General features: G+C 40.3%; 2 protein-coding genes across 2 annotated transcripts; one reads left to right on the top strand and one right to left on the bottom strand.

Annotated features, from left to right (window-relative positions):
* Positions 1–22,045: 22,045 nt before the first annotated feature.
* Positions 22,046–30,109, top strand: LOC121974942 (casein kinase II subunit alpha-2). Its single transcript, XM_042526235.1, has 10 exons — positions 22,046–22,269; positions 24,346–24,475; positions 26,011–26,205; positions 27,245–27,402; positions 28,169–28,259; positions 28,374–28,439; positions 28,888–28,970; positions 29,045–29,108; positions 29,241–29,309; positions 29,696–30,109. Exons 1-10 carry the CDS (start codon positions 22,184–22,186, stop codon positions 29,753–29,755), a joined length of 1,002 nt encoding a protein of 333 aa, XP_042382169.1. The 5' UTR covers positions 22,046–22,183; the 3' UTR covers positions 29,756–30,109.
* Positions 30,110–30,693: 584 nt separating this feature from the next.
* On the bottom strand, positions 30,694–31,306 carry LOC121977492 (cytochrome b5-like). The gene is made up of 2 exons (XM_042530037.1): positions 31,171–31,306; positions 30,694–31,097 (listed from the first exon to the last, which is right to left on the bottom strand). The coding sequence occupies exons 1-2, from the start codon at positions 31,252–31,254 to the stop codon at positions 30,750–30,752; spliced, it is 432 nt and encodes a 143-aa protein (XP_042385971.1). The 5' UTR covers positions 31,255–31,306; the 3' UTR covers positions 30,694–30,749.
* Positions 31,307–72,089: the final 40,783 nt, after the last annotated feature.

The raw sequence follows: 72,089 nt of genomic DNA, 5'->3' as shown, positions 1-72,089 counted from the left end.
GAGAGAAGTGGTCAAGTTTGACTTGACTTGAGAGGAAGATGAAGGGTCAAATTTGACTTGACCATTTGCCACCTCATTGGTGAGTTGACAAAGAGTAGGCCAATGATGATGCTCCACATCATCATGGTTGCTTAAGTGGGATGCCACCTCATGGGAGTTACCAAGAGTTGTGACTCTTGGCATTCCATGGAGGTTATAATCCCTCTTAATGTGGCCAGCCACATCAATTCAAGTGTAAATTTCATTTTGTGTTGAAACCTCCTTCTTCTTCCTCAAGCTCTCTCTTCTCTCCCTCTCCTCCACCTTGGCCGAACCATTCAAAGGTACTAGCACACCTTTTTGTTTGGTTTCTCCATCTCTTGCTTGTGTGGATACACATAGAGGAGTATCTACTTTGATACTCTCGAGATCCGGCGAAACTTGGAAGAGCGGGATTAAGCGAAGGGCATCGCATCAAGGGTAAAGCTCTTCTCCTTTATAGATCTAGTTTAGATCTAGGTTAGAAAAACTCGTACATGAAAGTTTTTACGAAATTTTATTTCTTCGTACGGATCCGGTGGCGGGGTTTCGGGGTTTTCGCAACGCAAAAAGCGATTTTTGCGGCCCGAAAAATCCAACAGTGGTATCAGAGCCACGTGCGAAGCGCGTACGAATTTTATTTTGAATTTTATGGAATTCTACAGATCTGTAAGTTTATGTGTTTTTATGATTTTTATAGATTTTATGGGTAATTTTCTCGTAAAAGCGAAGCACAAGTGTTTAGACACTTGTAGGCTTCGACTACCGAGAAAATATTTCCGAAACGGCAAGGTTTCGCCCCAAATCATTTTGGGACAGCGGGCTAAGGCGCTGTAGGATCGCTTAGGAACACTTGCTATGATTATATCGCGGGTAGGGGTACTGCCCTAACCCCGCAAGGGGCTTCGTTCCACGATTGCGCCCAAAAATCGCTAAACGGGACCGCCAGGAATTTTTACTCATAAAAATTGTAAGATAAATTACAGAAATTTATAGAAATTACATAATTTAGAATTATGTATTATTTTGTGATGGTCATGACCCAAAAGACCCCAATTTGATTGGAAATTGTGTTGTAATTCATAATACGACCTGCGTGCCGTCATGTGATTGTGTGTGTTGTATATTTGATACGCGACCTACGCGTCGTGTCTTTCTATTTATTTATTCCTATTGTAAATAGTTTATACTCGAATGTAACTCGAGTTTCACCTTTTGTAATGTACAAAATGAGGCGGTGGAAGGTTCACTCCAGACGGAGTTACGAGGAGGGTGCGAGCAACACAAGGTGGTCAAAGGAAGGAGCTTGAGAAGCTGTTGACCTTAGGTTGACCATCCGATCTTCTCATTAGCTTGAGAAGATCGTAGTAGGGCCATGACTAATCACAAAATTAATTAATTTCTTGTGTGTGTATATTTGATGCATGCTAGATTAGTAATTAATTAGTGCCTTAACGATTAGATTAGATCTAAGTCGCACACATGATGCACCTCCACGATTAGATTAGATCTAAATCAAGTATATAATACGCATCGTCGATTAGATTAGATCTCAATCGCGTCAACTCAAAAATGCCTACCATGTCGTGATACCTATCACTACCTCAATCACATGTTGTTGTTGAATCTGCCAAAGCAGAGCAACACATATTATCTTGGTAGGGTACGGAGGGACAATCTTGGTCCTGCCTATCAACGCATGGGTGAGTAAAAACTCAATTAGATTGAGTACAACTAGTTAAATCAAGTTTAACTGTAGGCATTTATCCAATAGTTGGAAGATGGGACAAAATCACATTTATATTAACTCTTGGGCGTATTAGCCAAAGCTAACTCGAGTTTTAATATAAATGCGGATCTTGATCCTATATACAAGAGTTACATAGAGATGTAATTGGTAATTAGTTACCTACCGATCATACTAAGTCTTGGACGATTTAGCCAAAGCTAACTCAGGGCATAGTATGATGTGGATCTTGTCCCACTTGAATTATAGAATTCAGTGGGAGCATCATTTAATTAAAGACCTAATTAGATGATTAATTAGAATATGATATTTATTTTTCTGCATTTTTCTGTTGTAGATTACCGTGTCGTCAAACACGAACCCCTTCTCCCTGCGTTCTGTCCTCGATAAGGACAAGCTCAATGGAGCTAACTTCCTGGACTGGTACAGGAACCTGAGAATAGTTCTCACACAGGAACGAAAACTGTACGTCCTGGAGCAGCCCATTCCTGAGGCACCTCCTGCCACTACCACGCGAGCTGATCGTGATGCTTACAAGAAGCATTAAGATGACGCATTAGATGTGTCCTGTCTAATGCTCGCGACCATGAACTCTGAGCTTCAGAAGCAACATGAGTTGATGGGTGCTTATGATATGGTTGAACATCTGCGTCAACTATATCAAGGACAAGCGAGACACGAGAGATTCGAGATCTCTAAAGCACTGTTTCAGTGCAAGATGCAAGATGGGACTCCCGTAGGCCCATATGTACTCAAGATGATTGGGTACATAGAAAACCTACAGAGGTTGGGATTTTCCCTTGGCCAAGAGCTGGCCACTGACTTGATCTTGAAGTCCTTGCCAGAGAGCTACAGTCAGTTTGTCATAAACTACAACATGAACGAAATTGACAAGCCACTGCCCGAGCTGCTTAGCATGTTAAGAACTGCTGAGCTCAACCTTAAGAAGGTTAAGCCCAACTCTATTCTGATGGTTTAGAAACACAAGGGCAAGGGCAAGCCCAAAGGTAAGGGAAAGTTCCAAGCCAAGGGCAAAGGCAAGGCACTGAAACCCAAAGGAGAGGTTGCCAAGGATGCTACCTACTTCCACTACGGTCAAACCGGGCACTGGAAGAGGAGCTGCAAAGTTTACCTGGAAGATCTTAAGAAGAAGAGAATTGAGACTTCCACTTTAGGTATCTATATTATAGAAGTCAATCTATCTATTTCTTTATCATGGGTATTAGATACCGGATGTGCTTCTCACATTTGTACTAATGTGCAGGCGCTGAGAAATAGCAGGGCATTGACGAAGGGCGAGGTGGACCTATGAGTAGGCAATGGAGCACGGGTTGCTGTTGTTGCTGTAGGAACTTATCATCTATCTCTGCCTTCTGGGCTTGTATTAGAATTAGATGAATGTTGTTATGTGTCTGCTTTAACTAAGAACATAATTTCAGTTTCTTGTTTGGACAAGAAAGGTTTTTCATTCATAATAAAGAACAAATGTTGTTCAGTTTATTTAAATGATATGTTCTATTGTAGTGCACCTCTGATGAACGGACTCTATATTCTAGACCTTAAGAACCCTATCTATAACATAAGTACCAAGAGGTTCAAGTCAAAAGACATGAACCAAACCTATATCTGGCACTATCGCTTAGGTCATATAAATGACAAACGCTTATCCCAGCTCCATAAAGATGGTTTGCTGGACTCATTTGATTTCGAATCATATGAGACATGAGAGTCATGCCTACTGGGCAAGATGACCAAGACTCCCTTTAGTGGACACAGCGAGAGAGCGACTGACTTGTTAGGACTTATACATAGTGATGTATATGGCCCTTTCAATGTCCTGCTAGAGGTGGTTATAGGTACTTCATTACATTTACTGATGACTTCAGTAGATATGGTTATGTGTATATGATGACACATAAATCAGAATCCTTTGAAAAGTTCAAAGAATTAAAGAATGAAGTACAAAATTAGCTTGACAAGAGTATTAAGATACTTCGATCAGATCGAGGTGGAGAATACCTTAGCCATGAGTTTCGTGACTATCTAGCTGAGTGTGGGATCCTATCCCAACTCACTCATCCTAGAACACCACAGTGGAATGGTGTATCCGAAAGGATGAATCGTACCTTATTAGATATGGTACGGTCTATGATGAGTCACACAGATCTTCCTATGTATCTTTGGGGCTATGCTCTAGACACAGCAGCCTTCATTCTCAACCGAGTTCCATCTAAGGCTGTAATAAAGACACCATATAGGATATGGACTGGGAGAGATGCCCAGGTGTCTTTTATGAGGATTTGGAGTTGTGAGGCTTACGTTCGACGTCAAGTCTCGGACAAATTGGGACCCAAATCTGATAAGTGCTATTTTATTGGATATCCCAAGGAAACGAAGGGATATTACTTCTACATTCCCAGTCAACACAAGATAGTTGTGAGTAAGACTGGGGTATTTCTAGAAAGGGATTTTGTTTCAAGAAAGACTAGTGGGAGTACGTTCGATCTTGAAGAAGTTCAAGATGTGAACCATAGCACTGAAGCCTCGATGGAAGTTGAACTGGAACCACAAAGTGTTGTGGATGATGTTGTTCCACAAGGAGTTGAGGAACAACAACCAGTTCAAGTAGACCTACCTCTTCGCAGGTCTGATAGGGTACGTCGTCAGCCTGAGAGATATTCATTTCTCTTGTCTGACCATGATGACGTTGTGCTCATTGAGGATGAGCCTACCTCCTATCAAAAAGCTGTGATGAGACCATATTCCGAGAAATGGCTAGAGGCCATGAGATCCGAGATGGAATCCATGTACACTAACCAAGTATGGACTTTGGTTGATCCACCTGAAGGGGTCAAACCCATTGGGTGTAAGTGGGTCTTTAAGAGAAAGACTGACATGGATGGACTTATTTATAAGGGTCGCTTGGTAGCTAAAGGTTTCAAGCAAATTCATGGTATTGACTATGATGAAACCTTTTCTCCAGTAGCGATGTTTAAATCCATTCAGATCATGCTTACTATTGCAGCATACCACGATTATGAGATCTGGCAGATGGATGTCAAAACCGCGTTTCTGAATGGAAACCTGCTCGAGGATGTGTACATGACATAACCTGAGGATTTTGTAGATCCACAGTATACTGGCAGAGTATGCAAGCTGCATAGGTCCATTTATGGACTAAAGCAAGCTTCTCGGAGCTGGAATCTTCGATTCGATGATGCAATCAAACAGTTTGGTTTCATCAAGAATAAAGATGAACCTTGTGTCTACAAGAAGGTTGTAGGGAACACAATTGTCTTCCTTATATTGTATGTGGATGACATACTACTCATTGAGAAAGGCATCCCTTTACTGCAGTCTGGCAAGACTTGGCTAGGGACTTGTTTCTCAATGAAGGACTTAGGTGAAGCATCCCGCATTCTAGGCATACAGATCTATAGAGATAGATCTATGAGATTTCTTAGCCTAAGTCAGAGTACATACTTCGGTTTGCCATGCAGAACTCCAAGAAGGGATTTCTGCCGATGTCACATGGTGTGAGTCTTTCGAAGACTCAAAGTTCCTCTTCTAGAGAGGAGAGAGACCGCGTGGATTAGATTCCTTATGCTTCAGCCATAGGATCTATCATGTACGTCATGCTATGTACTCGTCCTGATGTCTCGTATGCTTTGAGCATGACGAGCAGATACCAGTCAGATCCAGGTGAAAGTCACTGGATAGCGGTCAAGAATATTCTTAAGTACTTGAAAAGGACTAAAGAATATTTCTTGATATATGGAGGCGATGATGAGCTAGCTGTAAAGGGTTACAGTGATGTCAACTTCCAGACCAACCAGGATGATTATCGATCACAGTCGGGGTTCGTGTTTTGCATAAATGGTGGTGCTGTGAGCTGGAAGAGTTCGAAGCAGGACACAGTTGCTGATTCTACAACAGAAGCCGAGTATATTGTTGCATCAGAAGCAGCAAAGGAGGCAGTTTGGATCCGCAAGTTCATTACTGAACTTGGGGTGGTTCCTATCATAGCTGATCCCATAGAGCTTTATTGTGACAACAATAGAGCAATAGCACAGGCTAACACTACAACAAAAATCACTTTTCGCAGCGCGCTATTAACAGCGTACATTAAAAGCATGTCGTTAATAGTATTATTAACGGCATGCATGTTGATGTGCGTTGTTAATAGTATGAACTTTGAAATAAAAAAAGGTATTAACAGCGTGCATTAAAAGCACGCCGTCAATAATATATTATTAACGGCATGCATGTTAATGTATGCTGCGAATAGTTAATAATAATAACAGCTAAACGTAGTAAATAAAAAAACATGATTAAAATTTAATGATTAGTTTGGAAATAATAAAGAAAAAGTAATAAAAAAATAAAGTTATATTAAACAAAATTAAATTAAAAAAAAATACATGAAACGAAAACGTAACTTAATTGGTTAAAAAAATCAACAACTTGTAACTTGGTTAAAAAAGTCAACAACTCCTTGCGATTAGTTATATGCGTTCATTGTAATTAACTTGGTTAAATAAAGAGTAAGATTCTGCTAAATAAAAAAAAATGCATAGGGCATATCCATCGCCCGAAGCCTTCGCCGCAACCTCTCCGCAATAGTTCTACCTCTCTTCACTACCGTCATCGTCGCCGGACTCCTCTCTACCTCTCGACACTCACCGCCACCAGCCGTAGGAATCCTCTCCGCCTCTCTGCACTGACCATCGCCGGTCGCACGACTCCCGGTCGCACGACTCCACTCCGCCTCTCCGCACTCGCCGTCGCTGCAAGACTTCCTTCTTTCTCTCCGTATCATAGGACCACAGCAAGAGTAAGCAAGCCCTTTGATAGCCACTCCACACTCTACATCAAGCCAAAAGCTCAAAGCAAAGGTAACCCTAATCTCTATGTCCCTAAACTTATTTGGGCGGCACTCTACAGCAAGTAGTTTTATTCATAAATTGGAGCTCGAGTGTATTTATATATTTTACGATTTTGTGTTCATTCTACTTACATTGAAGATTTTAATCTTGCATGTTCATATTGCCAGCACAACATTGTTCTATCAATTTTTTTCTTTGATCCCCATTCCAGTTGTTTGACGTATTTATATTGTGGACCAGTCCCAGTTCATGAGTTTTCATGCCACTCTGGTCATGTATGCTAGAACTTAGTAGTTACATTTAATGCACATCTAGTTTTAGTCTATATCAGATGTGTTTCCAGGATTTAGTTTTACCTCTAAGCAAATTGCATTATGTGATTCTGTTTGTCTGCTGTCTAATGTACCTGCTAAACTTTTGGGTTTCATATTTTAGACTATTCCTTTTCATACTTCCTAGAGCTGATCTCTATGCAATTTATTGCACTTCTATTAGTCGACAAATTTTTGACTTGTGATCTTCTGGAATATCATTGCCTGTCCTTTTTAGATTTATATGTGATCTTCTGAGTTTTATTAGTCGACAAATTGCATTATGTGATCTACCGGACCAGTGGTATAAGTTTTTTTTTTTTGGACTTATATCGAGAGAGATGTATTTCTTTGGTAGCCGAGAAGGTTAGCTACTTCCTCCTTTCTTTCCTCTTATTTTTCTTAGAAATTATTTTGGAGTATAGTGTCTCAAATTGTTATTATTATTTTTCTTTTAAATTCTTCCCACATCATAGATTAATTCTGATTTAATAGAATTAGTTAGGGATGATCAATTCTATAGAGTGCAGTGGAGGATTTGGATTAATAATTACAATTTCGCATCCTCTTTTTGTGAGCGATTTATATAAAAGATTTTTTAGTTTCGATTGCTTAATGCTTCGATTTGTCTTACAATATTTGCGCTCCAAGAGTCATGCCTTTCTTCTTTATAAAATGATCAAGTATTTTACTAGTTTCAATTTACAAGCACGTTATCGATGGTATAATTCAACACCTCCCATTTTCTTATCTTGATTATATAATTTAACATCTTCCATTTTCTTATCTTGATTTGGAACACGCTAATTAGATTAGAATTAACTGATCTTGTGTGTTACATGCATATATTAATACAATTCTATTAATTATGCTACCCTTGCTCTACATGAAATCCACATTATTTAGTTCTCACCATTGATATATTTTGTTTGATCTTTTGACACGAGTATATCATTAGAGACAATGATTGATACGTGTAACAAGAATGAATGGACACAAAAATAATGATTAAGTATATTAAACTAAAAAATAAAAAAACAAATTATCAGTCTTTAAAGTGTGTGAATAATACTTTGACATGGCTAGTAAATACTACTATGACACATGATATTTATTTGTTTAAAATATTATGATGTAGGAATCAATTTTTTATATTTAAGTTTTTTATTTATTATGTGGTGTTTTCTTATACATATATTTTGATAAAATCTCATAATTATTTCATATAAATGAAAAAGGTTTATTCACAAGATAGATAAGGAATGGATGATCTGCCTTCAAGGCTTGTACCCGAGTATGAAGAAGGGGTAAAAAAATTTATTGCACAAGCTAGGAACTATGCAAAAACACGTGAAGTAATCTTATGTCCTTGCAAGCGTTGTAAAAATAAAAAGTATATGAAATTTGACCAAGTGTACGACCACTTAATTATTAAGGGGTTTGATCCTACTTACACTACTTGGGTCTTCCATGGGGAAACTTATAACTCACAATCTCAAGATGAAGTAATTCAAAAGGAGTTCAAAAAGAGGATGAATGTAGAGAGGCATATCACTTATATAAGGATGTTTTGGTGCCAGAAGAAATGGTTAGACACACTATGTCTGGGGCAAAAGATTATGAGTTTGATGATTTATTAAAAGATGCAGAAACACCTCTCTTTCCTGGTTGTACAGCTTATACAAAGTTGTCAGCAGTCGTCACACTATATAATTACAAGTCTACTAATGGCCATACAGACAATAGTTTCAATGAGCTCCTTAAGATCTTAGGTGGCATGCTTCCAGAAAACAACACACTTCTAGAAACTGTTTACACAATGAGAAAATTATTAAAACCATTTGATTTAGGATACGAGAAAATTTATGCTTGCCCAAATGATTGTTGTCTATTTAGAAAAGAGTTTAAAGATTTGGACTCATGTCGGAAGTGTGGTTCCTCCAGATGGAAGATAGACAAAGTCACCACCAAAGTTTGTAAAGGAATTCCTGAGAAGGTCCTACGATATTTTCCAGTGATACCAAGATTGAAAAGGATGTTTAAATCAAAAGAAAAGGCTGAAGACTTGATTTGGCACTTGAACCACAAAAGTCAAGATCATATGATGCGTCATCCAGTTGATTTAGTGGCTTGACATACAATAGATCATAAGTGGCCAGATTTTGCATCAGATCCTAGAAATCTCCGCCTTGGTCTTGCGACAGATGGATTCAATCCTTTTGGTGACCTTAGTTCCAGATATAGTTGTTGACCAGTTATTTTGGTCAATTATAACCTTCCTCCATTAATGTGCATGACAAAGGAAAATCTTATGTTGACATTACTGATTCCAGGTCCAAAGTAACCGGGAAATGATATAGATGTATACTTGGAACCCCTTGTGGAGGATTTAAAGGAGTTGTGGGACACAGGTGTGGAGGCATATGATGCATTTAGCAAGTCAATATTCAACCTGAAGGTTATTTTGATGTGGACAATCAATGATTTTCCAGCTTACAGAAATCTAGCTGGATGTGCCACAAAAGGAAAATTTGGTTGCCCAATAAGTGGTGAAGACACATGTTCTATGTGGCTTAAATATAGTAGAAAGTTTGCATACTTAGGCCATAGGAGATTTCTTTCTCCTAATCATCTATTTCGTTAGAAAAAAAAGTGGTTTAATGGGGAAAAGGAGAGTAAAGGGAAACCTAGACTTTTGAATGGGTTAGAAATTATCAATGCATTGAAAGATATTGAAAATGACTGGGGTAAAAAGAAAAAGGGTGAGACTGTCAACACTTTGAGGAAAAAGAGGAAGAAACAGGAGAGTTCAAAAGAGGTACAAAAACCAGTTCAAAGGTGGAAGAAAAAGTCAATTTTTTTCAATTTGCCATATTGGAGTGTAAGTTATTTTTCACTGTATTCATTAGCTTTTACAATTTGTTATTTTTTGTTCCTAAATTATGTTCTAATATTCTGAACTAACTATAAATCATGTTGATGTTTACCTTTAGGGCCTCTTACTACGTCATAACTTAGATGTGATGCATGTTGAAAAGAATGTTTGCGAGAATATCATAGGCACATTGTTAAACTTGAAGACAAAATCCAAAGATGGTGTGAATGCTCGCAAAGATTTGGTACACTTAAAAATTAGACAAGAATTACATCCTCAAGAAAAAGGAGAAAATAAATATCATTTGCTCGTTGCACCATACACATTATCTAGAAAAGAAATGGATGTGTTTTGCTCTAGGTTGAAGAAAATAAAGTTACCCGATGGATATAGTTCAAATATTGGTAACTGTGTTTCTGTAGAAGAGCGTAATCTTATTGGGCTGAAATCTCATGATTGTCATATTCTAATGCAACAATTGCTATCAGTAGCATTGAGAAATCTTCTACCAAAAGGTCCACGTAATGCTATATTTATGTTGGGTGCATTTTACAATGAATTATGTCAAAGAGTATTAGACCGAAACCATTTAGAACAACTCGAGGAGAATATTGCTGAAATGCTATGCATGTTGGAAAGGTATTTTCCACCTGCTTTCTTTACCATCTCGGTTCACTTAACAATTCATTTAGCAAGAGAGGCTCGTTTGTGTGGACCAGTCCAATTCCGTTGGATGTATCCATTTGAAAGGTAATAAATAATAATTATTATTTTTTATAATTTTAATATTATAAAATAATTTATATTTTATTAGAACACTTCTTTCATTTGAATTTTGCTTTGTGATTTAGATTTATGAAAACACTAAAAGGGTATGTGAAGAACCGGGCAAGACCAGAAGGATGCATAGCTGAGTGTTACCTCGTAGAAGAACGAATGATATTTTGTAGTGCTTATATAAAAAAGGCTTATAGTATTGGTGTTCGTTCTAATAGGAATGATGATTTGGAAGATGTATTATTAGAAGGTCACCCAATTTCTAAAGGGAAAGAAAAGATTTTAGAGGACCACGTGTTGCAAGCTACACATCGATATATATTATTCAATAGTGCAGAAGTTGAACCTTACTTACAGTGAGTGTAGTTAATTTCATATTGTTAGTCTTGATCTATTACATTTCTTATGTATTCTAACATCTCCCTTCAATGATTTTAAATAGGATGCACATTGACGAGCTTAAACAAACAAATCATCATTTCTCAAGTAATGAAACATTGTTACAAAAGAAACATATGGAAACATTTGCTGAATGGTTATCAAAACAGGTTTCTGTTAACTCTTCAGGTCGAATTCAATGGCTAGCACATGGTCCTAGAAAGCACGTTACATCTTATACAGGATATATTGTAAATGGATATCGGTTCCACACAATTGATGTTGGAAGGTCGACACAAGATAGTGGTGTTTCAATTGAAGCTGATACTATTTATCAATCTAATGTTAATGACAATTCACATACAGTAGGAAGATTATCATACTATGGAGTTATTCGAGATATTATTTTGCTAGATTACTATTCTTTTAAAGTGTCTGTTTTTAGATGTGATTGGGCCAATCCTGGAACTAGTATCAAAATTGAAGATGGTTTTACACTGGTCAACTTACATCAAGGACTAAAAACTTTTGAAAGTGATCCTTTCATTTTAGCATCACAAGCAAAGTAAGTATTCTATTCTAGGGATAATGATGAATCAAATTGGTATGTGTTGCTAAAAGCGCCACCTCGAGGTATTCATAACATGAACGTGCTTGAAGAAGATGCGTATACGTCATTAACACCTCTTGATGTATCCCAACTTGAGATTAACATTACTGAGAAAAAACCATACTCAAGGAATGAGTGTGAGGGAATTGATGTGATTGAGACATGATGTACATTTTCAACTATATATTTTATAGTTATTTATTTTGATTGATACATGTTCTTATCAATAATTGCATAACTCTTTATTTAGTGTTTCAATATATTTGTCTGCTTATTTATTTTCAGCAATGCATCATGTCATATTACATGTTTGACCAGGTCATTACATAGCTTTCAAAGGATGAGTAAAATGGTTAAAAAAACGTGGCAAAGGATCTGTAGCTGAAATTTAGGTGATATTATATTCTATTTTAAATCTTGGTTTATTTTACTAAAGACATTTCAATATCTCTTTTTGCTATTTAACAGGAAAATATAACTAATAAGTTATCGAGAATGGACTCTAACAATTCAGCCAATTCATTAGAAGATTTGCATGGTAAAGAACCAATTGCTGATGAGAAAATTGATAAGAAAAAAGGACGGGGTGCGTCAAAGTTGAAAATGGTTACTGGCCAAGACAAGTGCAAAGAGCTGGAGCGTAATGAGTCTGGTCAGCCGATTGGAGATAATTCAGTGAAGTACGCTTCTTTCCTAGGTTGCATGATAAAGGAATTTGTGCCATATACATTAGATGGATGGAGTGATATTGATGAAGAAGTGAAAGATAGGATGTGGAGTTATCTTCAGGTAATATATTTAGTTACTTAATTTTTCATTTCCATTTTTATAACAAAATGTAGACATATTTTTGTGTTATTAAATGTGCAGATGACTTATAAAGTTGAGGATTGGGAAAAGAAAACAATTTTTCAAAAGTTAGCTAAATTGTGGCGTGATAGAAAATCCAAATTGCAAATACTTGTACGAGAAGCTAATACAAGTCGAGTGGCTTCACGAGATCTCAGTTTGTTGAAGCCTGAATTTATGGACCAAAATCAGTGGGACTTGTTTGTACAGAGGACATTATCATCTACCTTTCAAGTAAGTAATTATTCACTTAGACCATGAGTTGGATGGGAATGCATTGAATTTATTCTAATGCTATGGTTGGGTAAGAGACTACTAAGTTTTAATATGTTGGAGAGTTTGATTATGCGATTTTGACTAATCTTAGGAAAAGAGTGCAAGATTTAGAGCAATGAGGGAAAAACAAGACCATATTCACACAATGAGTCGGAGGGGCTATGCTCGTTTGACTCACATTATGGTAATTATTTTTAATTTATTATAATTTAAGTAATAATTAATGATATATGCATCTTTTAAGTTTTGCTGTAATGATTTTGTATATATTTTTATATTTAAGGAAAAGACAAGTCCGATGGATACAAAAATTACGAGATCGCAAGTTTGGATTGAAGGTCACAAGAGAAAAAATGGGGAGCCCAGTACTCGAGCCGTTGGAGAGAAAATGGTAAGCATGTTCATTCATTTTAGATTTCTTTGAAATTTTATTCCATTGATATAGTTTTTCATAAGCATTTATACTTAAGATCTCCATTTATACTCTTACCAATGTCTCTATAGAAAGACTTTTATCATGTTAAGCAAGTATTCCACTAATCTTGTTTTTTCTATAACTCCTTACCTATTACTTGGATCTAAGATATGGCCAAGAATGCTAATGAAACCATACAATACATAGCTCTAATTGTTCTGCTTTGCATCATGACCTTATCAAATGAAGCAATGAGTTTTCCCCAGCAATCCAGTCACAATTTGGATCATTCTGGTTTTCTAAGCAGCGCTTTGGTTCATATAAAGGGGTTGTTTGATCGAATGGGTCGATAACGAGTTTTCCCCAGCAATCCAGTCACAATTTGGATTGTACACATACCAACACTAAGAAATGATAGCATTAACATCACTCAGCTAAGTTTACAGGAGGATCTAAGCTGCCAACAAGGATTGCCAGATCGATGTCCTTGTCCTCAAATTTTTTGATGAAAGGATGACTCTGAAAATTCAGTTAGAATCTATCAATTTCTCGAACATTACAGCGAACAAAAAAGAATTACCGAACCACTGACCAGGAGCTCCAAGGATGACAGGCGTTGCTTAGGGTCTTTCTGTATGCTGCAAACAATTCGACGGTAAGGCTAATCAAGTAGTTTCAACTTGCAAATGAAGAGAACATACCAAAGTAGGAAGTTTTGACTGTAATACATATGCACACAGTCACCAAAGCTTTTAGGGACTTGTGAGAATATACATCATGCTTAGTCGGTAGATTTTGGCAGCTTTTGTGAGCAAATTGTCAGAAATCTTGGATGAACATGAGAATAGTATCTCCTCAAACCATGATAATGTGATTCTTGTTAGAATTAATGTCAATGTGGATATGCTAGAGTTAACGTTTGGTCCTACATTTTGTATTTGACCTTTAGTTATTATGTGGTTCGAATTGGATTGGCATTCTTGGTTTCAGTAACTATTCAATATCGAACAGCAGAAGCATCAGTGTTAAAGTAGTCTCAGTAAGGCTCTATTTTCCATATATAGAATCTGAACACCATCTTGCAAAAAGTCAAACTCAGTCATAGATTATGAATTATATGACTAAAGATTAGCTCACAGCATAAGAATGGATGGCACAAAGATTCAGTAAAATCAGATGGCCTCAACTTAGATTTATTTTGTCTTTCTCCAAAATGAGAAAACAAATGGACATACATTTGCATAAACATAGATGTGCTACTGGGCCTATACCAATTTCTTAGAATAATTATCTAAAACAACCAATTAGATCTTTTGTTGAAGTACGTACATGTGATTTTATTAAACTACGTGCATTATATGTTGATTTCATTTACATGCATTATATGTTGATGTTCAGTATAGTAATCTATTATATTAATGATAATATATTGAAAGTTATTTTTTGTTGCAGAAAAAAAATATTAGAATGTCCACCCGAATCTCAAAACACAACTAATATTGCTGATGATGCAATTAGCATTGTGTTTGGCAATGAAGCTTGGGGTAGAGTGCGTGGAATGGGCTTTGGAGTAACACCATCGAAAGTTGGAGCTTCAGTGCAACAAAATGGAATGGTTCAACAACTTCAAACTATAGTACAAAATATTCAACAACAAATGCAGGAAATGAGGCAACAAAATCAACTAGAAATGCAAGAAATGAGGTCTATGTTTTTACAAAGTATGAGACAACAAAATCATCCAGAACAGGTTAGTAAGTAAACAATATATATAAAATAAGTTTGATATGTACACTTAAATGATTTTGAATTATCATGATGACATTGTTTGACACGATTTGGTTATAAAATTAGATTGCTAGTGGTGGTATTTGTAGCGGTATTGGGAATGAATTTGGTAGCAATAGTGATATTAATATTGGTGCCAAAAAAAGTGATGATTTTGGTCATGTTTTTCAGGTGATTATCATAAAATTATGTATTTCTGAATCACAAAATTGTTACAAAAATATATATGATTGAATTAATAACTTTGTACTGTTTATTTACAGTCAAATTCGAGAAATGCGAGTCGTGGAGATATATGTGCTAATACTAAATGTAAGTTGCTTCATTGGTCTGCTGATGAATTAGTTGTTGCAGAAGGTCGAATTGCATCCACAGATCCAAATACAAAAGTGCATCACGTTATTCTTGGTGGATCATGTTGGAAAGTTTGGGTTGATAAAGTTTTGGTGGAAAAGGTGGACCTAATTCGACCAAATGATGAAATTCAGTTTCTTGATGATGCAATAGGAAGCACGGTTGCATGGTTATTGAAATTTATAGTATTGTGTGATTGATACATAATATACTAATTTGTGTGGATTGTAAGTTTAATTGTTGTTATGTAATAACTAGTTTGATAGAGATTTTGTATCTTGTTTAAGATCTTTAAATTTTTTTGGTATAATGAAAAACTATGACTTTTGTTAATTTTGTGGATTTATTTGCACTAAATTTATTGTAAAATTTTGGTTTATTATTTTCATCAAATTAATATTTTTTTTAATATAGTTAAGACTATCAACAGCGTACATTTATAAGCTGTAGATTATTATCCTTAGTGCATAAAAATGCTTTCCGTGGCATTCTTTGTGTGCTACGGATAATATTATCCGCAGCGCGCAAAGCACGCCGCGGAAAGTATTATCCGCGGTGCACAACGCATGCCGCGGAAAGTATTATCCGCGGTGCGCAAAGCATGCCGCGGAAAGTATTATCCGCGGCGCGCAAAGCACGCGCGCGGATAATATTATCCGTAGCGCGCAAAGTACACTGTCAATAATTTAGGATTTTTAACAGCTTATAATTGTGCAGCATGCAATGCGCGCTGCGGAAAGCGAATTTACGCGCTGCGAAAAGCTATTTTTGTTGTAGTGTAAGGAACCTTGCTCACACCAGCAGACCAAACACATATTACGGCGCTTCCATCTCATTCGAGAGATTATCGAGAGAGGAGATGTGAAGATTTGCAGAGTACCCACTGAGGCTAACATCGCAGATCCCTTGACCAAGGCTTTGGCACAGAGAAAGCATGATGGTCACACTAGGTCATTAGGCCTTAGAGCCTACACTGATTGACACTAGTGCTAGTGGGAGATTGTTAGTTAGAGCCTTAGAGCCAATCATTTGATGATTGTTGTATGGACTCGTTGTATCATATTCTTGTATATAAATAAAGACATTTATTTTTTGTTATTATACTTACTTGTATTGGTGCCAAATAACTAAGTATAATAGCGTCCTTGAGTAGAAGGTTCTTACCTAAATCAATCGATTGGTTGAATCGATAGTGAGATTATATAGGGAACACTACTCTTAATCATTCCTAGTCAAGTATTAACATTCAGGGATAATGTTAATGCGACGAGACTAGCATGTAGGTCAACTCGATGACTTGATCTCACAAGTCATGGATATGGAGATATCAAGTTGACACATGGGTATGCATTGAAGAATGTATACTGAATGATCCGCCATGAGAAAGTATCATGGATCGTTATATGAGTGTCATATACTTTCTCATGTGGCTATTAGTATGACTTTTAGTCCTTGGACCTGAAGTCACCATGGTTCCCTACATAAGGAGTTACATACTTTGGCTTCATCAAACGTCACCCGTAATTAGGTGGACTATAAAGGCGATTACTGGGTATGTAACAAATTATGCGAAGGGATGTAAGTGATGTAGATGGGATCTATCCCTCCTATATGACAGGAGTGATATCGATATTCTTGATAGAGTGAGACCACTAAGTGCATGGTCATGCCCAAATGAGTCAATATGAGATGTTGAGCTCATTTGATTGAGTGAGTCTACTTGGGATTCAAGATTTAGATTGATTAGAGGATGACACGGTCTATGCCTCACATTGATCAATCTAGATGTCAAGGATAGAAGGACACTTGTCATATATTGTGAAGAGTCACAATTAGTAGTCACAAGGTGATGTTGGATCTCAACATTCTTGTAACTTGGGTAGTAATGATGTGTTGCTAGATACCGCTCATTACTTATGCTTCTAAATGAGTTTAGGAGCATTACCGACGTTATAAGAACCTATAGGGTTACACACAAAGGGCAATTAGATGGAGATTAGGTTCATTTGATGAACCTAAAGGATTAGGTCCATGTGATGAACCAAATTAGATTAAGAGTAATCCAAATTAGGCTAATTGAGTTGGACTCAATTTGGTTCATGTGTTAGATGAATCTAATTTGGACTTAGACTCATTGAATCAATTTTAATTCAATGAATAGAGATTCATTAAATTAAAATTGACTTGAACCAATGGTTAGATTAGATCAACCAAGGGAGAGAAGTGGTCAAGTTTGACTTGACTTGAGAGGAAGATGAAGGGTCAAGTTTTACTTGACCATTTGCCACCTCATTGGTGAGTTGACAAAGAGTAGGCCAATGATGATGCTCCACATCATCATGTTTGCTTAAGTGGGATGCCACCTCATGGGAGTTACCAAGAGTTGTGACTCTTGGCATTCCATGGAGGTTATAATCCCTCTTAATGTGGTCGGCCACATCAATTCAAGTGTAAATTTCATTTTGTGTTGAAACCTCCTTCTTCTTCCTTAAGCTCTCTCTTCTCTCCCTCTCCTCCACCTTGGCCGAACCATTCAAAGGTGCTAGCACACCTTTTTGTTTGGTTTCTCCATCTCTTGCTTGTGTGAATACACATAGAGGAGTATCTACTTTGATACTCTCTAGATCCGGCGAAACTTAGACGAGCGGGATTAAGCGAAGGGCATCGCATCAAGGGTAAAGCTCTTCTTCTTTGTAGATCTAGTTTTGATTTAGGTTAGAAAAACTCGTACGTGAAAGTTTTTACGAAATTTTATTTCTTCGCACGGATCCAGTGGCGGGGTTTCGGGGTTTCCGCAACGCAAAAAGTGATTTTTGCGGCCCAAAAAACCCAACAATAACTACATGTTTGAGAGGTGAAAACTTCAAATGGACAAAGGAGGTGTAACAAAGATTTGAAATTATTAAAAGAAAGGTTACAAAAGCTCTAATATTGCAACTACTAGATTTTGATAAAGTTTTTGAAGTAAATTGTGATGTTTCAAATGTGAGAATTGGTGGTATTCTTAGTCAAGAAGGTAAGCCCATTACTTTTTTTGGTGAAATGTTGAATCATTCTTGACGCAATTATTTTACACATGACAAGGAGTTCTTTGCCATTATTTGAGCATTAGATCATTGGCAACATTATCTCATATACAAGGAGTATATTCTTTTCTCGGATCATGAAGCTTTGTAGTATTTGAACACTCAACAAAAAATGAACCCTCATCATGCCAAATGGGTTGAGTTTCTAAAAGCCGTCAACTTTGTTATCAAGTACAATTTTGGTGTTTTTAATCATGTGGCGGATGCCCTTAGCCAATGATACTCTTTGTTATTTATTTTGCAATTAAAGATAGTTGGTTTTAAGGTGGTCAAAGATCTCTACAACAATGATCCATATTTTGGTAAGATTTGAGAAGAATGTTTGAAAGCTCAATTCAAACTCTTTTTGATTCATGATAGATTTCTCTTCAAAGATAAATGTTTATGTATTCTCGATTGTTCCCTAAGGGATGCAATCATCAATGAAGCTCATAGTGGAGGTCTTACTGGACATTTTGGTAGAGACAAGACTCTTACACTTATTCATGGAAATTTCTATTGGCCACGAATGAACCAAGATGTCAAAAAATGCTTTGTAAGGTGCAAAATTTGTCATATTGCCAAGTGTCGTGGCCAAAACACCGAGTTATACACGCCATTACCAATATCAACATATCCTTAGGAATATTTAAGTATGGACTTTGTGGTCGGATTACCTCATACTAATAAAAACAAAGATTCAATCATGGTGGTTGTCGATTGATTCTCCAAAATGATACATGTTATTCCATGCACCAAGACTTTTGCTGCTACTCATGTAGCTAATATTTATTTCAAAGAAATTGTAAGACTTCATGGTATTCTAAAAACCATCACATCTGATCAGGATTCAAAGTTTATGAGTCATTATTAGTGCACTCTTTGACAGAAGGTCGAAACTCAACTCCAATATAGTTCCTCTCACCATCCTCAAATTAATGGGCAAACGGAGGTAGTGAATAGAAGTTTGAGAAATCTTCTAAGAAGTTTGGTGGGCAAAACTCCATGCCAATGGGATGTGGTTTTGGCTCAAGTAGAATTTGCCTATAATCGATATGCTAGTCAAACTACTGGTCAAAGTCCATTTGAGATTGTACAGGGTAATAATTCAATCACTCCATTGGATTTGCCTTCCAATCTTATCACTTATCATGTTAGTGGAAATGGAGAAGAACATGCACAGTACATCAAGAAATTACATGAGCAAGTTAGACAAGAAATTGTTAAGCAAAATGAAAAATATCGACAAAATGCGAATAAGCATAGGAAGCAATCAGTTTTCCAAGAGGGAGATTTGGTCTGGGTTCACTTGCGAAAGGAACGTTTTCCTCATGGTCGACATGGAAAGTTAAAGCCTAGAGTTGATGGTCCTTTTCGGATCTTGAAGAAAATTGGTGATAATACTTATAAAATTGAGTTGCCCAATGATTATGGTGTTTCAATGTTGTTGACCTTTCGCCTTATGTCACTAATGACCCTAATCTTGATTCGAGGATGAATCTTTTCCAACTAAGGGAGACTGACATACAAATGTTCTTAGAAGACCTCTTAGATTTTAGTAACAACTTCTGAGGTTAATATGCTTTTAATGAGAATAAAATACAAAGAAAGTTATATATTATTGGAAAGCCGCGGATGTCTAGTTTCCAACAAAAAAAATGATGTTAAAAAATAATATTTCTACAAAAAGTTATGACTATTTTAGTTGAAGTTTGTTAGGTTGAACATATTCCTCGGGAAAGATTGATCAGGAAGGATATATTGTTCGGGAAAGACATATTGCTCAAGAATGATATATGGCTTGGGAATTAAAAAGAGTCAATTTACATTTTTAGTTTATTGGTGATCTTCTTAATAATCTTTTTTGAAAAAAATGATGAATCAAGTAACACCGAACTTGGGATGACGGGCCCGGCCCTAAGAAATTTTCCCACCGGTCGTTAGGATAAATCGGGAAGTGCTCACGGCGGGTTGCCTACAAGCTCAGTATCTTGTGGTTGCACACTCCATTTAGAGGAAAAATTTCTACATGCGACGTACCTTGGGATCAAACTACGGTTGCTTGAGTTACAATTTGTTGTCCTTCTGCTGTATCATAACATTGGGAGAACTTGGAGAGGTTGTCTTGAATATCTCTGCATATTTTTTCATTATTAAATTGGCTTAGTAAATATAAACCTACTTTAATAAGTTCTTAGGAAATATAAACCACATTAATACATTTTGACTCATCTTAGAGGACCATTCCAAGTCTTCCCTATAAAAGCTCTACTTTGTATTGTTGGAGGCAAAGGATGTTTTTGATATTAAAATATATTTGAGCTCTTTACATTTGTTAGAAGATTTATCGATTATTTCTCTCAACTCTTGGTGGATTTTCTAAAGTGGTAAGGATTGAGTGTGTCTTGTATTATCTCTTATTTTTCTTATATTTTCTAATGTCAGATTCAGTTCTATGGAAGTTTTCTATTAGTCATCCGGATAAATTAAGAAGTATAGATTTATCCTGACAGATGATGGCTCAGATATAATATGCCCTGAACAAGATTTGAACCATAATAAAGAAACTGTTTCACCGCATAGTATCGCACCGTTCTAAATTAGTGAGAATTAAGATACATGAAATCATGCACGGAATAAATGAAAGAATGACATTCAAAACAAATGAAATACTGTCACTACCCCTTGTATGTAAAAATGCACAAAATAATTACTAAAATAGAACTTGTATAATTGTAAAATTTAAATATCAAATGACAAAACAATCGATCTTATTTATAAATATAAAAAGTGACTTCAAATCAAATGAGAGATGACTTACATAATTGGCATGTTTATTCTTAGGGGAAAAAAAATCAAATTTAATAATTTGATAGATAATCCACTATCTTGTAGAGGCAAATAAATTTATTTAATTCGTATTTAAAATTATTTAATTTAGTTAAACTTAAACATGCTCCATAATTAATCACTAGTCAAAGTCTATCTATTTTTATTCTATTATAGATAGTTTTAGATTGCATATGCTCAAATTTAAATTTAAATAACTCAAATCAAATTCAAATTTAAGCCGGTTATAGTTTGATGCTATTCGAATCAAAGTTTCGATAACTCCAATTGAATTCAAGTTTAAATTTTATTTAAAATCAAGCTTAAGCTAAAAGCATATATAATTTGAATTTCTATCAAATATAACATATAGTTTTTGAATTTAAATTTAAATATTAATATTAGACTGTCCAATCGGTTTAAAATTAAAACGGCATAATCAATTAAATCGAAATTGAATAAATTAAAAAAAATTAAACTAATAGGCTGAATTTTTTAATAAAAATTAAATAAATTAAACTGATAAAATATCAATTAAATTTTTAACTTAATTAATTTAAAGTCCGGCCACTATCACTATTGTGTTAATTTTTAAAAATCAGCATATTAAATTTTAATTTATTTGATTTATTTAGATGAGAAGTTTCAAAATTAAGATCAAACTGAATGATTTAAAATAGCCATTTTTAAAAAAAAAAACTTTTTAAAAAATAAAACTGATTTTTTTTAAAAAAATTTGATTTACTCTGACTTTTGATTGTGTTGGATGTCAACTTTTACCGAAGGGCTGAGGCTGTTACCGTCAATGTGGGTCCATTTTAGATTCCGTGGGCCGCACAGGCCCATCCGAGCCGATCGGGTTGTATCTTCCCCTCTGCCTCCTTTTCCACTATCCTCTCGAGCGGCTTCTCTTCTCTTCTCCTCAGCGTTCCGCTCTCACGGCTCAAGCTCTCGCTTGCATCTAGCCGCTGTGATCGGCTGGATCTCGCGGGAGGAGGCTCTGTCATGTCGAAATCCCGGGTGTATGCCGATGTAAATGTTCTCCGGCCCAAGGAATACTGGGATTACGAGTCGCTCACTGTTCAGTGGGGGTAAGAGTTCCTCTTCCCGAACCCTAGCTCTCGATTGTGGTTAGACTCATCGATCCTATTTAGATTCCATATTTTCTCGATGATGTACACATTAGGATCAGTGATCCATTAGCTATGTGTCGATTTACTTCTATCGTGCCTTGGGGATGGATTGGTTTGTTTATTTCCCCATTTATGTCGATTTTAGGTTATATATGAGTGACAAATGGGCTATCGGAGCCTCCGTGGAGGTTTTCAGGGATCTCGAAATAGAAATTTAAGAATATCGTATCGGAAAATGTTCCCGGCATGTCTGATTTCAATACATATTTATGAGACTAACCAGTGGTGGCAAACCTTGGCACTCTAGTTGAACATCTATGCTTCTGTATCAACTTCTTTTGATTCATCCTTTGTTTGGTGCTTGCATATTTTGCAATTATTTCTTGCAAGCATTGGTTATATGTTTTCCTGAGATCACATTTTTTTCTTTTGTTATGAATCAAACAATATAGCTTCATGGAAAAGTTTTCACCATAAAAGACCACTTTTATGAGCTCTGAATGAATCCTTCACAAGGACTATCACTGTATTAGATGTGGTTGAATCTTCAAAGACCCTGTTTCCACTTTAGTTAGCTTTTGGGTACCTTCACATATTATGCATACCAATTTTCTGCTTATTCTCTTGTAGTAGTGGCTGCCAAATTAGTCTGTTATTGTTTTAGGATCTGCTCTGTGTGCTTGTAGTCATGGTTTTAAATACCATTTTGTGCCAGTTAGCATAGGAAGAACATCTTGATCCACTTGTTTATGGGCATGCGAGAGGCATTGAAACCCTTGGTATGTGAACAAATGAGTGGAACTTAGTGACTTCATTGCTAGAAACTCCAAATTGTTTTTCGCAAGAAGCTTCGAATTGAGACCTCATCCTTCACCCTGAGAAGCTCAAATCATTCATCTTTTGCCGCAAAAAGCTCAGTGGCAACTTCTCCTCCTTTGCATTGAACCCTAGTTAAACTTCCTCCTCCTCTGTCATCAACTTGCGAGGGAGATGTTGAGGCATGTCAGGACTTGCATTTCTGAAACACCAGTGATGCCTCCTTCAAGTAAGCTTCCTCCTTCACTTTTTCTTCCTCCTCCTCCATGTCCTTCTTTCCCACTTCCTCCTTGTCGAATCAACCGACAAGATTTGTGGGCATGGCCAAAATGGCCCAAAAGTTTCATCCTGGCCAGGAACTACTAGGAATGAGATTTTAAAGCTTGCTTCTAGTATCTATTAAATTTTTTCATGTTGGTAACATCATTTTCTTAAAGTTGTTCATGTTTATACATATGCATATGCATCTGCATGTTCAATGTTTCATCCACATTGGATAAGCACATTATTTTAGTCTTTAATTGGGATCACCAGACCAACTTGGTTCATTACTTCATCCACCATTATAAATCTATGAGAAAATGATTAATCTAATACATTAATTCAGTCCAATTATAAAAAAATCAACAAAATTAGTAGGAGATCCTTTGAAAAAGACATAGATCAGTGAAATATTCATTTGATGGTTTAAAACCAAAGAGTTTAGAATTCAACTAAATTTGACACAAGTTTAAACCTTTGAGTTCTAATGAAATTTTAATTTTAGGAAAGGGGAAAATCTAGATAACTTTTTCTTTGTAATAGAGATTCAAGAATCATTGCTTAACTCTGTTGATGAGAGGTACAATTATGATATCTATCAGAAGATTATCTGCTATATCTGAAGCTTTTCTCATATGCACTGCATTAGTGTATAGTGCTAATTGTTAGAGATTTAGATCATATGTGAGGTAAAAATTATGATCTTAACCATCTAATTAACTTTAGGAAATTTTCATTTTGGCATAGTTATTGAAAAATAATATATTTTTTATAATTGACAATTAAAAAAAAATTAATTATTTTAATGGTTATCATATATTTGCTTGTGGATTATATATGCATTATGCAGTGACAATAATGGAACATTTACCAATAAGAAAAAGATGCTGTACTTATTATTTCACTTGAAAATGAAGAACTATGCTTTACTAGGTACTAAAGTTTCTTTTTTTTCAGGAATCAAGATGATTATGAGGTTGTGCGGAAAGTTGGAAGAGGAAAGTACAGTGAGGTCTTTGAAGGTATAAATGTAACAAATAATGAGAAGTGCATTATCAAGATCCTAAAGCCCGTGAAGAAAAAGAAGGTAAACTGTCATTTAGTGTGCTAACTTTTTTTTATCATCTATAATTTCAAATTTCTTTTTATATTTGAAGACACTTTTAGGGTTAAACTAAATGTATATTTACTTTTTAAAAATATCATCTATTGTTTCTCCCCGACTGATTGTTAAGAAAAAAAAATACATGGATGCTTAATAAGGTGATTATACATTATCATATTCTAATGCATGTCTGGATTTAGGTTTATCAAATTATGATGGAGAGGGATGGCAACATGTAGGATAGTCATCACATACGTTACTCAAACTCATGTATGAGTATCCAACATGAGGGTGGATCCAAGTGTTTGATATGGTTGTTTCCTAAAGGACACATGATCAATAGAAAAAAGTCAGATAGACCACTTGGAGTGTTGGTGTTCCATTGATGAACATAGGGGGTAGATGAAGAATCAAGGATAAGAGACGTTCACTTTGTTCCGGTTTGACTAGGAGCTTGATCAGATTAATTATCCACCCTTTTAAACATGACGCACATCTTTATTCTACTGGAATCAGCACGTACTTACTGGAATCAACATGTACCTGTGATTGAACCAAATTCAATCTAGATTAATATCTGATTTATATATATTTAGTATCAATATCCTATTTTTTTTTTTTAAATTGATTACTAGGTATTCAAGCTTAAGTGGTTAGTTAGGTGCAGCTACTAAAAAATTTCTATCCTCGCAATTTAGAATAGAAATTGAACCTCCATGTATAGTGATCTTGTATGATAATTAAGTTTGAAAAGCTTGAACTTCATTGTCTAAATGTATCTTCTTGAAAATATTTCCTGAAGCAATTGTGCTTGGCACCCCAACATCAATCCTTTCGACTTGCATTATGTATGATCTGGAGAAAGACGGTCAACATGATTGCTTTAGAAACTCATATAAAGATAATTGAATCATTAATATGTAAAATAATGCTTCTCATTATAATTCTTTTCCCTTCAACTTCCTGCCTTTCTAATCTGTCATTCTCCATTTTACATATTTTGTTTAAAAACAATTGTTTATTGTTCATAAAAATGATACAAAATTGGATAGTAGCATAATCACCCATGTCCTCTTCATTTTTCATATTTCCCTGTTGTTTAGAGATGGGCTCACCTCCTGGAGAACAACTAAATTTGAATATATATTTTCAACTACTCTTTTCTTAGTAAACCATCCATTGTCACAAAAACAAATTAGATTATTATGGGCTGTCTTTGTGTACCTGTATTCTCTATAAACTCTGTAAAAGGTTAACTTCAGTATTCTCTGTTTACTCTCTTGGTCACAAAGGCTGGTTAATTATTAAACTTTTCGTGGACTATGTTGTGAAGATCACTATTGAGGAATCTTTCTCAATTTCTTGTCTTTTTTCATATTTTATTACATTTTGATGTTGTGTTTTTTTAGAATAGTTATTGTTTATCAATTTTTGTGATAACAAAAACTTGTGCCTGAACTGATTTTTTTTTGTATTTTTCCTTACAAAAAATGATTGTTGTTTCCTCTTGCATGCAGATAAAGAGAGAAATTAAAATCCTTCAGAACCTTTGTGGTGGTCCAAATGTTGTAAAACTGTATGACATTGTTAGGGATCAACACTCGAAAACTCCAAGCTTGATATTTGAATATGTCAACAGTACGGACTTCAAAGTGTTATATCCTACATTGACAGATTATGACATACGATACTATATTTATGAACTACTCAAGGTTCACTTCTTGTGATATATGACTTCCTTACATATTCTGGTTTTACATGTTTTTAGATGAAAGATATTATACGTTTCTCTTGTATTGGCATTTCCCAGTAACAATTTATGATGGCCAAGATATATGTTCAAACAATGCATTTTGTCGGTCATAAATAAATGTAGATATCTCATAAGTGAATTAATAGGATACATATTTATTGTGACAGTGGTGGTTAGGTTTGGCATTTGACTTTGGAGACAGGCACTCTACCACTAATTTGTTTCCCATGAAAAAGGATTATAATTTGATTTGTTTCTGGAAGGGGAACTCGTAGAATTTCTCTTATAGTCAAGAGGTCATTATCATCAACTTTTGTATTTGGGGTTGGCTCATTGGATTTAGAAGTACATGGAAGGGAATTGAATATATATGAACCATTAGGATTTGGAACATTTTGTGTGTGGATTTAAAAATACTTGTTGAAGGGAAGGCATTGGGTCCTGACCTAGTACTTAGGTATCAAAAAATGCCTATAATGCACTTCCATGGATGATAACCGGTGGACAATATTTGGGCCTTCTCATGAATATGATTGTCTTCATCTGTGATATCATTAGTTATTTGGGTATGTGCCGAATGCATTATTATAGTTAGAAAAGCCATGATATGTTATTCGTTTAAATCATAAATATAACCTTTATGATAATACGTTGTAGCTACTTTTGTTGCATCTAATTTGCATAGAAGGAAATGTTGCTTATTTCCAAAGTGTGTTCACATGTTTGTGCTATTTATATCAGATTCAACATTCTCTGTATTGTTAATCTCTCTGGATACTGGACTTCATAAGTGTATGAGCTAACTAAATAGAAAGTCATTGGTCCTCATCTTATGACACGGTTGGTGCGTAGGTTTTCTTTTGATTTAAGATAGGTCTTTGCTTGCTTCATTAGACTATTTGAGGATATGAATTAATAGTAGAGAAGGTATTTGAGGATATGAATTGATTGTAGATAGGTATTTGCTCTTCTTTACCTCTAACTCCCTGCGCTTCTAGGCTCTAGATTACTGCCATTCCCAGGGAATTATGCATCGAGATGTCAAACCTCATAATGTTATGATAGACCATGAGCTACGGAAGCTCCGGTTGATCGATTGGGGACTTGCGGAGTTCTACCATCCTGGCAAGGAGTACAATGTTCGTGTAGCTTCAAGGTATATCATGCTGTGGACTGAATTTTTCAATTGTTTATTGTTGGATATCTTGAGATAATCCCGTATAATATTCAATTATTTGAATGAGTGATGAACAAGTTACATTTTTTAATAGATTAATGTTGGTCTTTTCAAAATTTGGATCAGTACAATGATGTATGTGTCTGACTTGATTAGCCACATGGTTATAAAAAGGAGCTGCCAAACCCCTATTTGGTCGGTTTGACAGATTTTAAAGGGGGGCTGCATGGGGTATGCATCCCACATATGTTTGGAAAAAAATCCTATTTGTTTAATTTGAACCTTTATGGATCGAATTAAATTGATTTTAAATACCAAATTACCCTATTGTGTAGCTTGCAAATTCACTTAAACATATTCTTATTTTGCACTTGACAAGCACTTCATACAGATTTTTTTTTTTTTTTTTTTTTGATGCTTCCATTGCATATGTTCCTTACTAAGTATACATTGAGGAAAAATGACAGGCAAACTCTGATAAGGGAATTGTTATAATTGTAAATTTATGTCATGGGCATTTTTTTAAAGTAAAACTTGGTCTATTTCCAGATATTTGATTTTCCATTGAAGCTGTATATCATTTTTTGTTAATTCTTGTAACAGCTTCAGCAAACTGTCTGAAGTCCAGTGTTATTATTTTATGTGCATTTGTTTAAATAGTCATGAATTCTATTTTATTAGATATGCCAAACCGTCATGGGCTCTCTGTAATGGAAGTTTAATTGTTGATGTGGTTGGTATGCAGATATTTCAAGGGTCCTGAGCTCCTGGTCGATTTGCAAGATTATGACTATTCTTTGGACATGTGGAGTCTGGGTTGCATGTTTGCTGGAATGGTAAGCCTACCTATTGGGGCATTAGTGCACCTTTGAATACTGATTGTCTCTTTATAGACTTCGCAATATGTTAGTGACGTGTACAATGATGTTAGTTCTGTTGATTGATTTCAGATATTTCGAAAAGAACCTTTCTTCTATGGCCATGACAATCATGATCAACTTGTCAAAATTGCCAAGGTAACAAGTTATATCATCTTTTGCTCCTGCTTTAGATAAAACTAGTTTTTGGTTTACTGATATCATAATCAGCACCAAAATTGAAAATTCAAGTAATTTTTTTTTTAAAAAAAATCATCAACACTGCAAGTTAAGGAATTCACCTAGAAATTAAAAATGGCTAAATCCTGTTAAATTTTGATTATCCATTTAAAATTAGTTGAAGATGAGAGGTTAAGGTTAGTTAACATATTACATGCTAGTTTTAATTGTACTTTGTATTTATTTTCTATATTTATGTTTTTATGCAACTACAGTATAATAATATGTTATGATTGAATATGAACATAAAATAACAACTTAATTATACACCCACTCACCCATATACACACTGATTGCGGTTAGGGTAGCCTTTGCCATCCATACATTATTTTTGCCAAGATGTATATTCATTCATCTGCTTTTCCAGGTTCTTGGTACTGATGAACTAAATGTGTACTTAAACAAGTACCGACTAGAGCTAGATCCACAGCTTGATGCTCTTGTTGGAAGGTATAAAGTACTTGATGGAATGTTTATAGGCTTTAATATTTCCCAAATTCATATTCTTGCTTTGCATTCCACAGACACAGCAGGAAACCATGGTCTAAATTCATTAATGCTGACAATCAGCACCTTGTTTCTCCAGAGGTTTCTTTTTCTGCTCACTCAGATTTTACTGAAACAACAACACTCACCTTTTTCAATAATAATTTTGCTAACAATATGCTTTTATTCTTCATAATTACTTGCCTTGTGATGACTGGCTGAAAACTGATCCAGGCAATAGATTTCCTTGATAAACTCCTGCGATATGATCATCAAGATAGACTCACAGCACGAGAAGCAATGGTATTATTTGAGTTTATGTTTCTTTGTGTTTTTGTTTCCTGCAGCACAAATTTATGATTAGAACATCTTTAGTATCTGCAAGGAGTACAATTCTTTCCTCTATAATGATTTGAAAATTTTATCTAGGTACAAAAAGATAGATAGTATGGAATGTCAGGTTAAGGGATTGTTAGGGTTTTCTCTAAACAAACTTTTTGGTCATCTGTGCTCACTTTGAAGTAGACTTTGGAGATCTTGAAACAAGCAGCCAAATGCTTATCAATGTTTAGTGTTGTAGATGCCCTGAACTCTGGCATGCAAACAATCACAATATGCATATAAATATTCTATGAAATGCCATGAATGTGAGATTTCCTGTGACATTCCCAACATAATAATCTGTGCAGGCGCATCCATATTTTCTCCAAGTGAGGGCAGCAGAGAACAGTAGGATGCGGACCCAGTAAAACGGCAAGTTCAGACGAGTCAAGTTGACATCATCCCGCTTGTAGATTATTCCCCATTATGACACTGCTTTTGGTGCATCTTTAATCGTTAGCCCCCATAGCACTTGGATGGTGTCGTGTGATTTTTATCTTCTGTAGCACTCATTATGCAATTATGATGGTGTCTGATTCTGTTCAGATTCAGAAAAAAATGCTAATACGTTGTCATTATGATGGTGCTTGATTTTGTTCAGCCGGCAAAAAAACCTTGTAGGCAGCATCATGAACAACTTGTCGTCTGTTTGGCTTTGTAACAGTTTAGTTGCTGTTGGCAAAACGGAACATAAGTATATAACACAAATATCTTGTTAGCTATCTTAACGATGAAATAAGTAGCCAGCCTTCCAGAACAGCCGAAGCTACAATGGCTGCGCCAAAAAGGTACGGGCAAATTTAAAAGGGTGTCTCCCTTCTTGAATAGCTAAAGCCCTGTTTTTTCTTAATGTATCATCAAAAGAATATTTCGATTTGTGCTTTTTGCTGCCTCAAGTTTATCGCATTGAATTTGTTGAAGCTATTGCATAGGTCCTCTTAGATGTCCACTCGTACATTGATAAAACTCTTAAATTCCATAGTGCATTTTCTCCCCTTGCAACTTTGTCTCCATATAAATTTTGTTTTGTCTGCTTGGTTTTTTTGGTGAATTTCTTTTGTTTCTTTGATATACAACTTTGTTCTTTTTTTAGGTGTTTTTTTATTTTATTTCATGTTTACTGGAATGATTCTCAAATAAATGCATTTGTCTCGAATCAATTCATTCTCTAACCCTCTCACTCCTGTGATTCTCCTTTTAATTTTTTTTAAGGAATTGTTCTTGACTTTGGACCCAACAAGTCTAAGCACATTGGAAGGTTCAGCCCAGCTATTTATTATTTTGTGCTCGATAAATCACTCAATGGTAGATTGATAGCAACACCTTTATTCAATTAGATAGAAGTTTCCACATGTTCACTTGTCAAACCTCAGCGAGGGATCCAGAGCAGCGATACCAGAAAGCCAAGACAGCAACGGCCGAAGGCACAAACAAGTCAATCAGCCACAAGCGCTTTCTACCCGGAGCCTCCTTTATCACCCTCCCAGTCATCTCATAAACCTTCCCCTCGCTCTTCTCTTTAGCATCAAGAGCACTGTACTTGTCCTCAAACCCCTGCAGGACGCCCACTTGGTACTTAGCCATTATCTCAGCTGCAGCTTTGCTGTGCCCGACCGCGTCAAACCCGGCCGTTGCATCCTTCCCCACCGACTCCATCAGAACCTCTGAGCCCCCTGGGTGGTCTTCCAGGAACCTGGTCACGTCCAACACCTGTGCAATTCGATCACAACTGATGATAATCAACGAAGAAATGCTGCAGGTGAGGGAGAGAGGGACAGCATACCCTGCCATTGATGACGAGCCAGGCATCACGCTCGGTGTTGTGGGGAGCAACCTGGGAGAGCTGGAACACTCTGCTAGCTCCCATGACAGTGGATGGGCAATCCAAGTTGAGGGAGTCACTGAGCCATGGAGAGACTATATAATCTAATATTGTTAGGCGAGAACGTGACATAGGATGGTAGTTGAGTATTGAAGTAGGTGTAGCAACAATCAATCATGCATGCGGATTCGTGAAAGAAGGCCGATACTGGAATTAACAAGGCATGGCTAGTGGCTCGCTTCTATGCCGTTTATAATATGGGCAAACTTTAAAAGGTTTTTTTTTTTCCTTTTCCTTTCAAATCATGGACATTTCATTTTGATTTTTTTTAAAAAATCAAAAAGTGCTCCCCCTATAATTACTCAATTGCCCTATAATATTATTCAATATCATTCATATTATTATATCATGTCTAAATTTTTCACTTAAATATGAGCTGATCGAAACGTTGTAGTAGTTATAATTTTATAATTACTAAATATATTATAATAATCACAATTTCATAGCTGCTATAGTACATATTTAATTTATTCAAAAATATTCAAGTGGCTAAGATTTTATAAATACCACAACTATCATTCATGTTGTAGTTGTTATAACGCGAATTCAACTTGTTCGCCTAACATTTACATTATAGTATGTTACAAAATCATAGCTGCTACAGATAGTATATCAGCCACGATTTAGGCGGGAGATAATTAATTATAGAAATTATACGGGAGGATAGTAGAGTAATTGTATATGTTTGAATAGTGGGATGAAGGTCTTATTGATTAAAAAAAATTAAAATGGAGTGCTTGATGATCCCGTCCGAAGGCTGAGTCGTCCGAAGGCTGGTCGCGACGGCCTGGTTGCTGACGGAAAGTCGTGGGTGATTCGGCTCCCACGGGCGGCTGACGATGCTGCAGGTCTCTGCACACACTCAGACGGTCCCCCTCCTCACGTTAGAGACCAGAACCCAGGGAAAAAGTCTCCGGATCAGGCCCTCCGACGCTCAAGTCAGGTCCCTTTTCCCCAGAAAACGCAAAGAGAAGAAAAAAACTGACTCAAAGTGAAAAGTTGTGGAAAAAGGTGACGAGAGAGCGCGTGTGCGTACCCGCGTACGAAGAAGCCTCCCCTTTTTATGCCCTCCTCGCTTCTAGAACCTGCCATCCTGTTAGAAAGCGTTAGACGCTAGGCTTTGTCGTGTAGTCCCGGACACCTGTCGTTCTGCTATTGATCGTGAAAGCATCTTCTTGTTTTCGAGACCTCCGCCTTTACACATGGGTTTTTGTCTTGTAATGGAGGCCATCTGTCAGGCTGCTATTGGTTATGAAAGCATCTTCTCATTTAGAAACCTCCGCCTTCGCACATATCGTTGGTATGTAGTGATTACCCCTTGACGGACAATTGTGACTCCCCGACTCCCGCACGGCTTAGCTCATCCGATCTATTGTGGTCTGCATCTGCCTCACATCCTCCGATCAGATCCAACCTCTAAGCATCACCTGCCAGTCGGGCTAACTCTGAACAGCTCTGCCAATCCCGGTCTATACCCTGCGCTTTGTACTTCCTGTCCCTCGACCGCAGGCCTGTAGATCGAGCCATCTCTGAACAGCTCTGCGGATCTCGATATGTACTCGTGACTTGCACTTCCGGCTCTTTGAATTGCAGACCTGCAGACCACTCGTAACTTGCACTTCCGGACCCTCGAATCGCAGACCTGCAGACCAAGCCATCCCTACACAGCTCTGCCGCGTCCGATATGTGATTTGTGACTTGCACTCCCGGGCCTTTGAATTGCAGACCTGCAGACCACTCGTGATTTGCACTTCCGGACCTTCGAATCGCAGACCTGCAGACCAAGCCGTCCCTACACAGCTCTGCCGCGTCCGACCTGTGACCGGTGCTCCGCCTGTCGTCTCCCCTTGTCTTTCAACTACTTTGCCCCCTTGATCGACAAGTCTGCCTGACCTCTGACTACCCCACATGCTTGCCTCTGCCTGCCTAGTCAGCTCGACCACTGACTGCCGAGTCACCTTGACTATTGACTGCCACGTCCTCTTGACTTTTGACCGCTACATGGCCTTGACCTCTCTCACCCTTTCCTCTTGGGCTCCTCCATTACCAATCGTATCACAAGCCTCCCTCACAAGTCTAGTCGAAGGAGGACGACAGTCTGACTGACTAGACCTCAGCACATCTCCAAGATCTCAGCATATCTCTGTGACCTCAGCCTATCTCTGTGTCTCTACCTCAGCATATCTCTGCGCGCTCTGATTCCCGCCTCACGCATCAACCTTTGTGTCGCGTCGCCTGGGATACCATGCCTCCTTAATTGCTTCGCCAGTCGCTTGGGGTACCGTGCCCACACAGTTACTTTGACTTGGCCACCCATCCTCTTTATAAAGAGCCTCACGGTCACTTATTTACTCTATCCTTCCTCTTTCATGCCTTCCTACTTTCTTTTGCTTACCCGTGTTCTACCAGCTTCTTTCCCACGCGATGCATTCTCCTTCCTCTGAGGAGGTTGATCAACCACCCTCCCAAGTGATGATAAATCAACTCGCCTCGCTACTTGCCGCGAGAGAATGCGAACTGGAGCGCCTATCCAGGGATCGAGCTCGTCAGCTAGCTGCCCTGCACTCTATGGAGGCCCAGTATCGTGTCGCGAAGCATTGCGTGCATGCGGAGAAAGAGAGGAAAGAGGAATGCCAAGCTAGCCTGCAGCGCCAACTTAGTCTTCAGGAACGTTTGCAGCAAGAGCATGAAACGGAGCTATCTCTCCTCCGTGCGTGTCTCGACGATAAGCAACATACGATTGCTCAGCAGCAAACAGTCATCGACTCCTTACACGCGCAGCTGGCTCGAGCCTTGAACGCCCCGGAGGCTCCTGAGTCCCCAGACATTTCTTCACACGGCAGTGCTCATTCTCCATGATCAATCCCTTCCCCGAGTTAAAGCTGGTCTGGGTGATAATTATCTCAGTGGCTCCTTTCCCGCAAGACGTTCCCGCTTGTAGCCTTAGCTGTATCACCTACTTATTGAACTGTGTCGCTGTACTTGTCTGTCTGTCCTTTTCCGGCATAGTCTTTCCTGCTCAATTTTCATCTAGCAAGCATTCTTAGAAACTGGCCCATATGTAAGAGACAAGAGTTGCCTCATGACTCATTTTTATGTACGAATTTTGGATAATAAAACCAACATAATGCTTAAAAATTAAGACTGTAATGAACGTGCAAAACCTTATTCCGCAGTTAATATTGATGCTCTATGGGTGTGATGGATGACTTCCCGTATTCAGTACCTCGCATACTTGCTGCATATTCGCAATTTGCATAAAGGAGCTAAAATAAAGCCAGATGTAGTTAACCTGATTATCGGCAGACGTTCCGCTCACTGTGAGGCATATCTATCTGAAAGGTCGTTAGGCGTGGATGCCGGGTTCGCTTATGATCCTCGCAGGGGAGGTGGTTTTGGATTCCCGCATGGGAGCCGACCTAAAAGGTCGTTGGGCGCGAGCACAAGGCTCACTCTTAATTCTCGCATGGGAGCCGATCTGAAAGATCGTTTGTCGTGAGAACAGAGCTCACTTATAACTCGCACTGAGGCGAGAGTTTGGGACAACCGACCTAAAAGGTCGTTGGGTGTGAGCACAGGGCTCACTTTTGATTCTCGCATGGGAGCCGACCTGAAAGGTCGTTGGGCGTGAGAGCAGGGCTCACTTATAACTCGCACTGAGGCGAGAGTCTGGGACAACCGACCTAAAAGGTCGTTGGGCGTGAGCACAGGGCTCACTTTTGATTCTCGCATGGGAGTCGACCTGAAAGGTCGTTGGGCGTGAGAGCATAGCTCACTTATAATTCGCACTGAGGCGAGAGTCTGGGACAACCGACCTAAAAGGTCGTTGGGTGTGAGCACAGGGCTCACTTTTGATTCTCGCATGGGAGCCGACCTAAAAGGTCGTTGGGCGTGAGAGCAGGGCTCACTTATAACTCGCACTGAGGTGAGAGTCTGGGACAACCGACCTAAAAGGTCGTTAGGCGTGAGCACATGGCTCACTTTTAATTCTCGCATGGGAGCCGACCTGAAAGGTCGTTGGTCGTGAGAACAGAGCTCACTTATAACTCGCACTGAGGCGAGAGTCTGGGATTACCGACCTAAAAGGTCGTTGGGCGTGAGCACAAGGCTCACTTTTGATTCTCGCATGGGAGCCGACCTGAAAGGTCCTTGGTCGTGAGAACAGAACTCACTTATAACTCGCACTGAGGCGAGAGTTTGGGATACTCCGGTCCGAGACCGGTGGCGATGGCGCTGGTCCGAGACCAGTAGTGATACTCCGATCCAAGACCGGTGGCGATGGCGCTGGTCCGAGACCAGTAGTGACACTCCAGTCCGAGACCGGTGGCGATGGCGCTGGCCCGAGACCAGCTGGACCCTAAACAGCGGAGGCATAGATGCATTGCTCTTCTCCGCCTTCATCCATCTCGCCTATGTCGACCTCATTGCTTTGGTTGATCTGGTCGTTATTGCTAGCTTTGGGCTTACTCATTCGCGTTGCGTTTCTCCCTGCAATTGCGTTATGTATGGTATAGGATTAAGAATAGAGAAGGGAGCGTAAAAACCTTACTCAACCCTTGGGCCACAGTGCTCTTGCAGCTTATGATGACCTCACAGCTCTCGCGATGCGCTTGGTTAGCGGACCGGATCAGGGGCTGCCTACGCAGAGCTACTTGCTCGGCTGATCCGAGCAAGCAACACCTCCACAGGCCCGCTTGATATTTCTTTGATCTGACATTCACTTCTGCCGACCTGCCTTGTTTCATTCACGACCCTTTTGAATTGCCTGACTTCTGCAGCTTTATGAAACTTCCCGCCTAGCCTTGGGCTTTTCATGAAGAATGCCCCTTTTTCGAGGCCATGCCCCTTCATGATTATCTCGCCATGTCAATCTTTAATGCACTTTCTCTCGCGATGACACCTGTCCTGCGCCTTTATTGCTCACGCCTGCTGATGCCAGCTTTCGACCCTTCTTCGCACCCTTCGGCGTTTACTTCCTATCAGACGGCGCTGGGGCGTATTACCCAAAAAGATACTTGGCTCGACTCTTGATGTTTCCTAGGAATGAATGAGCTTTATAAACCCTAAAGGCAGTCCGCCGTCTTCACTTCGATGCTTCGCTATACTCTTTCTCTTGTTCGTGGCCGCTTCTAGTAGTGCAACTTCTCGTCTTCCTGCTCGCGCCCAACCTGTGACCCCTCTTGTCTTCGACCTCCTCCTATGCCTACTCCTCACGATCATGGACGGTAAGGAAACCTTCTGGTATTCATGCTATATCTCTGATCTGGACCATCACGACTTGTCTTCACTGCAATCCTATTTGAAGTTAGATTCCTCGTATGAGCTTCGTCTCCCTTTGTCCACTGAACACCCCTCTTCTCCTCCCGAAGGTTTTGTCACCGTCTTTAGGGACCAAGTCTTAGGAGGCCTTCGCTTTCCTTTACACCCTTTCTTCTCCGAGTTGTGTCAGTACTGCGGCCTCAGCATTTCTCAGTTTGCCCCTAATGTATTCTGAGCCATGTGCGGAACTATCATCTTGTGCCGCATTTATCACATTCCCTTGACCGCTTGATTATTCCATCATTTCTATTCCTTCCGGTGGGCCGAGGTGGGGGTATTCAACGTTCAGGCCAAGCCGGGCTATAAGTTTTTTGATGACTTACCTTCTTCCAATAAAGGCTGGAGATCTCGCTTTTTCTTCCTCAAGCCCCCCGTCCCCTTACCCGGGCCTTCCCAATGGCGTCCCATCCTTGCTTCAGACTTCCCTTCGCACGCTCATGAACCTGCCTGCTCCGCAGCTGCGGACAAGCTAAGCGGTGTTGTTGTTCACTTGTCTGTATTGATGCTAGAAGGCATTCTGTACGCTTTTGGTCTTAGCCCTGTTTCCACAGAAATCGGAGCTCCTTTTGGTAAGTTGTTACTTTTTATATGCCGCTCTTCGCTAACTGAGGTGCTTTTTCCTCTTATTCTCGTAGTGGCTGCCATTCTCCGCTCCTTTGCCAATCAGGAGACACCCTCGGTGGCAGTTCTGCAAGCTTTGAACGAGGAGCTAACACAAGGCCTATCTTCTAATCCCGCCGCTGCCGCCGGTCCACAACCTTCGGAACCCCGAACCTCAGAGACGGTAGTCGCCTCGGCGCTTATTGAGCCGCCTGCTCCCAGCCCTGCAGACTCAGCCTTACCCCGCATCTCTGATCAACCTGCGGCTGAGCCATCGCCTGCAGAACCAGTGCCTTCTCTCCCTCCTACTATGAAGCTGCGCCTGACACGCAAGGGCAAAAGAGCAGCCCCGGTCACCGCGACTTCTCCTCCACCTCCCCACCGTCAACGTGTGGCGGTTATCTCTTCCCCCTCCAGGTCCTCGGATACGAGCTCGGTCTAGGAGGCAAGCTTGGCCCAGGAGAAGGCCTCTGATCTGGAAGTGGCAGACCCGTCATTTGACCTGACAGCTCCGGTACCAATCCAGAGTGTATTACCTGCCCCGCCTTCATCCTCTGGCGATCAACCCCTGGACTCGCTGACTCCCCTGCCTCTCCTCTTCTCCTGCCTACGAGCTCCGCCTTGTCGACTCTAGACCTGCCTTCCGCGGACCTAGCCTTTGAGGCTTCCTGGAGGCTTCCCTCAGAGACCGACCCGGCCTACGCACCCGTTGCCGACCTATCTTCTATCTTTGGTAGGGTCGATTTCTATGGGGACTTGGCCACCTCCTGACAATCAGCCAATCGCCAATTTTGGGAGAGCAGTTCCCCCTTGGAGGGGTTTGATCAAATTGCTCGTTCCTTGGTAGCGGTAAGCTCCTTTTCTTCTTCTTCTGGGTGTTCATGCCTTTCTATAACCCCCTTTTCTTTCCTGCGACCATTTGCAGACCTGTTCCGCAAGTTTGAGCGCCGTTCAACAAGTGACCGAGCTTCAACGAGAGAATGCGGCGCTCAAGGCCCGCCTTCGGGAACTAGAGCCTCCTGTGGCTTCCTCAGCTCCCCCTGAGCCTTCACTGGGAAACTTGGATGCGTATCTGCGTACCGCTGGGGAATCCGTGGCCTCTGCCCGAGCCATATCCCATGCCGCTTTTGATAAGCTGCAGAAGTTAGAGGCGGCCTTGAAGACGAGTGAGTCCTCATTGGCCTCTGAGGCGGAGCATCATCAAGCGGCAGTTTCTGATCTGAAAGGAAAAGAGGCAGAGCTGCTTTCCCGGTCAGCCGAGTTGTCACTGTTACGTCAAAGTCAGGAGCTCTTGCAAATGAGGTTGACCGATGCCCAGGCCCTGGCTAGTGCTGCCGCTGCCCGGGAGGCGACCATGCGAACTGAATGGGAAACGTCCCAAGCCACCCTCCAGTCTTTACAGACAGATCTCTTGAAGGCCTAGGAAGCAGCAACTCAGGGCCTGAGCGACTTATCCATGGCCCGCGCCGAAGTTGCCGAGAACAAGACCAGTTTGGAAGTGTACCGAGCTAGCGAATCAGAGCGGCTGAAGGCGTATAGACTGGCCTATGTCCGCTCTTCCTTCTTCCTTCGAAAGCTGGGGGGTTGGATGATCTTGCTGCTATGCCACGGGGCCGCTGGCGGGGTCAGACAGGCATACGAGCAAGGCTTTCTACGCTCAGCACCTCCTGCCACCTTTCTGGACACAGCTCGCCTAGCCAGGGAATTGCCGCAGGAAACTTTCCCTTGCTTTGAAGCGGATGATGAACTTTTCCTCTTGGAAGCTCCTCCCCCTGCGGCCGATCAGGCTCCCATGGATATTTCTGCCCGGGCTCTTCCTGCTGCTGCTCCTGAAGCGCCTGCTGATCCTACGTCTTTCCCCGTAGTGCTGGCCGACCCCGTGCTCCTTCCGCTAGCCCCCGGTGACCCTGCCTCCTCTTCTTCAGATGTTGTGTAGTCGGAACCATATTGTAATGTTTATCTTTTATGTGTTGATGCTGAACCTTCCCTGCTTTGTACTTATTCGTGTGGTCGTATTGAACTTTAGATGGCTGTACTTATCTTTCCTTATATCCGGATAATCGTATCGCTTCCCCTTCATGTATCCTTAGCTTGTTTCTTTTCTTAGTAGGTCGTCCGTGGGCTATGGCTGATCTCTGCTAATCAGCTCGCCCTCGTTTACTTCTTGTCTTTGACGCATGTCCATGAAGCCTCCTGATCTGCTCCACCTTTCTTTCTGATGGCCGCTTCCGTACACCTTTGTCCTTACGAGGCAATCACTTGTTCGGCGACAAGTTGGCTGAACTGAGTGTGCCCTTTTTCCCTCCTTTTTCTCTTTCCTCTTTTTTCGTACCTTATGAGGCGCCTCGTATCTCGAGCTCTTGCCTTTCCTATAATGCCCTCTGGTTATATTCTCGAGGATCATCACAGAGTGCTCCCTGTCTATCTCCGCCCCTGTATCAACCGTGCGTTGTCCTCTTACGAAAATGTCCTTCCTCCGCTATACCTATAAGTATCTTCGCACTGCCTTCCTTCTGTTATGATTCGCCGTCACCACGGAGCACTCAAACGTCGCCGCTGCCGACTGACTTTCTCCAAGACTATGTCGCGCTCCTTCCTTTTTTCCAAGCCTCCTCTTTTTGTTTGTTCTTTCTACCCCCTGAGATAATCTCTCTTGCAATGGCCTCTCCTTCTTGGATCTCCTTGTTGGCGGAGCACTTCCCGGGCGCTTCGACTTTCGCCGAGTTGGATTGGGATGACCTACGGTACACTTATGAAATCCCTACTAGCTTTCGCCCCATCATCCCTATTGGTGTGAACTTGTACTTCGATCCTCCGCCTGGTTCTTGTACTTTCTTCACTGAGCAATTTGTATCTGGCCTTCGTCTACTCCCGCATCCTTTTCTGTCTGGAGTGTGCCGCTACTTTAAGATCCCCTTAGGTCAGCTAACTCCCAACTCCATAAAGATTTTATGTGGCTTTGTAATACTCTGCAAAGTTTGCGAGGTTTCCTGGTCCGCTCCCCTCTTTCACTGCTTCTTTGCTCTTGCTCGACACGCCGATGGTCTTTTTGACTTCCAAGCTCGCAGTCATACCGCTTTCTTCTCTCCTCTTCCTCCTCCCAGTGCTAACTGGAGGAAAAAAATCTTTTTTCTCTGATTTCCCGAAGAAGTGGACTGGCCTCTGCGATGGCAATCTGCGCTGCCTCTGACTCCGGCGTTGGAAGACTTCCATATGGACCTTTCTTATACTGTGGCTGCGACCCGCATGGAGGATTGACGCTTGAATCTGACGAGACTACTGTCCGACGTCCTACTTTCTTATTTCAGGCTGAGCTCCCCTTCTCCTGAAACACCGCACTCCTTAGGTAAGTTCGCGCTGAGCTCCCCCTCCCTTTCGATCATTTTCTCCACTATAATAACCCTTCGTGTCGGTGCCTACAGCTGAGGTTTTTCATCGCGCATCAGAGGTCCTGCCTTTGTCCCTCAGTGATCCGGAAATACTGCGGCGTGGTCGGGCAATCTTGGAGAGAAGGCTACTCCCTCATCTTGGATCCGCCTCATTTAGTGCAACGACTCAGCATACTTCCAGCCCCGCTTCACACAACGTTTCTCCTTCATCTGCCGCCCCGAGCCGAGGTCGGGGTCTCGATCAAGCCGGCCGTCTGGCCAGACGCGTTTTTCGAGGAGCCCCCCGGGCCTCCAAACGTGCTCGCGCATCCCTCCATCGCGCAGGTCGAGGCTCATCCGGTCGGGGCCCCACAGACGGGGGTACTGCAGCCTCTTCGCAGGGTCAGCCTTGCTCTGATAATTCTGACTCGGACAATCAACCCCTACTTCACAGACGACGTCGGAGACCAGGTCTGACTTCACAAATGCTCGATCCTGTTCCTTTTACTGCCATATTGCCCCCTGCTGCCATCGTGGCGGACTCTGACCCCACTCCCTTCTTCATTTTTATTTCATTTATCTTGCAGCCTCTCCCAACCCTTACAGGGGAAGACCAGCCGCATTCCGCTCTGCCCCTACTCCTATTGAGGAAGACGACACAGGTGATCATCATGACCCCGTGCCAACTGAGCCCGTTCCCGAGCCACCTCCTGCTCCTCCTGGTTCTGACGCCGGCCCTTCTCGACCTTCCTCCTCCGCCCGCCATCATTACAGGACCACTATCCCCTCTGAAGCTGCTCTAGCTCGTCGACACGACGTTCCCACGAGCCTTCTGATGATGAAAGGCTGTCTTGGCAGCTTGTGGGCAGAGAGCATGAGTCAGATGGATAGCGCGCCACCCTTAGTCCAGATGGATAGGTTCTCGAAGTCCTGGGCTAAAGTAAGTACCCCATACCTTTCACTTGTTATTAATTTGCCTCAACTAAAGGTTATATCTTCCATCCAGACTCATGCAGAATCTTTAGTTCTGAACCAGTCCTTCCACAACCTCCATCATGAAAGCAAAGAACTCCGAGAGAGAGTCTCTGAATTAGAGCTGCAATTGAATGACCCCGCCCAAGCCAGTTACGCATTGCGAGCAGAGATCCAAGCCTTAACTAATCAGACTGGCCGGCAGAAAAATTCCCTGACGCAGGTCAAAGATGAACTCCGAGCTATGAGGGTGGAAAGAGCTGCTTCAGAGGTGGGGTATCAGCAACAACTAGCCCATCAGGCTCAGGAAATACAGTCCAAGGATACCCTTTTGCAGGAGAAGAACAAGAAATTGGAGGCTCAGGCAGCTCAACTGGAAACCCAAGCAGCTGAACCGAGGGCTCTGAAGGCGGAACTATCCCAGTCCCGAGCGGCTTTGACGGGAGTATCCATCGCCTTGGCCGTCTATCAAGAAGGAGAGGATGATCGTTGCCTGTGAAGTCGAATGTCTTATCTGACCTCTCCCGAATTCTTATCCCAGGCTGGGGCACGCTTCTCCGCGACCATACCATACACGGCGGCCGGGGTTACTGACAGCTCCACGCACAAAGCTTCTTGAACTCCATTCCTCCCGCAAACTTTTTGGATCCAGAGAAAATCATCCAAGGCTTCCCGGATGAAATTTTTGCTCCTTTTAAATGATCTGTACCAACTGCTAAAACTGATGAAATTTTTACATGTACATACGTATCTTTGAGTTTTGGCTTGACTACCATACTATCTCCAGCCCCTCTGGCCGACCTGGCTTACATTAACAGGGTCGGCACCCCTCACACCCGATAGGGCTGTAGGTAGTTAGCACTCCAAGGTCCGTCTAGCTTCCTTCCTTGAGCATCTTGCAAATAATAGGCCCCCGATGCCAACTTCTTGACAACTTTGTAAGGTCCGTCCCATTGAGGCGCCAACTTTGTCACTTTCCCCAAGGGTTTCACCTGCTTCCAGACTAGGTCTCATTCTCCGAAGAAACGAGGGATCACCCTTCTATTATAGTTCTGTCTCATCCTCTGTCTATAGGCTTCCAACCTGGCAGTTGTTTGCTCGCGAATTTCGCTGATGAAATCTAGTTCGGCCAGCCGTCGCTCTGCGTTCCCTTCGTCGTACATCATTCTTCTGACGGATGGTATCCCGACCTCCAGAGGTACCACTGCTTCATTGTCATACACCAAATGGAAAGGTGTCAGACCTGTGCTTTCTCGGGGTGTCGTACGATAAGCCCACAAAATACTCGGCAGTTCGTCCACCCAACTGCCTCCCGTGTGATCCAGCTTGACCTTGAGCCCTCGCACTATTTCTCGATTGACCACCTCTGTCTGACCATTGCTCTGAGGATGCACCACCGAAGTAAAGGCCTACGTTATGCCGAACCCCTTGCACCAATTTTGTATCTTGCGCCCTTGAAATTGTCTGCCATTGTCTGACACTAACTTATGAGGTAAGCCGAATCTACAAAAGGTATTCTTCCACAAGAACTGGATCACCGCATCTTCAGTAATTCTGGCCAGAGCTTCCGCCTCTACCCACTTAGAGAAGTAGTCTACTGCTACCAACAAAAAACGTCTTTGCCCTGTAGCCATCGGGAAAGGCCCCACGATATCCATACCCCATTGATCAAATGGGCAAGACACTATAGAAGTTCTCAGCAGCTCTGTGGGTCGGTGCGTCAGGTTTTGATACCTCTGGCATGACAAACAAGTATTCACCAGCTTCTGTGCATCCTTTTGCAGGGTAGGCCAGAAATACCCGGCCAATAGTACTTTCCGTGCCAACGTTCTTCCACCTGCGTGATTGCCACAGCACCCCAAATGTATTTCCCGTAAGGCCTGATCTGCTTCTTCCGTATTCAAGCACTTGAGCAAAGGTCTGGAGAAAGACCTTTTGTACAGTTGATCTCCAATCATAATATAAGAATGGGCCTGTCTCCTGAGCATACGCGCTTCTTCTAAGTTGGTTGGTACAATTCCCTGCTGGAGGAAATTTATTATGGGCGCCTTCCAATCAATTACTCCTCCCAGGTTATTTTGTAGATCTATCTGAGCTATAAGGAAGGTCTGTGCTATAAATCTGTCAAGTACCCAAGTGTTCAGGGAGCTGGCCATTTTAGCTAATTCATCCGCTCTTTCATTTTCAGCCCTGGGAATCTTAGTGACTGTGACCTCTTTAAAATCCTTCCTCATCTTCTCATAGGCTTCCTTGTAAACTTGCATCTTTTCGTTGTTTGCCTCAAAATGTCCGGTCACCTGCTGAGTTATTAGCTGCGAATCTGAGTATATTACGACTCGGCTTGCCCCCACATGCCGAGCTGCTTGCAGACCTGCTAATAGGGCTTCATATTCTGCCTCATTGTTGGTAGCTCTGAAGTTCAGCCGTACAGCCAGCTGCATTATGTCTCCCTACGGAGATATTAGAAGTGCACCTACTCCACTTCCACGATGGGTGGCTGACCCGTCTACGTAAACTTTCCAAACCTCCTCCGAATCCGCTTGATAAACTTCTGTCAAGAAATCCGCCAGAGCCTGTGCCTTGATCGCGGTTCGGGGCTGATACTGTATATCATATTCTCCTAGCTCGGTTGCCCATTTGATAAGCCGACCTGCTACCTCCACCTTGGTGAGAGCTCGACCCATTGTACTGTTTGTCAGGACGGTGATGGGATGCGCCAAAAAATACGGTCGGAGGCACCGAGCCATAAGAACAAGTCCGTAAACCAACTTTTCCAGGGCTGTGTACCGAGACTCAGCCCCCTTCAATAGATGACTGAAAAAAATACACTGGTCGTTTTACATTATCCTGCTCTTTAACCAGCACGGCCCCCACAGCCTCGGGGGTGGCTGACAAGTAGACCCACAGGGGCTCTCCCACAACAGGCTTAAACAGCGCTGGTAAAGATTCCAGGTATTGCTTTAGCTCCTCAAAGGCCTGTGTGTACTCTTCCGTCCACTGAAACTTAGCTGCTTTCCTGAGGACTTTGAAGAAAGGCGCGGCCCGATCTGCAGATCTGGAGATGAATCTGGACAGTGCCGTTATCCTGCCTACTAACTTCTGCGTCTCCTTCAGATTCTGAGGGACCTGCATGTTTCGGAGTGCTTGAACCTTCTCAGGATTGGCTTCTATCCCTCGTTCAGTCACCAGATAGCCCAGAAACTTCCCTCCTTTGGCCCCGAACAGACATTTCAGGGGATTCAGCTTTACACCGTATTACCTCAGAGTCCCACAGGTTTCTTCTACGTCTTTTATTAGACTGGACGCCAGGGGGGACTTGATTAAGATGTCATCAACATAGACCTCCACGTTCCGCCCAATCTGACTTCGAAAGACTTTGTCCATCATCCTTTGGTAGGTTGCCCCAGCATTCCTGAGTCCAAATGGCATGACTGTATAGCAAAAAGTACCGTCGGCCGTTATGAAGCTAACCTTCTCCTGATCCTCTCTAGCCAAGGGTATCTGATGATATCCTTGATAAGCGTCCATCATGCATATCCTCTCACAGCCAGCAGTTGAATCCACCACCTGATCGATCCGCGGGAGAGGATAACAGTCTTTGGGGGTGGCTTTGTTGAGGTCGCGAAAGTCTATGCACACCCTCCACTTGTTGTTAGGCTTTTTTACCAATACAACGTTAGAAAGCCAGGACGGGAACTGCACCTCTCGAACATGTCCTGCCTTCTTGAGCTGATCCACTTCAGCTCGGATAATCTTATTCTGGTCAGCAGAGAAATTTCTCTTCTTCTGCTTGACTGGCTTGGCTTCAGGTATCAGATGCAGCTTGTGCTCGACTATCTCTGGTTTGATTCCGGGCAGTTCTTCCGGGGACCAAGCAAAAACGTCCCTATTGCGGATCAGACACTGTATCAGCTCCGACTTAAGCTCCGGTGGTAAGTCACTGGCAATGCGAGTGATGCTCTCTGCTCTGTCAGCATGCAACCGAATTTCTTCCCAAGGGATAGGCTCCTCGGCAATAGGCAGAGGCTCCTCTTGGATGTCGTGCACACCACCATCCTGAGTCTTCCTGCTCTTGCGTGCCTCCACCCGGACCATATCAATATAGCAACTTCGGGACACCTTCTGCTCTCCTTTGACTTCTCCGACCTGCTCGCCGACCGGGAACTTAATCTTCTGGTGGAAAGTAGAGACAGCAGCCCTGAACTCATGCAGAGCTGGCCTTCCCAGGATGACATTATAGGAGGAAGGAGAGTCCACCACTATAAAGGTGCTCCTCCATGTGCGCACCAGTGGCTCAGTGCCCATGGATATAGCCAGCTTAATCTGACCCGTGGGCTTGACTTCGTTACCTGTGAACCCATACAGAGAAGTGGTTACGGGTTGGAGCTCAGCGGCGTCAATCTACATCTCCTCGAACGCAGCTCTGAATAAAATATTGACCGAGCTCCCGGTATCCACAAAGACCCGAGCCACTCGGCTGTTAGCAATAACAACCTTGATTATGAGGGCGTCGTCGTGGGGCAGTTCCAGACCCTCCAAATCTTATGGCCCAAAGCTAATGACAGGGCCAGACGCCTGCTCGTGGCTGCACCCCACAGCTCCCACATACAACCGCCGACCGTGTGACTTACGGGCTCGACCTGAGTCCCCGTCAGTGGGCCCTCCTGAAATCATGCCGATCTCTCGCACAACAGTGTTGCCCCGGTTCTCCAGCTCTCCGGCATCTCTTCAGTCTTCCCCGAGGCCAGCTTGGTTAGATGGGCCGGCTAGGTCGGGCCGGGTCTGACGAGCACGCCCAGCTGTAGCCCGTTCTTCTTCCATTCTCTGTATTTGGGGTGCCAACTCCGGGGGAGGCAAGCCCTGCTCTGCAGCTCGCCTGGAGTCATGGGCGAATTGGAAGCAGTTACTGAGATCGTGTGTTCTGGACCGATGATATGTGCAATATGGTGCTCCCCTTGGTCCAGGCCTGGGCGCGTGTATGGCAGCGACTCGCGGAGCTGGTCTGACTCCTTGAGCAGGCTGAGGGGTAGGCCTAGGTTGAACGCACTGGAAGAGCTGAGCTGGCTGTGGTGCTCTCCTTTCAGGTCGGTTGCCAGGAGCCACCGTCTTTTCAGCCTTCCTCCTAGCGGCCTGAGCTTCCTCCACCTTGATGTAGCAAGAAGCTTTCTCCACCATATCGTCAAAACTCCGGGCGGGGTTTTTGATGAGGTCCCTGAAGAATTCCCCTTCTCGCAATCCGTGGGAGAAGGCGCTCATCAATATTTCTGAGGTGGCGGAGGGGACGTCACTGGCCACCTGACTGAATCGGTTGATGTAGCTTCGCAAGGGCTCGGTCGGATCCTGCTTGAGAGCAAAAAGACAGTGGTCAGTTTTTTGATACTTACGACTACTGGCGAAACGGCGTAGGAAGGCCATTTTGAAATCCATGAAGCGGTTGATGGACTCCGGGGGCAATCCATCGAACCACTTCTGCGCCAACCCGGACAGGGTGTGTAGGAACACTCGGCATTTGACAGCATCGCTGTATTGATACAAGATAGTCGCGTTCTTGAACTTCCGCAGGTGCTCTTCTGGGTCCTTGCTCCCATCGTATTCTCCAATGTTCAGGGCTCGATAACCCCTGGGCAGGCTTTCCCTCAGGATCTGAGCCGAGAAGGGTACCTTGTCATCCGGATCTTCAGGCAGATCTCTGGCAGAGGCTATAGCTTTTCCTTTTCCTGCATCCCGGGGTGGATATAGAGAACTTTCCGCCACCGACGCCTGCGGCTCTTCTTTCTTCGAACTATGCTCGCGAGGTCCAGGCTGATGATAGTTACGGCGAAGCTCTCGGAATGAAGTACGAGGGAGTTCTTCCTGCTGCTTCCTCTTTGAGCCCCTGTCAGAGGCAGGAGCTGGTTCTTTGGACGCTTCGGGCGCCAGGCGAGGTCGTGAAACTGTTCCTTGTTTTTCAGAGGCGGCTTGCTTCCTGACCTCCTTGAAGAGCTCGTACTCCCCCGCAGTCATGGTGACATTAATCCTCCGGCTGGAACTTCGACCAGAGTCCTCCATCTTCACGCTTCGGATCAGGCTGTTGTGTTTCCCACAGACGGCGCCAAATTTGATCCCGTCCGAAAGCTGAGTCGGACGAAGGCTGGTCGCGACGGCCTAGTTGTTGACGGAAAGTCGTGGGTGATTCGGCTCCCATGGGCGGCTGACGATGCTGCAGGTCCCTGCACACACTCAGACGGTCCCCCTCCTCACGTTAGAGACCAGAACCCAGGGAAAAAGTCCCCGATCAGGCCCTCCGACGCTCAAGTCAGGTCCTTTTTCCCCAGAAAACGCAAAGAGAAGAAAAAAACTGACTCAAAGTGAAAAGTTGTGGAAAAAGGTGACGAGAGAGCGCGTGTGCGTACCCGCGTACGAAGAAGCCTCCCCTTTTTATGCCCTCCTCGCTTCTAGAACCTACCACCTTGTCAGAAAGCGTTAGACGCTAGGCTTTGTCGTGTAGTCCCGGACACCTGTCGTGCTGCTATTGATCGTGAAAGCATCTTCTTGTTTTCGAGACCTCCGCCTTTACACATGAGTTTTTGTCTTGTAATGGAGGCCATCTGTTAGGCTGCTATTGGTTGTGAAAGCATCTTCTCATTTAGAAACCTCCGCCTTCGCACATATCGTTGGTATGTAGTGATTACCCCTTGACGGACAATTGTGACTCCCCGACTCCCGCACGGCTTAGCTCATCCGATCTATTGTGGTCTGCATCTACCTCACATCCTCCGATCAGATCCAACCTCTAAGCATCACCTGCCAGTCGGGCTAACTCTGAACAGCTCTTCCAATCCCGGTCTATACCCTACGCTTTATACTTCCTGTCCCTCGACCGCAGGCCTGTAGATCGAGCCATCTCTGAACAGCTCTGCCGATCTCGATATGTACTCGTGACTTGCACTTCCGACTCTTTGAATTGCAGACCTGCAGACCACTCGTAACTTGCACTTCCGGACCCTCGAATCGCAGACCTGCAGACCAAGCCATCCCTACACAGCTCTGCCGCGTCTGGTCTGTGATTTGTGACTTGCACTCTCGGGCCTTTGAATTGTAGACCTGCAGACCACTCGTGATTTGCACTTCCGGACCTTCGAATCGCAGACCTGTAGACCAAGCCGTCCCTACACAGCTCTGCCGCGTCCGACCTGTGACCGGTGCTCCGCCTGTCGTCTCCCCTTGTCTTTCAACTACTTTGCCCCCTTGATCGACAAGTCTATCTGACCTCTGACTACCCCACATGCTTGCCTCTGCCTACCTAGTCAGCTCGACCACTGATTGCTGAGTCACCTTGACTATTGACCGCCACGTCCTCTTGAATTTTGACCGCTACATGGCCTTGACCTCTCTCACCATTTCCTCTTGAGCTCCTCCATTACCAACCGTATCACTTGATAATTTAGAGAAAAAAGCACCATTTTAATTTTTGCCAAGGTAGATTGATTTTTTTTTAATATTTATATATTGATTTTGGATTCCTTGTTGCAGAGTTGCGTAGTTCATCCATCCTAAATGCCTATTGATCTATCTCTCTGTTGGTCAAGAGGCTCCCATGAAGATCATTCTAGGGAAAGACTAATTCGTTGTGAGCTCATGGTTTTCTTTACTAGCCTCCTCCGTGCTCCTGAAATTTGGGGGGGAAATTAATACATTGAAATATTTTTAAAAATGACTTAGTTATAAATTCTAAAAATTTATGAATTTTTTTCAAAAAATATTAACTAAAATAAGATCCGAATCATTTTTTCCTCTCTCCACCAACCTTTTTTTCTCTTTTGATTTTTTTTTTCTGGCCCCCACGGGCTGGATCAGCTGGTAGGGTGCTTGGACGCTTGCATCGAAGGTCGTAGGGTCGAGGGTCGCCAGCTGCACATGGGCATAAAACCTCGGTCTGCTGTGCTTAAATTCCACTCGACCCCCAGTCACCCCTCCCGCCCAGTTTAACTGTGATTTATCCCCTCTGGACATCTGTGGAGTCGGACCTAGGGAGCCGCTAAGGTGGCAGTTCCACCTTCTGCATCTTTTGATTTTTTTTCTCTCTCCTATTACCGGTGTTTTTTCTCTCTCCTCTCCTATATTTTCTTCTTCCTCCTAATCCCATCCTTTTTTCTCTCGCATGTTCTTCTTCCTCTCATAATCCTCTTAATATTATTTCCCTAACCCTAATTTCACCCTCAAAATTCCTCTTAATATTATTTCCCTAACCCTAATTTCACCCTCAAAATCCTTTGTCGCACATTGATGTCGCTACCGTCCACGTTGCTATCGTCGGACGTCGCTATCACTAGCACCGCTGTCGTTTGTTGCCAGTGCTGCCGTCGCCGATGCTTCATAATAAACACTTTTTGAATTAGGTAAAGTTTGTTTACTTTATTTTTTTTATTATGAATTTAAGTATTAGAAAAAACATATAATATTAATTTTTTATATATTTATATTTTTATTTGCTAGTCAAGTATATCAAATATTTATATATTGACATCTTCCATACATTTGATGTTTGATTTGTTATATAAAGGTGATTAATTTCATTGATGATCGTTAAAAAATTTGATAAACTAAATCATATCATTTATTGCAACTCATTATATAATCTACTATAATAAAACCCGCAATTAGGAATGGAAATTTGTCGTTCATTAGTGACCAAAAAAAATTATGATCGCTAATTTAGTGACAAAAATTAAATTTCATTGCTAATTTCATCTCTATACTTATTTAACATATTCAATTAGTTACCAAAACTTAATTCCGTCAATTATTTTAGCTATACTTATTTAACATATTCAATTAGTTATGAAAACTTAATTCTGTCATGCAACGAAATAAGTTTTCATCGCTATTTTAGTGGATGAATAAAGTTTTCGTCACTAATTGACTTTCTAATTAAGGTTTTCATTCTCGATTTTTTCTTTCTAGTGCCCTAAAATTTTCCTCTTTGATCGACCTCCTCTCCGATCTTTGACACACTCCTCTCCTCTCCGATCTCCGGCACCGACATACATCCCATTGGTATGCTCGATCTTCTCCCCTTCCCTCTCCTCTCTTAGCAAAGGCTTGGCAACGACCTCACAGTGAGGTATCGCTTCAGCCATGGTCTTGCAGTGAGGTCTTGCCTTGGCCACGACCTTGTAGAGAGAGGTGGTGAGGTCAGGTGCAACCTCAGCAGCGTGCCATGGTCAGCTTGAATCCCCCCCTCCCCCCTCGGATTGTAAATTATGGCTACGCCATTGCGTGGAATCGAGATCATCCATGATGGTTGTCGTGCATATCTTAGCAAGAAGAGTGCAAAATGATTTGCCGCTATAAGTTTCATTTGCACAATGTATTTATACTATCTTTTTCTTGTTAACTAATTAAAAGGAGGAGGCCTATACTGTATAGAAAAAGAACTAGTAGTAGGGCGGTAAATGAATCAAATTTTCATAAGCAAGTTTGATATTTGACTTGGTAAGAACTTATTTTTATTTATTTAATACACACAAGATCAATTAAATGAACAAATTTGAGCAACTCATTAAATTAAATGAACAAATTTGAACACATATATGTTTAGCTTATTAATGTTCATAAATAGAAATTGTGAGCCCCACCCCCGGACATAGTGCAATGGCAAGGCATTTGGTGGATTCAGATTACCACGATGTAAAATCTAACACGGGCAAGGGAAGATTTTATAGTAAATTTTAAGCTATGGAGGTCGGCTACTAGGGGAATTGCCACGAGCACTCTTGAATTTGCTCGATGGACAAACCAAGGGAAGGCTGCTCACCTCTAGGATTAGTCAAGGATCTAGATACCTGAATTAACAAAAAAAAAAATAGAGATTATGAATTGCTTGTGAACAATATTCACAAATAAAGTTAGTGAACCATGTTCATCAATAAGCTTTTATCAACATAGTAAATAAAAAAAACTTTCAAAATGAATAAATAAACTTGTATTTTCTAGTTAATAACCAATTGAAAAAACTTAAAAATATAAAAGTTTCAAATAATCAAACAACCTTAAATTGAGAGTTTGATAACAACTAAACAATCATGCTCAAGCCAAAGCTTAAACCAAGCATATGACAAGAAACCAAGCTAATCTTGAACGACCATTTTAAGGGTTTGATTCATTTTAGACTCAACTTGGATTGACTTAGTTACCTTATTAACAAGCTTCAACACCAGAAAGCTTAGTTCGGCTCGTTTACAATCCTAATGAGTAGGAGATTCCAACCACCTTCTCCCAACGTCTTGTTCTAGTTAACCGAAAGGAGAAGACCTATATTGGATGAAAAAGAGCTTTAAGTAGGAGATGAGAACATCTATAGCAAAGAAATGTAAGCATGCAAAAAACTTAACTATAAATTAAGCATACAAGTAGTTGATCAACTAAATCAAAAGCATAGACATGCACAACAATTATAAAAATATGATTCTTATTTTAAATTTCCCTCTCTAGAAAGCCTTTGGAGATGAGAAAATCTTACAGAAAAAGAATTAAAAAGTTAAGCACAATAAAATAAATATGATTGTACTAAAAATGAAATGTTACTCTAAGTATTGCCGATTAGAAATGAAATACAAGTTGCAGCGTGTCGCAACACAAAAAGAATGAGAGCATGTGCACGGAAATGCTTGAATGAATGAGTGAATTGATGATTGAGTGATTTGAAAGCTCTATCTCGATGCTCTTTATATAGCCTTTCTTCGGTCAACTGGAGCCTCCCCGGTCGCCTAAATGTGTGTTGATATAGCTGCAACTTCTATTTGATAGATAACATTAAGTAAGCTCTCCAGTTGACTGGAAGCCCTCCAGTTGCCTAGAGAGTGGCCCAATCTGATATTGACCTGACTCAATCTAATTGCTGATAACACCATCTCCCGGTCGCCTAGAAGTTGCTTCGATCACCCCAACCTTGATACAGTCGCATGGACCCTCCGACTTCACTCATCGAGAGTTTTCATGAGCTAGTCATCCTGAACTCTCTTCGGTCACCTAGAACCATCAAACTTTGCTTCCCTACAATTGTTATATGTAATGAGTATGATTCAATATTTAAAGTTACTTGCACTTACATTGGGTCTAGATGTTCATCTCCCAACTGATCCATCTAGATTGAGTTGCCAAGCTACAGCTCCCAACTGATTCCACTTAGACTTATTTGCCAAGCTTCAGCTCCCAGCTTACTCCACTTGAACTTCATCTGCCCAGCTTCAGCTTCCAGCTTAATCCACTTTGACTTCGTCTACTAAGCCTTCAGCTCCCAGCTTACTCTACTTGGACTTGATTCACCTAGCTCCAACTAGGACTTTCTTATTTGGTTCCCAACCAACACTTAACCCTTGATTGATTCCCAATCAGGTCTTCAGCTACCTAGCTCTACTACGATTTTGCCACTATCTGGTTCCCAACCAAGACTTTAGTTGCCTAGCTCCATTAGGACTTTGCCACTATCTGGTTCCCAACTAGGACTTCACTTTCTGTCAAGTAACATGCTCCTCCACACTTGACACAAACTTGTTAGATCTCAAATAGGCTAACTTTAGACTTAGTCATACATCAAAACTTAGGTTTGATGTTATGCTCTAGTACTAACAATCTCCTCTTTTTTTATCGTATGAAAACTTAGTTTAAAGTTAGCTAAAATCAGGACAATATTAAAAATGAAGATGTGTATTATATGTATGATAAAGAAAAGAATATAAAGGCAGTCATACAATAATGCACTTAAATTAAAATCTTAAGAACTCCCCCTTCATATAAGCTCTTTTTAATATTAGGAAATGTATACTAAGAGTAAATAAACTTTAAATGAAACTTTTCTCTCCCCCTTTTACCTACATCAAAAATCGGGAAAGATGTTTGAGTTTAAATAAGGCTTCAAAATGATACATGTAGTTTAAATAAGGAAATTTTAATAGTCTTTTCAATCTTAACACTTATGTTAAAAGGATAACAAATTTTAGTCAAGTGAAATTAAACTTGTAAGATAAATTAAGTCACATGATTTTCAAGTACTTGAAAATTTAATTAAGTAAACTTCTAGCTTTATGTGGTTAAATTAAGTGATATCACATGCATAGCAACTAAAACTCAAATTTATCAATTTAAGTAAATCAAGTTGAGCATGTACAATAAGCATGAATACCAATAGAGGGGTGTCTTCAGCACATGAATGATTCAAATGTTTGACAATATCACTTGGTAACTCCCCTCACTCTAAGCTTCCTCGGAATTAGAGTTATAACTATCTTTGAGACATTGAAAAATTTAAGTATGGGGGAATGTATATATGTTGGGTTATTAGTTAGTTTTGTAATGTTTCTCCTTTCATAATAAATTTTTCTTCAAGTTGCATTATATATCATGTCACTATTTGTTTGTTCTTCATAGTAAGATGCTAGCACGCTAGTTCTAGATATTTATGTTATTGTTACTATGTTTGTTAGTATGCCTAGTGATCTATTTTTTTCTATCCCTAGTAGCATGAAGTGAGCATTGTTTTTACCGGAGGAATTTGAGTATTGGGCTAGTTTAGGATCTCGTCACACAATGCTTGACTTTGATTATGAAAATAGTTATGATTCATAGAACTGGACTAGTACTCTTGCTTTCTAGGTGGCTTCTCAACTATATTTTGGTTATTAGATAAATTTAGATCATATCAACTTATTAGAAAAAATTAGAATCACAAAAGAAAGAAAAAAAGTGTTTGTTCAAGTGTAGCACTTTGCAATCACTTAGCAAAAAAAAAAAAAAAGAGAGAGAGAGAGAATAAGAGATAAAAAAAAATTTGTGAGTGGAAACTAACAAGTTACCCTTTTCAGATCGTGTTTGGTTATTGGAAAAATAACTGTTATGTTTCTCTTGATACTGAATATTCCTTTGAGACCTTGTGTAGATTTTGAGAGAGACGAACCTTGCATGTAGCAGGTAAGTGCCTATCACCGGAGGGATGAGAAATATGGTTAAATGGTGAATTGATTAGGTTTGGAGATTGACACTTGAAAAATTTAGGTCACTCATTGCATTGAGCACAGAAAACTTCTACTTTGGTCACACTTAAATAATTTTGTATCATACTCATCAATGAAACTACACAATAGGATTGGATAGATTCACTAGGGATTATGATGCGTCACTTACACACATAAATTTAGATTACAGGTTTTTCTTGAGGACAAGCAAATGTTTAAATCTGGGGGGTTTTGATGTGTGCATTTCATATAATTTTTTTTTTATCATAATTTGACACACATCTTATCTCATTTCATGTGCATATATATCATATTTTCATCTATTTGTAGTTTATTTGTTACTTTTACTCTTTAGTTAGGAGAACTACTCTTTTCTTGTTTTCATTGATAGGATATAATTTCTGGAACATAAATTCCTTGGAATGTGAAGTTAGATCAAGAAGCGCGCTGGCAATGTCCCATGACACGGGCATGCTCCTACGACCAAGAAAGATGAAGAATGTGGAGGGAAAAAAGGCTCAACACGGGCTAACCATGACTCATCATCGAGCCTCATTATCGACTCGAACACATGAAGCGTCCACAAAGAAAAAGGATACAAAATACCATCAAAATGAAGTTTTAATCAAGGAACACATTCCAACAATGTCACATGACACGTGCATGTTCATACGGAAGAAATCGAGCCCAAAATAGTGCTAAAATAGAGCTAACAGCTTCCACCACGGCCCCCCCCCCCCCCATGTTTCTTGGCACCGACCATATAAAAAATGGTGATTTTCCATAGCTGAACATGAGCGCCCGTGCCAACCAGCATAGGGTCACGTCAGCCTTGGATTGCACTATAGACCAAATTTCAAATGGATATAACTTTTGGCTCGATTTGAGTCATGAGTCATACCACATATGGAAATGTAGATAATTTCAAGATATATAATTTTGATTCACCAACCTGAGAAAATTGGTTTTAATGGTAAAAAAATCCATTTTTGAATAGCCCAAAAAATCTACAAATCTGGATAGTTTAAGGAAAGTATAAAAGGTTAAGCAAACCCTTACTTAGGGAATCTTGGACTAGAGGACTCCATCTCCCTCCTGGGGAGATGGTTTTCCCCTCTTGGGAAAATCCTACAGAACCATCTTCATCCATCCAAACGATTTGTCCATCTTCGGAGCAAGAAGTCATTCTGAAGACAATGATAATTTTCTCGCTAAGCATTTCTTCCTCTATTCTCTATTTTAGATTGTATGAATGCTTCTCTTAGTATCTTTGGCTTGTAATTCCCTTGCAATGGAGTAGTTCTCTTGATTCTAGAGTAGGGATTAGCCCCTTTGATATGTAAATACTATTCTATTTAACATATTGAGTTTGCATGTTACTTGTTCGATGAAATGTGAGTTTATGGTTCGGGCCTACTATGTACACATGATCTCAATGCCAAAAACATGAGATTTGTATCCCACGAGGATTCAAGGATAAACCAAAAGGAGATCCCAATCCTCCAATCCGTAGAAACTTGAGACATGGAGAGTCGACTACGAAAGTAGATCAGTCTGTCACGAGGAGCAATAGGTTGTCATAGATCTTAATTGATCAATCCCAATTTATCATCACACGGTAGGAAAAGGGTTATTTGGGGTTCATGAGATCTCATAACAATGTCTCCTTAGGCAAGCGATCCCTAATTTCAACTTCTCTGAAAGTGAACGATGAATTAGAATTGATACACTGGTGTAGTTCTAAAAGATCGCATCGGATGCCATAGGATAGTCTACCTACATGAACCACTATTGAAGATAGGAAACCAAATATAAATTAGGTGTTTACAATCATTATGGTAAAACCTACATCCTAGAATGGCCTTCACCCACTAAACTTACTGAGATCTTACTACCCTTTCTCTGTGATATAACTGCCTTCTACTTTGATCACTTTGTCTTCTCTCTATGAACTCACTACCTTCTACTTTGATCGCTTTGCCTTCCTACTATGATCTTTTTGTCTTCTACTTTGATCATTTTGCCTTCTTTCTATGATCTCTTTGCCTTCTTACTCAGACCTCTCTGCCTTCTTATTCTAATCTCTTTGTCTTCTCCCTTTGATCACTCTTCCTTCTTACTGTGATCTCTCTGCCTTCTTTCTTATTTCTCTCTGTCTACTCGATCAACCTTTCTAGTGACCACACACAATCTTGATTGTCTAGATAACATGCTTTGCGAACTCAGTTGTGTTTAAACAATAGTCCCTATAGATTAATATTTATTATTTGGCGACACTTCCGTGCACTTATAGATTTACTTTCTTATAAATACTATAGATTGTTATTTTATTACTTGACGATACTTCTTTGTATGGAGACATACTTATAAGTTGGCGACTTATGTATATTTAAAAACTTTTCTTTTCGGTTTTGGAAATTAGTGAGTAGAGAAAAAAAACTAAGTACAAAAACAAAGAAACCAAAAATATAAATATTTACTTGGTTTGGCCTTCGAGAACCCTTATTCCAATACTCAGGCCCTTTAGACCTTTCTGTAGGACCGCGGCAGCCGACTAGAAGGGGGGTTGAATAGCCTGAAAATAAAAGGCACAACCTTTCTCGAACTTTCTTAAATTGACACTTGCATAAATTAAGAAAGTAATAAATTAAAAACTAAAAAAGAAGAGGCACCAGATGTTTACTTGGTTACAACCGGGGAGGTTGTTAATCCAAGGAAGATGTCACACTAGAATATCTCCTTCAGGCGGAGAAGCCTCTTACAACAATGAAAGCGCAAAAGAAAGAAGCTAAACTACAACTGGAGCGCACAAGTGTTGGAATTACAATTTCTGAGTTGTTGAAAAGCTTCTGGACCAAGGCTATATTTATAGCCTTGGTCGGGGCGCCCTGAGGGTTCCGAGCGCCCTGGGGGATAAACTTTATCCCCCAACATTCATGTTGAGTCAAAACTCGATCCTATGAAAAAGTCAACTCTGGGCGCTCGGAAGGGTTCTGGGCGCCCCGGAGGGCTCCGGGCGCCTCGGACGAAAAAGTCAACCCCATTGACTTTTTCCAGCCCGGGTCTTCTGCTCCGTCTACGTTCGCCTTAGACAGAGTCTTCCGCTCGTTTGAGTGATCTTTGCCATCCGATATAGGGCTCACCCGAACCCAACTTCCGGTCTTCTCGAGCAAGCTTCCGCTCCGGCTTCTCGTCTCTCGGAATCGCCGCGTGCTTCCTTCTCGTCCGCCAGCGTACTCATCCGCAGTTTTCGTCCCTCGATCGCACCCCGTGCCGACCTTCTCGCTAGCTGCGTCTCTTGCTCCTCGAGTAGTCTTCCACTCTGGCTTCTCGACCCTCGAAACCACCGCACGCTTCCTTCTCATCCGCTGGTTTACTCTTCCGCAGCGCCTCGTCCCTCGGACGCACCGCGTGCAGTCCTTCTCGCTAGCTATGTCTTCCGCTCGACTACATGTTCTCCTAAGCTCCTGCACACTTAGACACAAGGTTAAAACAACACAATAACTAACTTAACTTGTTGATCACACCAAAACAACCTTAGGTTCCAACAATCTCTCCCTTTTTGATGTGATCAACCCAAGTTAAGTTAGGGTAAAAATAGACATGAAAATAAACTAACTAAATTTGGAATTAAGTGCAAAAAGATATAAAATTGTCTACCTCCCCCTAGACTTATACTTTTCCTCTCCCCTTTGATCACATAAAAAATTGGGGTTCCGAAAAGAATCTAAGGGTAAAAAAAATTTCTAACTTTCTTAAAAAAAAATTCTAAGTTTGAATAAACTCTAAGTTAGAGAATTCACAAAAAAAAATATTTATAACTTAAAAATAATTTACGAAACAATTTATAACTTTCAGACGAATTTTGTAACTTAAGCAAAAAAATGTTCTAAGTTAAAAAAAACTTTTAAGTAAAAAAAAATTCTGACTTAAAAAAAAAATTTAAGTAAAGATTTTAAGCAGAAATTTTTAAAAAAACTTTTAACTTTTGTATAAAAGTTTTATGCAAAAAAATTTTCTAAGCATAAATTTCTAATTTTAGAAGACCTTTTAATTTAGGCAATTTTAGTTTTAAAAAAATTCAAAATTTTGAAAAAAAATGTTTAAAAGACTTTTTTAAAGCATTATTAAATTTTCACCTTAATGCTTTTGTTAGAAAGTTAATTAAACATTTAATTTCAGTATTTTGGCTTCCAGGTCGTGGCGAGGCACTAGGCCTTCTTGGTTATTGGAGCAACAACCACTTCCTTAGACAAAGCCTCATAAAGAAATTTACTATTTAATTTTCTCGCTGAAAGCGCTAATTTCGATTAAAATTTAGGCTAAGCAAGATTTAGGAACCCAATATAGGTTCCAGCCTACTAGATTAACCAAAAATTTCTTAGGGACATATTTTCTTGAAATATTCCTAATTTATCCCTGATGATATCTATAATATCAATTTAAATTATTAAAATTTCTAAAATTTGTATTAGATAGGCATGCACGATTTTTCAAGTTATCTACCTGTATTTTCATATTCTGATTTCAATTTCTCATTTTCTAATTTAACTTTATTGAATTCTTCTAAAGGGCAAGATTTAGCTAATATTATTTTTAAATTCTTAATTTCTTTTTCTAACTTGCAGTAGTCTTTAGTTAGCAACTTGACAAACTTAAAAAGTTTATCGGGAGGAAGAGATCGTACCTCATTTACCTTGTCGATCTCGTTGTCCGTGTCTCCCCCTGAACTGCTGCTTTCTTCCGTCTCGGAAGAGCTTGAATCGCAGCCGTCGTCTTGATGACTCGCCATTAATGCGAGTCCGGAGAATGCCTCGACTTCCGATTCGGACGACGTATCGTCCCACGTCACTTTTAGGACTTTGCGCTTTTGGACAGGCTTCTTACCTTTATCTTTGTCCTTGTTCCTCAGCTTGGGACAGTTGTCCTTGACGTGCCCTTCTTCGTCGCAGTGGTAGCAGTGGATGGTCCTTTTCTTTCTGCCCTGCAGATGGTTAGTAGTTCTAGATTTACAAAGATTCTTAAACCGTCTTACCATCATTACCATTCCTCGTCGTCGAGAGAAGACTCCGACTCAGGTTCGTCTCTCGATGCTTTGAGGATGACGTTGTGCTTAGGCTCCTTCGTACCTGCACATCTTGATTAATGCAATTCAAATGTCGAAAAGAATTCTTCTAATGTAATTTTCTTTAAATTTTTCGAAATGTAAAAGGCATCTACTAGTGACGCCCATTTTGAATTTCTCGAGAAAGAATTTAACCCGTACCTGAGTGAATCTCGGTTACTTACCTTTTCTCTGAGATTCGAAAGTCTGGTGATGATTTCTTTAATTCTCGAGTGCAGATGTCCAACTGTCTCGTCTTCCCCAAGTCGCAGGCTGGTGAGCTGATTGCGAAGTAGATCTTGTCTAGCAAGCTTGGCTTCGGACGTCCCTTCATGCAGCTCGATGAACTTCTCCCAAAGTTCCTTCGCGGAGTTGTAGTTGCCGATTCGGATGACTTCTTGTGGTGGAAGAACTCTTAGCAGAAGGTATTCTGCTTTTCCGTTCGTCACGTAGTCGGCCTGCTCCTTTTTCGTCCATTGGTATTTTTCTTTGTCCTCCGGAGCTACAAAACTAAATTCCATTATTAGAATTAACTCAAAATCTGTTGTAAAAAATACATGCATTCGCTTTTTCCAGATAGCGAAATCCCCTTTGAATTTCGGCGGGTAGATGCTTGGTCCGGCCATTATCTTTGCTTCGATTGATGGTTAGTCCTCCTGAAGCGTCTTTGCTCTGATACCACTTGTAGGACCGCGACGGTCGACTAGAAGGGGGGTTGAATAGCCTGAAAATAAAAGGCACAACCTTTCTCAAACTTTCTTAAACTGACACTTGCATAAATTAAGAAAGCAATAAATTAAAAACTGAAAAAGAAGAGGCACCAGATGTTTACTTGGTTACAACCGGGGAGGTTGTTAATCCAAGGAAGATGTCACACTAGAATATCTCCTTCAGGAGGAGAAGCCTCTTACAGCAATGAAAGCGCAAAAGAAAGAAGCTAAACTACAACTGGAAGCACACAAGTGTTGGAATTACAATTTCTGAGTTGTTGAAAAGCTTCTGGACCAAGGCTATATTTATAGCCTTGGTCAAGGCGTCCTGAGGGTTCCGGGCGCCCTGGGGGGATAAACTTTATCCCCTAATGTTCAGATCGAGTCAAAACTTGATCCTGTTAAAAAGTCAACTCCAGGCGCCCCGGACTATTCCGGGCGCCCCGGACTATTCCGGGCGCCCCGGCTGAAAAAGTCAACCCTATTGACTTTTTTCAGCCTGGGTCTTCTGCTCCGTCTCCGTTCGCCTCAGACCGAGTCTTCCACTCGCTTGGGTGATCTTTGCCATCCGGAATAGGGCTCACCCAAACCCAACTTCCGGTCTTCTCGAGCAGGCTTCCGCTCTGGCTTCTCGTCCCTCAGAATCGCCGCGTGCTTCCTTCTTGTCCGCCAGCGTACTCATCCATAGTCTTCGTCCCTCGATCACATCCCGTGCCGACCTTCTCGCTAGCTGCGTATCTTGCTCCTCGAGCAGTCTTCCGCTCCGGCTTCTCGTCCCTCGAAACCACCGCATGCTTCTTTCTCGTCCGTCGGTGTACTCTTCCGCAGCGCCTCGTCCCTCGGACACACCCCATGCTGTCCTTCTAGCTAGTTGCGTCTTCCGCTCAACTACCTGTGCTCCTAAGCTCCTGCACACTTAGACACAAGGTTTAAAACACACAAGACCTAACTTAACTTGTTGATCACACCAAAACAACCTTGGGGTTCCAACACTTTCCTCATAGGTAATCCACTAAAAATCTCTATCGATAATCTCCCGGTAGAGTAATCGAGTACAGAAAAGAAAGGAAGTGTAACAAGCCTACACTTCCTTATGCAATAATTAACTTAACTTAAAAACATTACCCAACATGAAGATAGAGAAATTATTAAGCTCAGATGTTGGTGTTGGTTAGTCTATAGTAGTCGAGTGTAGCAGCGTCGTAGCACATTAGTAGCACGAAGACGAAGTAGCAAGATGATCGAGGAAAACTTGTGTAATTACTCTTGGTTGAACCCTCCTTTTATATATCATTAGAGGTGCCTCCAATAGTTCAGGGCACCTCGTATGACACTTATCTAATTCACAAACTTCAACTTTAATCCACTTGAAGGCGCCTCCAACAGCTCCGAGGCGCCTCCATTACTGTTAGGATTGCAAGGTTACAAACATAGTTATACATTGAAAACACATGAGAAAGATCATAGGTTTATTAGAAAAAGATATCTCCATTGGTATAAAGCTTTTTGGGTAAAGTCCAAGAGCAAAACTATGAGGAACGAGACCCAAAGTAAACAATATCATACCATTATGAAGATATCTAAATATTTTTTAGTCCTAACAATTGGTATCAAAGCGAGATCGCTCTTCACCAGACTAACCATCGGAAGAAGCACAAGCTAGATCCATGATCCAAGATCAAACTATGTGTGTGAAACCTTAAACAAAGTAGGGGAGGCCCTGAGTAAGTCAATGACTCGATACTCGAGGGGAGGCTCTGAGCAAGTTGAGAGTGACCCGATGTTTGAGGGGGGACCTTGTGGTCCTTTGTTTGAGGGGGGATTGTTGGGGTTGCAAGGTTACAAATATAGTCCCACATTGAAAACACATGGGAAAGATCATGGGTTTATAAGAAAAAGATATCTCCATTGGTATGAGGCCTTTTAGGTAAATTCCAAGAGTAAAACCATGAGGGATTAGTCTCAAAGTGGATAATATCATATTATTGTAGAGATATCTAAATTCTTTTCAATCCTTCAATTACTTCCAAGGTGCCTCCATCAAGTCCGAGGTTCTTCCAATCACCTCTAAGGTGCCTCCATTGGCCAAAACTCTATCTATGAAACTTATTTGCATGAGGGCTCCTTCATGCTGTCTAGGGCACCTCCAACTCCTCAATTGAGGCACCTCCAAGAACTCGAGGCACCTTGAGCATTGTTCATCTGAGCGTGATTTTTTGCACTTAACTTCTGCAAAAATATGTTAGCTTAAATAGAAAAAATTAACTTGCAAAATAGAGTTAGCACATAAAATAAAATAAAATTTCTCACCAAGACTAGGATCTAGTTTAGATCTCAACTTAGAATTCTAAAATAGATCTAAGTTGGACCATCGCCTATAATCCCACTAAGACTCATCATCATTGGATCTCTTTCCTCCAGTGTTTACCTCCACTTACCATTTGTAGACTTACTTAACTATGATCTCATGACCCACCAAGTCTTTGTAGGAGATCTCGTGGCCGGCTAGAAGGGGGGTTGAATAGGCGACGCCCCTAATTCGATAGCTTCCTATGTATTCATTAGTGCGCAAGTGGAAATATAACACTAATATGAATACGAATGCTAAAGAACAAGAAAGAACAAGCAAACAAACCGATGCGCCGATTTACGTGGTTTGGAGATAAAGCTCATACTCCACGGCTATCTGTAAGGTGAGCAATCCCTATCTGTCGGTGGATTAGCCCCCGGTTAACTCAAGCCTCCTTGTGGGTGGAGAAACCTCACCACAACACCAACCAAGAACACTTGGACACAAGAGAACCTTGAGCACTTAGTGACTACTAATTAGGCTTTAACCAAGTCTAATTTCGTCACCTTGGCCAGCCATCCCAAGCTCCTTCTTATAGAGCTTGGAGGAAAATAACCCTGCTGTTTTATCGTTACTAGTCGACTGGTCCTTGCACCAGTCGACTGGTGCCAGCCCAACGGCTCTCTATCAGTCGACTGGTGTCATGTACCAGTCGACGATCCTAGCCATTTCAAGCAAAGAAGCTCTCTGTGCTCTCCCCCCAGTCGACTGATCCCAGTACCAGTCGACTGGTACAACACTAAACCTAGGGTTCCCTTTCTTGAGTATATTTTTCTCGCACTCGGGCCCTCATGATTCACTTGACTCTTCTTCTTCGCAACTTTGACCTCTTGCCCTCAAGCTTACTTCTTTTAGTTCTCGTCCCTCGGATGCATCCAAGCCCGTGGCTCATCCCAATGTCTTCCTTCGCGTATGCCTCGAAGTGCGCTTCCCTCGGCTCTTATCCTTGCCGCCTTGTCCATGGTCCCTCAGATGTTCCATCCTTCACTCGACCCGAAGCCATCAAGCCGAGTAGTATGTGTATCTTGCAAACCTACACACTCACATATACATATCAAATAACGAGGGTAATCCTAACTTAAACTCTTTTCCCAAACACCAAAACACATGGCCGTACGGACCATTGGGATTGCTCCAATAATCTCCCCCTTTTTGATGTTTGACAATACATTTAAGTTAGAGAAAACATATAGAAAATAAATATGCTAAAAAAAAATAATGGACTTACATTGTCAAGACTACACACTTGGACTTACATCGCCGAATTGACTTACGTTGCCAAGGCTACACACTTGGACTTACACCGTCGATACAAAATGCAAACATACATTAGAACCTATCACAAGGTTCCACCTACACCTAAGCTCCCCAATGAACTAGGATTTTCCCACGGGGATATTTAAGAATCCTATCACAAGGCTCCCCCTACGCAAAGGCACTAAAAGTTTTCCCAACTAAACCTTACTTCTCCCCCTTTTCCTAACATTCAAAAAGCTATCCAACAATATCCTAATTGTTGAAAACTTATCATCCAAACTAACCCTAAACTCATGTATTTATCCCCCATAGATCTCATACATCTAAACGAGTTGACACGGTCAAGAACAGTGCTAAAAAACACTCAGGCTGGTATCAGTCGACTGCCCCCAAGTACCAGTCGACTGCCCCTTTAATTTCAATTCACAAAGCCTTCTGTGTTCAAAATTTACTACTACCAGTCGATTGGTATCTGCACCAGTCAACTGGTACCCTATTTTAGCCCATTTCATCATTCTGACCACAATTTCAGAAATACATAAAAAATTCCATTGATCTTCAAAAATTCCCAAATTTTTTGGAGAGGTTTGTTTTACCAATGTATACTTGGGAAAAATATATTTAAAAATGTATATATCTTGGATCCCAAGATTAACATAAAACTCAAAACTATCTAAATGGTTTAATTGAACTTTGACCTAAAATCCTAGTTTTGACTTCCTCTTGATGTATTTGCTCATACTAATCCACAATGCATCCCTAGCATTGGTTTATATGACATCTATATATCAAAAACCAATTATCATGCTATATGACCCTAATGTCATATTTCTAAGCATAAAACATAACCCAATATGTGCCAATTCCCTAGGTTTGAGACTCAAGTACATCTTCAAACAATTTGGCACACTCCATGGCTCCTCTAGACTCCCAAGTAAAACTCACTCGAGATTAATTGGTCATGGGTCCCAAATTGACTCTTTGAGCTCCTCCTAGAGCTCTTAACCTTGGTCACCTCCCTATGTGACTCATCCACAATTGCTAGGCCACATCGGTGCACCTTCGGTGACACTTGGCCTACAAACCTAACATCCTTGGTTAATTTCTTCTTACTGTTAAATGACTTTCCCTTGCCATTTATTGGCTTCTCCTTACTATAATCATATGCAGTCCTAGCATAAGACTTTCTCTTAGTCTTGGAGACACTAGATCGGTATCCCAAACCCGATCTATCATTGTTGGGTCTTTGACTACCCAACACCATACTTAACCTTCTAGATCTAACATTGAATCTATCTAGTTTTCTTCAATTGATCAAGTTTGGTCTTCAAAGCTTGATTTTCCCTTTCTAGGTCCCTAACCCTAGAGTTGATTTGTCCACATTGGACATTCCTAGACCTACCCTTTCTAGGCATGCGTCTCCTCTTCTTGGGATTAATGTCTTAGTTTTCCTTAGCTCTATCGTTTCTAGATTTATTATGCATAGGTCTCCTAGGGTTATCTCTAACATTTACCCTATTCCTATCATAATATCTAAATCTGAAATTTTACATGGGTAAATACTGAAAATTATTTCTAGCATGCATGAAAGTATAAGAATTTGAATTTGAATTACACTTCAAATTAGGGTATACCTCCCTTACCCTTGAAGCCCCCTTGACTTGAGCTCCTCTTCTTCTTCTCCCATTTCTTCAAATGCTCCAACTTCTTGAGCTCTCTCTTCTTTGGGCATCTTGTGTGATAGTTTCCTATCTCACCACATGTAAAGCATATAATGTGCTTCTTTTCCTTCTTCTTCCTACAACTCAAATTAGATTCTAAAGGAATTGAATTGAGTTTAGGAGTTACCTCTTTCTTACCCAATGGACACCTACTCTTGTAGTGTCCCTTCTCATTGCACTCAAAGCACACAATGTGGTCTTTTGACTTTGCTTCAGTGGGGGTGCTCACTAGGTTGACCTCCAAGACCTCTTCTTCATCCATCTTGGATTCTTCTTCAACCCTTGAGGATGTTGATGACGCTTCCTCATCCACGCTTGCAAAGGGACTTTCTTCATCCTTCTCCTCCTCGAATGTTGAGCATGACTCAATTTCTGGTTGCTCCACCTCCTCTTCTTGAGCTATTAAACTCATCTCCTTGGGATCTTCTTCTTCTTGTGTAGGCATAGGTTCTTCCCATTGAACCTTCTTTATCTTGCTCCATAAATCATGAGCATTCTTGTATTCACCTACACGACTCATAACATCATTAGGCAAAATATCAATCAATATAAATATTACCTTTGAATTTGCCTTCGATCGTGTGGTTTGCTCCTCCATCCAATATCGTGGTTAGAGCTTCTTCCTTTTCTTGTTCTTCGAAACTTCGAACGGACCCTTGACCACCATCATGGTGTCTCAATTCATGTCGAAGAAGACCTCCATCTTCATCATCCAATAGGTGATGTCTCATAAGCCTCTGCCTTCAAACTTCGGCTATTCAAAGCCGGTCATCCTTGCTTCCTTGGTGGTAGTCTGAAGGAGAGAGTCCTTGCTCTAATACCACTTGTAGGAGATCTCGTGGCCGGCTAGAAGGGGGGTTTAATAGGCGGCGTCCCTAATTCGATAGCTTCCTACGTATTCATTAGTGCGCAAGCAGAAATATAATACTAATATGAATATGAATGCTAAAGAACAAAAAAGAACAAGCAGACAAACTAACATGCTGATTTACATGGTTCGGAGATAAAGCTCCTACTCCACGATTGTCCGTAAGGTGAACAATCTCTATTCGTCATGGATTAGCCCCTGGCAAACTTCGGCTAACTCAAGCCTCCTTGTGGGTGGAGAAACCTCACCACAACACCAACCAAGAACACTTGGACACAAGAGAACCTTGAGCACTTAGTGACTACTAATTAGGGTTTAACCAAGTCTAATTTCATCACCTTAACCAATCATCCCAAGCTCCTTCTTATAGAGCTTGGAGGAAAATAACCCTACTATTTTACCGTTACCAGTCGACTGGTTCTTTCACCAGTCGACTGGTGCCAACCCAACGTCTCTCTACCAGTCGACTGGTGCCATGTACCAATCAACTGATCCCAGCCATTTCGGGCACAAAAGCTCTCTGTGCTCTCCCCCAGTCGATTGATCCCAGTACCAGTCAACTGGTACAACCCTAAACCTAGGGTTCCCTTTCCCAAGTATATTTCTCTCACACTCGGACCCTCACGACTCACTTGACTCTTCTTCTTTGCAGCTTTGACCACTTGCCTTCAAGCTTACTTCCTTTGACTCTTGTCCCTCTGATGCATCCAAACCCGTGGCTCATCTCAATATCATCCTTCGCCTATGCCTCGAAGTGTGCTTTCATCGGCTCTTGTCCTTTCTGCCTTGTCCACGGTCCCTCGGATACTCCATCTTTCATCGGATCCGAAGCCATCAAGCCGAGTCGTATGTGTATCCTACAAACTTGCACACTCACATACACATATCAAATAACAAGGATAATTCTAACTTAAACCCTTTGCCCAAACACCAAAATACATGGTCGCACGAACCATTGGGATTGCTCCAATAGTCTTCTTGCTAACTACCCAATCTTGACTTCAGTCAGTTGTTAGGTCAAGTAGACCCAACTGGACTTTCTACCAAAGATCAACCTATTTGGGCTTCCTTCTTGTTATCAGGTCCTCCAAACCTCATTAGACTTCAGCATGATGTCAAGTCCCATCAAGTCTTTTAGTCTTGCATATTTGATAAACAAATTAAAATATATAACATCTAACTTTTACCTTTTGTCATTCATTAAAACTTGAGCCTGATTATTAGTATTAACTGCACCAACAATCTTCTCATTTTTAATGTATTAACAACTCAAGTTAATGTCAGAAAAAAACACAAAGAAATAATAATGAAGTATTACATCAGTATAAATTTAGTTATCTTATGATGATTTTTCTTTAGTTATCTTAACCCATTATCCTCTCCCTTTAACATTCATCAAAACAAACAGTCTAAATAAACAATAGGAAGCAATCAATAGATATCCAACGGAATAGACATATATACTCAAAAAGGAACTAGTAAATAAGTCAAGTAGATAGAAACTACAAGCATATCCAAAAAGTAATGTAAACCAAAGTAGCAACAATGTATAAGACTCATCAGTTGATGGGGGTGGAGGAGGGTGAGTCAAATGTAAGACATGAAGAATGTCCTCCATCCGTTGATCCATCCACCAAAATAAAGTAGCCATCTCCTCAGGGAAACTAGAAATTAACTGCTCGAGACAAGAGGAAGACTCCTCTAGTCTAGCAATGCACTCCTCTAAGGACTAGGAAGTCAAAAGCGGGGTCAGAAATGGAAGAGATGCAAAGATGTCGGAAAAGGTGAAATCCGATATCTCCTCCTTCGCGACCTCAGCTGCCTCGTCGGCCTCGGCTAGGACAGCTAGTGGGATACCCCCCCTCCAGGTCAGACCCCCTAAGTAGCAACCTCTATATGGACTAATGCTAACTGTCATTGACCAAACACATCATACACACTAGGGGGAGTGAATGAGTGTGCCCTGGGTGACATCTACTCCTATGGCTGAAAACATAGATGTCAACACATGACAATAGGGCATATGAGCGTGTCCCCTGGTGATAATGCTAGATACATGACTAATGTTATGAAATACATGCAATGCAATATGTATGTCCAATCACTAAGATAATGCATAAAGAAATAACAAATGGGATGGACGCATCATTGCAGCATCGCAAGATGTGACTGGCAAGATGTAGGTAGTAAGGAGCCAATATAAAATATAATTCTACATCTTCAGAGAGAGGGACCTAAAATTAGTCACAGTAGGTACTCTGTCCTCCTCAAAAAAATATATATGGATAATATCCAAAGTAATATGGGAATAGGGTGTGCAAAATGGTAGCTCCCTACTAAGGTAACACAAAATGGGCATATATACTGCCTCAGTCCTAAGTGATCAACTAGGAGAGTAGGGAAAATGCTAAAATCTTTACCAACTACTCTGGTAGAGAATGTCAAGTCATCTACCATAATTAGATTATTATAAAACTAGGCACACAATGCTAGGTTGACCGACTAGTTACAATAGACCAGGCAATCTAATTTATAATATTCAACAATTTTAATGATATTTGAACAATGATGTGTAAAGAAAGCTCTATTCAGATACCTTTTTAAAGAGGAACATAGGTATAATCTAAAAATCATAGCCTAAGCTAATCAATGAGAAATCTATCATCAGTAGAAGGGGTATTATTAGTACTAGCAATAGGCGAATTAAGAATAAACTTCTTCTTAAACAAATAGAGATTGTATAATAAATTCAAGAAACATTGAAAATATGTAAAAAAAAAATATAGAAAGATTCAATTTAGGGGTTACCTAGGAGGCATATTGCTAGATGAACACGTGAAAAGGGTAAAATGTGAGCTTCGATGGCTAGAAGGTGCCTTCGGGGTGGAGAACAGAAACTGCGACAATGCCTTCTGTTTGAACCTTATTTTAGTTTGGAGGTGCCTCCATCTGATGGAAGGCGCCTTCAATTGTGAATCGAGGGAGCCTCTGTTTGTTTGGAGGCACCTCAGTTGTGTTTTCAATGAGAATATTGTTGCCTTAACGGGAGGCACCTTGAACTATTTAAGGTGCCTCGTGTGAACTTAACTAGGGTGGCTCGGTTTGGTTTTGGTGATTTTTTTTAAGTGCAATTGTAATTTAAATTTTTGTTAAATTTTAATTAAGTTTTAATTAGTTTTAATGAAGGTTAATTTAAGTCTAGTTAAAGTTTAATTAAGTTAAGTTTAAGTTTAATTAATCAAGGTGTAAGTTAAATTAATTTTAGATCAAGTTTATTTTTAAATTGTTAATTAAGTTTTAAGTGTAAATTAAGGAAGTTTTAATTATTTTTTAATTAAGTTGTAAGTTTTAATTAATTTAATTCTAGTTAAAATTTTAATTTAGATTTAATTAAGTCTAGTTAAACTATAAGTTAAGTTTAATTAGGTTTATTTGAGTCTAATTAGATTTAATCAAGTTAATTTAAGTTTAGTTTTAAAGTAAGTCTAAAGTTAAAGTTTTGATAAAAAAAACTACTTAGTTTAAAAATAATTATCTAAAGAATTTGTTCCTTAGTTAAATGTCTAACCTCTAATTATGAGCTAGCTACTAAAATATAGTAATTTTTATTTGGTTAGTCAAGTTAAGTAAAATTATTCAGCTAGTTATTTACTATGAATGATTACTTAACTTGATCCATTTGAGGTGGTATTTTTCGTCCAAACTTAGAGTGATGCACTGATATAAACATCTGAAGTCCATGCTAAACTCTAAGCATCTTACACCATTCTAAGTGTTATCAACACACAAGCATGATAATTCTAATGTACTCGTGAGATGTTGTCTGCTTAGAACTATAGGTTCATACTTTCTAGAGGTAAACGTAAGCTAAGTCCATTCAATTTATTGGATTTTGTTTAAAAATTTATAATACTTTTTGAATATATATACCCCTACCCTACATACTCCTGGGCGCTCCTCACAAGTTTGAGTGTCTTGATTCTCAAAAAGTGAATCGGGACACCCGGAAGTACTTCCGAGCCCCCGGATCTATGAGGGTCGTCCAAGAGTGTACAAAGTGTGGGTGTGCAAGGTATTATTTCTCTCTCTCTCTCTCTCTATATATATATATATATATATATATATATATAAATGCTAGTTCATCACTCCCTCCCTAGATTTTGTTGATTTATGCTAGCGTGTTATTAAGTTCAGTTTCCTAGTGAAATCACTGAAGAATTTTATCCACATGAGAAAATAACTAATCTTTTTTATCAGTTTTATGGTCTTCCATCGATTTGGCTCCATTTTCTTATAGTTTTTGTTAAAGACTTGCTATTAACTTTACTTTATTAGAAATTTTTAAAATCCTGGTTTCCAGTGATTTTAGTCAATAATGCAAATGTTGATAGATATTTAATTAGCTTTTATCTTTTTCCACAGAGGGCATTCACAAAATGTTGCTTTCAGATCATGTAACAGAGTTGTGCGGCCACTTGCTTATAATTTTGTCATTATTAAAAATATATATGTATTTTAAGTAAAAGTTTAATTATCTTAATGGACAAATAAGATAGAAAGATAGGAGATAAATAAGTTTTGTTTTTCCATTCTCTAGGGCACGACTAAGAGGGAAGTATCTCATTTTTTTATTCTTTCTATTTTCATTTAGATAAGCACCACACAGGCTCGAGAGACTGACAGATTATTTTAAAATCTATCTTAAATTTCATAGTGATAATTTTTTTTTTTTTATTTTGTAAATATCTCCACTAGCACTTAAACTAGTCAATTCTCAAATTTGCTCCAGTAGTTATCTTGCTATACCACATTGACTCTATTCATTTTTTTTTCTTTTTAATTTCATTTAGGTGAGCATAACAAAAGCTCAAGATTGACAAATTATTTTTTGATTCTCTCTCAATTTTTGTTAAGTGTGTTTTAGTTATTGCTACATTTTTCAATATCAATCATGATTTTCCTAATCAAAGTTTGCTAAACTTGAGCATCCTATGAACTTTCAAAAAAGAGGGGAAAGCTCGAATCCCAGAGAGATCGTTGTTTGATCTTGACCTGTTAAGTCATTGAGGGTACTGGACTAGAGTAGGAAATTTAGGTATTGAAACTCTTTTAGTTAGGTGTTGTAATCTATAAGTGTTTTGGTTATGAACTTTTGGTGCAGTAAGCATCTCATGTGTAGAGTTTTGCTACAAATATTATATATATGTTTGTAAGGAGTGATCATTTAAAATGGGATGATACGAATTTATACTTCATATTGCTATAAGTGCACTTGTATATATGTTTTCTACAATTTATTAGATTCAACATGAAAATCATTCTCTCATAAGAAGGTTCCTTGACATGTTGATGCTCTCAATCACTGTGAATAGTAAGGTAGTTGATATTTTTTAAATTATGCGAGCTTAATCTCATGGAACATTTTTGTTTGCTGCCTCATCTCAAATCAATAGCACACATAGCTGTAATTTATTTATCAACCATATTGCCTATGCAATGTATTACTACTATCCTTGTTCATAATTTTCTAGAAACTGTTTTTTTTTGTAAATTTTGTGT

Source organism: Zingiber officinale, chromosome 4B (assembly GCF_018446385.1).
Source record: "Zingiber officinale cultivar Zhangliang chromosome 4B, Zo_v1.1, whole genome shotgun sequence".
Lineage (NCBI taxonomy): Eukaryota > Viridiplantae > Streptophyta > Magnoliopsida > Zingiberales > Zingiberaceae > Zingiber > Zingiber officinale.
This window is presented reverse-complemented; position numbering and strand designations above follow the sequence as displayed.

What these genes read in the sequence shown, in the direction of transcription:
- LOC121974942 (XM_042526235.1), top strand. Translation starts at nt 22,184, where the DNA reads ATGTCGAAATCCCGGGTGTATGCCGATGTAAATGTTCTCCGGCCCAAG. An exon ending in CTTGATGCTCTTGTTGGAAG is followed by an intron (nt 28,971 to 29,044) that starts GTATAAAGTACT and finishes TGCATTCCACAG; the next exon opens with ACACAGCAGGAAACCATGGT. An exon ending in TCACAGCACGAGAAGCAATG is followed by an intron (nt 29,310 to 29,695) that starts GTATTATTTGAG and finishes TAATCTGTGCAG; the next exon opens with GCGCATCCATATTTTCTCCA.
- LOC121977492 (XM_042530037.1), bottom strand. Translation starts at nt 31,254, where the DNA reads ATGGGAGCTAGCAGAGTGTTCCAGCTCTCCCAGGTTGCTCCCCACAAC. An exon ending in GGCTCGTCATCAATGGCAGG is followed by an intron (nt 31,098 to 31,170) that starts GTATGCTGTCCC and finishes CGAATTGCACAG; the next exon opens with GTGTTGGACGTGACCAGGTT.